The 70511-nt window shown below is 52.2% G+C and overlaps 1 protein-coding gene across 1 annotated transcript; it reads left to right on the forward strand.

Moving 5' to 3' along the window:
- Positions 1 to 49947: 49947 nt before the first annotated feature.
- Positions 49948 to 56738, forward strand: DMBX1 (diencephalon/mesencephalon homeobox 1). The gene is made up of 5 exons (XM_066372158.1): positions 49948 to 50011; positions 50111 to 50276; positions 54269 to 54447; positions 54719 to 55046; positions 56287 to 56738. The coding sequence occupies exons 1-5, from the start codon at positions 49967 to 49969 to the stop codon at positions 56736 to 56738; spliced, it is 1170 nt and encodes a 389-aa protein (XP_066228255.1). The 5' UTR covers positions 49948 to 49966.
- Positions 56739 to 70511: the final 13773 nt, after the last annotated feature.

Consider the following 70511-nt stretch of genomic DNA (forward strand, 5'->3'; position numbering starts at 1 on the left):
CAAGGTCACCCAGCAAAGAGGCAGAGCTGTGATTTGGGGCTTTTCTGGTCCTAAAGCTTATGCTTTCAACCACTGTATTCTACGACCTCTTTAGCTGCCCTGGGCTAGGAGGGGTTAATCCAAATAATTTTTCCAGCAGAGAGGGTTGCAGAGCAGGGGAGGAGGGATAGGAGAGGGGAGGAGATGGGGACTCAGTGGAAGGCTGGCAGGGAGAAGGGGGCAAGGCTGTGGAGTGGGGAGTGATCTCCACAGTTGGGGAATCGAACACCTGTTCAGAGTCAAGCCCCAAGCTGCTGAGGGTTGGGGCCAAGGTCTCTAAGAGCTCTAAGGCACCTGTTCTGCTCACATCTGGCAGGAAGGGGTCTGGTACATGGTCTGGGCTAGCAGACCAGGGTCTGACCCAGATCTTGCCGGCGTGTGACTGGGGAGGCCCTGCCTTTCTCTAGGCCTCAGCCTCTGCTTGTGATGGGCAATGGAGTGTTCTGCTCTTTGAGTACCTGACATATCAGCTTCCTTGGGAGATGGCTGTGTGTATGTGGGATGCTTGGGAGTCTTATTTCCTCTCCCTTTACCCACAAAACCAGCCAAAATGGGGAGAGCTCTAGAGTAAAGATTCCCTAATGGAGAAGAATTTTCAGACTTAGGTAGACCAAAGTCCCCCCTGAGCCCTGGCATTGCTCCTCTGGCCCAAGGAGAATGGGCATGGGTGAACGTTACTATCCTCATTTCAAAGATAAGGCCCAGAGAGGGAGGGAATCTGCAAAGAACTGAGCCTTGGGTTAAGGTATAGTGACTGGGAGGGGACTCAGCTGCATTAGAGCCAAGAGGTTGCAGAGTGGAGTTGAGGAGGGGGCGGAGTGTAATCTGCTGGGTCTGGGCTGGCACCAGGTCAGGGAAGCATGCTCAGCTCTCAGAAGGAAGTTGAATTTCTTCTGTCTCCATCCTGAGTGGTCTACAAGTGGCTAGGGCAGACAGGATTATGGGCTAACAAGGCAAGAAAACAGATTCTCCTCCAACTTCAAGAAAATGCAGCAAGTCATTGCGGCCATTCCCCTGCCTCCCAGAGAGAGCTGCTGTTATGTGCAAGCTCTGGTCCGTCTACTTCCCGGCTCTCCACACCACAGCACCTATGAGGAAACAGCCGTGCTGGGAGGAAGGATACCTGCTGTGCAGCCTGGGACATGTTCTGGCTGTTTCTGAGCCTCATCCCTTAGAAAATCTCCAGCTTAGACTTTAGACCCCGTGCGACTGTGTTTACATGAGGTCAGCCCCCCCCTCAGACCAGAGCTCCTGAAGTGGGGACCAAGGCAGAGAGACAAGCAGGCACCAAGGCCAGACACTGGCTGTCTCTCCCACAGTGGTTCCCAGCCTGCTCCCCTCCCGGTCTCACCTGCTTGTCTCCCTCTCCTCCTTCCATTTGCCCTCTCTGTCTGATCAACTGTCAGTTTGTCTTTACCTCTCTATGCTGCCAGTCCCCTCCCCCATGTCCTCTCCTCTTTGCAAGGTTGGAGGGAGGGGTAGAGCAGGGTGTGTGCATGCGTGCATGTATGTGCGCGCGTGTGTGCGTGCAAGAGCTCCCTTCCTCTTCCTTCCTGCCCCCTCCTGCTTTCTCCTTCTCCCACACTCACACACACACTCTCTCTTAGTCATTTTCAATGTCATAAATTTCCACGTCTCTCTCCTCCACTCGGCTATTACCTGCGCCTCCGTCACCAGCCCTGCTCTCGCTCCCAGATGGGCTAGGCCATCTCCGCTCTGCAAATGACTCAGGGAGAGAGAGGCAGGGAAGGAGGGAGAGAAAGGAGCAGAAAGAGAGGAAGAGAGACTGAGAGAGAAAGCCTGCGAGCAGAAGACAAGATACCGAAGCAGCTCCAGAGAGGCCTCAGTCCTCTCTTCCTGCCTCTTCCACATACAAGTCAGTGCTAGTGGGGACCTGCCTGCACCAGGAGAGGAGCAGGTGGTGCTGAGTCTGGGGGAGTCAGGTCACCCAGCACCCCCATCCCTGTGGGTTTGCTGCAAGTTCTTCCCCCACTCATTTCCTGAGGTCCTATCCCTGTGCCCGTGCTGGGCTAGTGATGAACCAGGCACCTGGTACTCCTCCCTCCTTTGGCTAAGCAGACAGACAGGGCAGACAGGGAGGTGAGCTCCCTGCCTACAATGGGCTAGGAGTCCCTGGGACACTTGCGGGGTGGGGGAAGGGGGGCATGTGGTTTCCGAGTTTCTTTCTGATTGAAAGTGGGTTTCTTGGGGAGCTGTGCCTCTGGGTCCTGCAGAGCTCTCTCCTAGACAGGGCGTTCTCACCACCAGTATGGAGCTCCCTGCTCCACTCCTACCCTCGTGGCAGCTCTGAGCTTTCTCCGCACTGGGTCCTCGGATGACAGCAGGGCCCTGCGAAGGCTCAGGCTGGTCTTGGAGAGAGAGCATTCCAGAAGACCCCATGGTTGGAGAGTGAGGCAGAAGGAGGGTCTGGGTGGGGGTAGAGTGGCAGGACTGGGGACAGTGTGAATAGAAAACCCAAGGCCCCCAAGATGCTGCTAGGGGGTACTCAATGAAGCACCAGCTACTGCTGGTGCTAATGATGGTGTGTGGGGCTGCCAGTGGTGCTGGGACAGCATGGACCCTGGGCCTGCAGATAATACCAGAACCTCCTGAGAGATTTCCTGATGTACTCTCAATACTCCCAATTTCTTTTCATTATTATTTTTTGACTGATTTTTAGAGAGAGAACGGGAGAGGGGGGAGAGAGAGAGAAGCATTCATTATTCCACTTAGTTGTGCATTCATTGGTCACTTCCCATATGTGCCCTGACCAGGAATCAAATCTGCAACTTTGGTGTTTTGGGATAATACTTTTTAACCGACTGAGCTGACCAGCCAGATTGCAATTTCCTTTTAAAATACAGGCCTAATCTCTCCCATGATCTCCCCTATTCTCTTTCAAATGGGAAATCAAGGCAATGAGATATGCCTCTGGGATGCATCCTTAAGAACTGGAATAAATTCGACCCACAAACTTTAGAATAAACATAGATATGATCATGTCATTCTCTTGGTTCAACCTTCCAATGGCTCCATATCCCACTGAAAATAAAACCTGAACTCTTCATCCTGGTTTAGGAGGCCCAGCTATTCTGGCTCCACCGGCATTCCTGCCTCTTCCCTGACTGCTCTCTTCTGACATGGCCTTGACTATGCCCAGGGACTTTGAACTCACTGTTCTCCTCTTTCCACAGGGCTGGGTCCTCATCTCTCAGCTGAAATGTCACCTGCACGGAGGAGCCAACTCTGACCACCCCATCTAATCATGGCCACCCCATTAACTCTATCATGAATATTTATTTTGTGATACTTTTTACACTCCATCATTATTGTTTTTTTACCTGTTTATTTGTTTAGTGTCCGTCTCCTCTGATGGATTGTACCTTTCATGAAGTCAGAAACCATGTTTTTCCTGTTCATCAAAGACAGTATCTGCCATGTTGTGAACACTGAAAAATTATTTGTTGAATGAATGAATGATGTTTGTGTAGGTGCATTCTCTGGACCTTGGTTTGGATTGGGACTGGTGTGGTCATGGATGTTGAGGCTGGGCTGATGGTTTCCAGGTTGCTGTCAATCTGGCAAATTTGTTGGAATCCAGTGTGATAGATGTTATTCCAATGGGGAGAGATATCCTGCCCTGATGTTGGGAATTTAGCCTGTGACTAGGATCAGGCATCATAATAAAAGAGTTTACTATGACCAAAGTACACACATGAAGTCCCTCTATCTGTGGGTAAACACACACACACACACACACACACACACACACACACACTTACCACAGGTACACTCATACCCATGCACAGAGTGGCCTACAATATGCCACACTCTCATACACAGACACACAGAGTCCTCCAGAGACGTATATATCAAGGCACACAGATGCCAAGCCTAGTTTCCCACATTCCTACATACATTGGACATAACCTCACATTTTATGGTTGAATAGATATATATACACACATACCCCTACAATGTGTACCTATGTGCACAGTCATAAAAACCAACATAATTAAGCGCTAAAAACATCAGTGGAGGAGACACCTTCATGTGCTTACTGACCTGGGCGTCCACACCATGGAGGGACAGCCTGGGCTCTGAGCTGCCCTCCAGCGGGGGATGCGCTATGTCGTTGAGCAGCCCACACTCTCCTGCCTCCTCCCTGCACTTCCCCTGCTCTGCTACTCCAGCCCTCCTGGTCTTGTGAGGGGCTCAGGCTCTAGCAGACTGGATCTGTGTGGCCAGAGGCAGCGCTCAGCTGGTACCGGGGTCAGGGCAGGTCTGTGGCCAAGGTCAAGGTTCACTGGGTAGCTGGGGTCAGACTCATCTGGAACCAAAGTCAAATGTCAGTTGGGGGCTGAGATTGTTGATGCCCCTTGTCTCTGCTTACAGGTGCACCTCCCATATGCCATGCCATCCCAAGGAGCTGCTGGGGGAATGAGACTCAGGGCTCTCATCGTGTGTGGGCCTCTGCAGCGGTGTAGGGTGGGGGGGCAGGTGGGGGGCCATGCCGGGCAGATAGCTGTGAGGTACGTTTCCATCTCCGCGGGTCGGGCGGGCGAAGCCATTTCCAATCTGCTCTCTATCATTTTCAATATCATTAATCCCAGACACTCTATTTTCCATGCCTGCGCAGCCAGGCCCCCGAGTGTGCGCCGTGTAAAGTGACACATATTCATCACCGGCTCGTGGCGCCGGCGCCGACGCTGATACAATATTAGTGTTGCCCCCCCACCGCCCCCCGCTCCGGGCCGCTCCGCCCGGCTCCCCGATGGCACGAATCCATCACCTGGAGCCCGTGTCACTTCCCCCAGCAGCCACATTTGTTTGGGCACTTAGGAGGTAATTGTGGCACATTAGCTGGGGCGGGGAAGGGCGCTGGGTCCCTGGGAGGAGGGGAGGCTGGCATCTTCTCCCACAGCCCAAGCCCATCTGGGCCTGGTGCTGCTCCTGGACTTGGACTAGGGTCCCACAAACCTGGGCTTTTATTCAGCTTTGGAGGTGGTAGCTCAAAGAAGGACCCCACGTAGGGTAGGCCATCCTGGGGGCCCCAACAGGCAGACTCAGGAAGGTTTGCCAGCTCCCCTGTGAGCCCCCACATGAGGGCTTGGTCTAGTGGGGCCCAAAGCTTGGAGGCGATGGCTTTGAAAGCTTCTCTCGGCAACAAGTCTATATCCCAGCACTAACGCTCAGATGTGGCAATGCCAGCCCTCCTGGCTCCATTTTAAGTCTCATATGTGAGACTGAGGTGGGAAGGACAGGCGGGGGGTAGAAGTGCCCAGCCTTTGGGAGACCCACTGTGAGGGAAAACCTGGCCCTGCCTTGGGAACGTGGGTCTGAGAGGGGTGACATGGCTGAGCCCTCACGATCCCTGTCTGAGTTCAGGTGGAGGCGGATGTCACTCAGTTTGAGCTGTAGATGGTGGGCCAGATACAGGGACAACCTCTGGACACTGGGAGCCCACAGTGGCTACAGTGGAGGGAGGAGCAGCAGCTGGGGTCATTGATCTGGGCAGAGGCCAGGCTATGCTGGGGCATGGGTTCTCCCGCCTCAGTCCGCAGGGCTAACACCCATTAACCTCGTCAGCAGACAAATTGCCCGTCTTGTCAAATTCCCATTTAAAATGCAAACTCGATTTGACAGAGTAAACTGAGCGGAGGTGGGAGCGGATAATCCAGTGGAAGCTCATTAGCAGGGCCCAATGAGTGGGGCCTGCTGGGACGGCCTAGCAAACCTGCTGTGATGAACCTGCCCGCCTTCAACATTCCACCACCGCTCGATTCCCGATTCCCGACTCACCTGCCCTGCTGCCCCCTCCCTCACACCAGCTGCCTGCTCTAACCTCTGGGAAGGTGCATCCAGAGGTTTCGAACTGCCGGGAACCAGCCTCTGCCCATCTGACTGCCATTCAGTGGCCTTGGACAGCAACGACAGTAGCTGTGTCCCAGCCCTGCTCCAGGTTTCCACCGGGACACTGCAGGCATATTCTCCTACGGGGTTCTCACTGTAGGGGTCCTGCACGTTGGCATTATTGACTCAGTTACAAACGAGAAACTTGGGACTTAAGGAGGTTGCCCAGCTAGAAATAGACAGAGCTTGGATTTGAATCCCAGTCCATCAGTCCCCAACAGTCCACTTGTAACCCAGGAAGACACTCCTTGGCTTTCCTGGATTGTAAATGTTTGTTCTGTCTCCTCCTCTGCTCTGGGTTCAGCGCAGTCACTAGCTGTGTCCCAGGGCCGGTGAAGGTCCTGTCTGCCTGCCCACGCCTGTGCTACAGCCAGGCTGCTGCTACCTGTTTCTAATGGTGGGAATAACTGATAACAAAGAAGCTGCCAATAGTCAAAGCACTGTCACTACACCTCACCTCCCTAGGTATCCCTCGCTCGGTTCCTAACAGGTGCAGCGGAACCCCTGCCACCACGTGGAGCGCTGCGCTGGGAGCCGGTGCAGGGTGACCTTGGGCAAGTGTCTTCTTTGGGTCTCATCACTTGGCCTGTTTCTGGCATCATAGCAAGAGCCATCTCACCCTCAGTCTCTGCCCCGCCCCCACCAGCCCTTCACAGGCACCAATGTAATTGCTCTGAATCCAACTACTTTCCCATCATGGCTCCTCACATCTCCCAAGTCCAAATTCCTCGGCTGGTATTTAAAGCCTTATAAATCGGGCCTCAGTTTACCCTTCCAGTCTTTCATGACACAAAGTGGCCTAAACTCTCTTGTCCCTTTGCCTTTGCCAGGCTATGACTTATCCTCATATCCTTGTCTGGAACCACTGTAGACCCCACACCCATCCTTGGAAATCCTTTTCTTTTTCAGCTCCTCTCTGCCCGCTCCCCCATCCTCACCTGGCTCTAGCAGTGAGTTGGAAGAGACCCCTATGATATCCTGGACCCTCTCTGGGAATTGGGGGGCTGCAGAGAGAGGCTGGGGGTTGTTCTTGGTCTCCCTCCAGTTGTCTGCAGAACCATCCTCTGAGGCTGGCCTAATTCCCTTCAGAGCCCCGCTCCCATCTTCAGGGTGGTGCTTAGGGAGCTGAGAGCCCAACGTTAATGCCTAAGAAAGTCGTGGGTGGATTAGAAAGCGAGGGGGATTAGGGCCAGGGCTGGTGGCTGATGCAGGAGCAGGGCCCCTCCTCTTGAGGAAGAGGAGGCTAATCCTGCTTAGCGACTCAAGAGCCAGTGGTGCTGGGGGTGGGGGGCTTCCTCCCATCCACTCAGGCAGCTCAGACCTGTCCATCCCACCAGGCCCCAGCCCAGACAGGCACAGCATGAAGACCCATCCACTCCCTCTGTCCTCCAAACTTTTGGTCCACTGGTGTCCCCCACACTGCCCCAGCCCTCTAAGTGACCCTATACCTTCTAATCCTGCTGTGCCCACCCAAACTGCCCTGCCTACGCACCCCCAAGTTTGATAACTCCCCACACCTCCATGAACTGAGCCATCTAACTGAGAGTCCCCATCCCTCTGCGCTGCCCAGAGCGTCCACGGTGAACGCTGCGGGGTGGCCCTGATCCTTGAGGGCTAAGGCGGCTGTTCCTGCCACTGCTGGAGTGCTGGCTCCTGGTGACTCACCATCAAATTCCTCCCCTGGGAAGCTGCCTCCCCAGTGATCATGTCCTCTCCCTGGGGGCAGTCCACAGGTGGCTGGTCAATGCAGAGGACAAACGTCTGGTCCCTTACCTCAGTCTGGGACAAGCCTGAAAGGCCATCTCGGCACCAGAGCTCCTGGTGGGCTTAGCGGAGGCTGCTGCTGCCTCCGCACCACAGTCAAGCTCTCCCTCTGTCCAGTCCTGCTCCCCACTACTTCCTAGGCACTGCCCCACAGCCCTGCCCCAGTAGGCCCCCTGCACACTCCCTGCCTGATCTCTGCAAGAAGTCACACCCGTCACTTTCTCTTTTAAGTCCCAAGGTTGAGGATGGAAGATTAGGCTGATCAGTGAAGGGCCTGGATTTGGAAACTCCTGACCTAGATGCCCAGCTCAGCCCAGTCAGGACCTGCAGTTTCTCCCTTGGGGATTAATTCTCGGGCCCCTCTGGTTTCTGTGGACTTACTGGGAAGGTAGGGCCTGCCCTGGAGACCAGTCTGGGATCCTGGCCTGACAGAGGAGGCAGATTCTGTCTGGGGAGCTGATTGAAGAAAGAGAAGGACCCTGATCAGAGTGCTTAATCTGAGGGGCGGGGGGATAGGCAGGCCACTTCCTGGGGGCCTGGTTTTAGAGGGAAGCAGAACTCTGCTTTGGGAGCACCATCTGAAGGAGAAGGAAAACCCCACATTAGGAGTTGAGTCTGAGGAAGCAGACTGGGCTCTCAACAAAGAGTACAGGCAGAACCCTACCTAGACTGCCTGCTCTGCGGGCCCTCCACCCCATCGTCCATCTGGGTCTTCCCTTGCCAGGTTTGGCTCATTCTCCATGGGGTCAGCCAGCCAGTGTGGTGCCTAAATGTGGGAGGACTGGCTTTCTAAGTTAATGACAAGGATGTGTGAGAATAGGAAGGACTCCACTGCTTGGCTCCTCAGATCCTGAAGGCTTAAAGCAGTGGACATGGAGATAGACAACATCCTGGATGCAGGGCTTCTGAGAAATTCTGGTCTGAGGACAACTTGAGAGCAAGGACAGGAAGCTGGGCAGCTTGACCTCTGAGAGTCAGTTTGGGATGTGGGGGTCAGTCGAAGGGGACCACTCCTACTCTGTTCCCTATCTTTGATAGACAAATGCTAATGACATTACCAGCGATTGACCAGAAACAAATAAATAATTCAGTCTGGCCTGAAAATGGGAGAAAAGTACTTAAATGCTATTGACAAGCCGGTCCCTGGCCTCATTGCCTATGCAGACTCAGGTCTCCACATCGACCATGTCCCCAGATTCCTTCAAACCCCACTGTGGGCAGCCTCAGGCCTCCCTCCCACCAACCTGGCCCAAGCTGAGTGTATAGAGGGTGATCGGAGGAGAGCAGGTGGAGGGTTAAGATTTGTGGCTAGAGGTACCCCCAGGAAGGACATGGTCCCCAAGTCCTTCCCTGATCTCCAACCGCTTGCAGTGCCTTCTGTTCACAGGAAGGGTGTTCCTGGTCAGCCCCTCTCCAGCCTAGCCCAGCCCAGCCCAGCCCCAGGTGTGCATACATTGGGGGGCACAGGCGTGCACTCACACACACACAGAGTCCAGCAGCTGCTGCATCCTCTTCTAGGACAAGAAGAGTGGTGATCCCCGGGGCGGCTGTCAGTCACAGTGCTCTCAGGGAATACAAACTCATTAAATGTTTCCCTGCCTTGTCACAGGGGCCCGAGTCCCCGAGTCAGGCCTGAGGAGGAAGAAAGAAGAAAAAAAAATTGCAGCTGATCCTTTAAAAGCACATCCTGTATTTCTGACCCTTAGAGAAGAGAAGGGGATTATAGAGGGTGGGGATTACCCGTGGAAGGGGCTGGCCGTGGGTTCCTCAGAATTTCCAGCTCCTGTAGCACACTGAGCTCCCCCAAGCAGCAACTCTGCAAAACAAAAGCTGTCATGTTCTCCAGGAGCCTCCCTCTCTCTTCCTTAGCTGCCTGGGTCTGACTCCTCTTCATGGTGCCTTCTTAGGCATCATCTGGTCTCTTCAGGGAGAACTGTAGAGACCACTCTTCCTCTGACTCTCTCCCTGCTGCCAACAGAGTTGTTGAGCCTCCTCGGCCCACTGGTTAGAGAATGGGGAAGCTCAGAGACCCCAGCCCAGCAGGCAAACTGCCTCCTTGCTGGATGATTCCTAGCTGGACTCTGTGGTGGGGAATTAGGGAGGGTGGGCCGAGACCTAGGCTGGAGGTGCAGAATGCTCCCGTGGGTGGGAAGGGCCTGGGCCATAGAGCCCACTGCAGCCCAGCCCAGGAAGGAGTTCTAAAAGGGACTCCGCCCCTCTGTGAGCCCAACAATCTGCTCCTGAGCGTGGGCAGAGGCTCTGGTGGCCCCCACCACTGCCTGTCCCTGCTAGCCAGACTTATCTCTACACTCCTTTTGGAGACCAGACCCCCACCCGGCAGTCTGTAGGTTTGGGGTTGGGGTCACCAGTCCTGCCCCCCTTCTGGTCTCCCTGTTGCCTGCCAGAACCCTGCCTCCACTAGGGCGTGGCTCCAAAACTTCCCTGAACCAGTCTCTCCCTTTTTACTCCCTCTCCATCAAAGTCCAAGGACTCCTCAGCTTTTCCATGCACACAACCTCCCCCCTGGCAGTGGGCTAAAACACTTCATTCCTGTTCATCATCAATAAGGCTCTTCCTCCTGGTGTCCCTTCCCTCACTGCCCTGAGACCCACTGGGAGTCATTTATCCAGATTGACTGGCTCTCCTCAGTGCAAACATTCGTAGGAGCATTAACAAGCCTAAACCTCAATTAGCCTTCAATTACTCAGGCCTCAGCCAGATTTTCTGTGATGGGGACAGGGGTCAGGAGTGTGTTTGGGCATGTTGGGGCATTGCCCGGGTGGTGGTCCCCTCCTTCCTATTGGTCAACCCCTCCACCATGCATGACTCCTCCTGTCCCAGCTAGTCTGCCCCCCACCGCTCTCCCTCCTGCCCTACACCACCTTCTTTCCTTCCTTCTTACTCTTCTCTCCTGCCCTCTGTTCCTCCTCATCTCTCTTAAAAAACTATTATTCTTAAATGCATATAACTAATACATGGTTTGAAAAAACTCACTGTAAAAACATAATGCAGAAAAATACAAAAGAAAGCTAAATCCACCACCTGTTGGCCCCATTGCCAGTAATTGGGGACTTTCCTTCCTTCCAGATATTTTATTACATACATTTGCAAACCCCCCAACACACAGTTTTAAGAGTTTTTTTTTTTTTTAACATACGGACCCTACTATTCATACTGTTTAATGACCTACTCTATTCACTGAAGAATATACTAGCTGCATCTTTCCATGTCAGCACACACGGACCTATCTCCTCCTTCTTCCTAGGTACATAGTATTCCCTGGTATGATTGCAGCACATGGTATTTAGTCATCTTTTCTTGATGGACATTAAGTTGTTTCCAATATTTGACAAGTGTCATTGCAGTGACCACCTCTTCTTACACTGCTATGCACAGAGACCAGTGTTATTGTGGACAGATGTGTAGAATTGAAATTGTTTGGGAATACATATTTAAAATTTTGATAATTATTGCCAAAATGCCCTTCACCTCCAGAACCTCCAAGGTTGTGCCAATTTGTATTCATAAATCTCCGTTTCCCCTACTCTCATCAACACTGGGTATTATCTACAAAAAAAAATTTTTTTTTCAACCAAATAGGGAAAATGACATCTTGTTATTATATGTAGTTCTCATTTTCTTCACTTCCTTTTTCTCTTCCCCTCCTATTCACTCCCATGTCTAACTTCCTTCTCTTCCTCAATTCAATTCTCTTGCTCTCCCTCTCTCCTTCAGCTCTTCTTTTATTCCTGCTCCCTTCTTCTCCTCCACACCATCTTTCCGCTCTCTTCTCCACATCTTCTCATCCCTCTCCTTCCCCGTCTCCATCTCCCTCCTCCCTTGGGTACTACGGTGCTGGGGGGAGGGGCACCTAGAGAAGCTATTAGCTCTGCCCCCTAATACTCTGAGTCCCACTTGCCTCTTAACACCTCCCTGAGCCTGGGCCTCTAAGCCCCATCTCACTCTCGTCTCCCTCTAATCACTAAGGCTTATTTCTGATTTTCTGAAGTGACAAGGAGCTGTGTTTGGGGGGAGGGAGGGCTGTCAGCCAGCATCTCCTAGGATTGAGGGAGGGAAGGATGCAGGAGGGAGGCTTGGCTCATGGGATGTAGAGTCTTTAGTGAGGCCCTCCTCACTCTATAGACCCAAATTCTCTAGCCCCTTCTGCTTTGGCTTATGGTGCATATACTTCCACCTCATGCTGTCGTTTAGGCTATTTTCTCTATAGTTTCTTTTCTGAAGGGAAAGTGACTCCCTAACTTCCTCCAAGAGAGCTCCTATGGACAGAGCCTCAGTACTCTATTGTCCCCCCTCCTTCTTCCTCCCCTGCCACCTCCTTGTTGCCCCCATCTGCCTCTGACCCACCCCTTTGATCCTGAAGGTGGGAAATGCCTTCACTGCTGCAGACCCCTTGTCTCCTGTTTCCTACCCCATGGAAATTCCAGTCTCCCTTCCCTTGTCCCAAATCCATTCCTCCAAGAGCTCAGTGAATCAGCATAAATTTAATTAAGGACAGCAGCAAATCTCTTGTCACTTTAAAGACATTTAACATTTAAAATATGTGCTGAGAATAGAGGTCTCAAGAGAAGTGGAAGGAGGGGGGCCAGGAGAAATTTCAGGGAGTTACCCTTGAGCCCCAGTTCTAGCCCGCTGTGTGACCCTGGATGGTCCCCTTGGTGTCTCTGAGCCTTTCCTCTTCAGCCCCCAGAACTTTTAAAAGGCCCAGCAGGAGTAGCTTGCTCCTGCTTGGAAGTCTTCTCCCTGCACTAATTTAATTATGTGGCCTAACTGGGCCCAGGCTGGGGAGGTGGTTAATGGCAGCTGCAGAGACAGTGAGTAATCAAGAATTAATTAAGCGTTTCTGGGGATTCCAGCGTTCAGGCCAGGGATTCCTGAGAGCTTGGCTATTGGCTGGGCCAGGTGTGGGGCCCCACCAGCTCCCCCCTGTCCCTTCCTCCTCAGGTGTGAGGGAGGCAGCAGGCCTTAGCTCCAGGAAGGCTCTGGGTACAGAGCTGCCCAGTTAGGCAGTCCCTGGTCAGTGTGATATGGAACCCCACAGGGACCAGCACTGACAGGCCAGTCCAGGAGCCAGCAGCAGGGTGGGCTGTGTGGAACTGCACAGGTGCCCTGCCAGTGGGTCTGTCTGGACATTTCTATTAAGACCTCAACCTGTGTTGAGGTTAGGGCTCAGTCTAGGCTGGGCAGATAGCAAAGCATATGTGCCTCTGGGCTTTGAAGTCAGGCAGCCCTGCTTCACTCTCAGCTTTACTACTTGTTAATGGTGCACCCTTACCTGGGCGCCCCACCCCCCACCCCCGCCCCACTGCCCCACTGCCTTTCCCTCTGACCCAGTGCCTGACCCAGCTCTTCTGGAGCAGGTTTCCTCATATCATTCACGGTTCAGCTACCGCCCCACTCCTTAAGAAGAACCACTCAGTTGAATTTACCTTTCCAGCTCCTAGTCACTATTACACCATTGTACCTTATTTTCTGTTCTTGTATTTCTTTACGTATTTCTTGTGTGCCCACCTGCCTCCTCTTGAATAAAGTTCGAAGTGGAGGCACAGAGAGGGTCAGTCTGGCTCACAGCTGGATCCCCCGAACCCAGAACAGTACTGGGTCCGAGAAGGAAGAAGTCCCTCTGAATGGTTTCCTTAGCTGTAAAATGGGGTCACTGATACTCTGTAGGCTCTAAGGTTGTGAGGGGGTTGAAAGCATGGACTCAGGAAGCGCTGAGCTCCGCGCCTGGCCCAGACCTTGCCAATAATGGCGGTCATGACATGATCAACATCGTCAAGCGTCGTCCTCGTCGTCGTCACCATCATCATCACTGGCGAATTTCATGCTCCAACCTCCCCGGCCCAAGGACAGGGCTGCGGGGTGGAAGGCGCCCGCCGACCCGCCGCGGGCCCCGCTCCTTCCCAGGCGCCCCCGCGCCGCCGGCGCTTTGAAGTCCCAATCCGGCAAATAGAGTCAATCAATTATGAAGGGAACAATCTGGCGGCCCCTCGGGGAGCGGCGGCCGAGCGATCCCGGGGGATTAGGCCGCAAATCGCGCTGAGCCTCCCTAAGTGACAGCGAGAGAATCGCGCGCGGCGGCGGCGGCGGCGGGAGCGGGAGGGAGCGCGGCCGCTAACCCGATTATGCAGATCCGCGGGGGGCGCGGATTAGGCCGCGGGGGCGGCTTCGCCCTAAGCGGCTCGGGGATTTGGGAAAAGTTTACTCCGACGGAGGGGGCGGGGACTCCCCTGTCCCGCGGCCCGCACTGCGCACCAGCTGGGTGAATGGAGGCGAGGAGCCAAAGATGAGGCACGAGCCCACTGAGACATCACAGCCACACTTTTCTAGGCACACAATCACCAGGAAAAGAGTTACACGCCAGGGCCCATAATAACCCAGGTACATAAACTCAGAAACACACACACACAGGCTCACAATCACCTACCCAAGCCACAAAAACACTCGGGAACACATAGGAAGGCATGCACACATACACGCAGGCTCAGCATCTTATGTTAGCCAGCCCGTGATTTCTCACACACTCAAGAAACACTGGAAGCACTGTCACAAGAGCCTGCACATACACGCTCACAGACACACAATGTGTTCAGATGTGGTGCCTCCCTGCCATCCCAGCAGAAGCCTTCACGGACCCAGGACTAGATGTTAGCCACACAATAGACCACACAGACATATATATGGCCAGGTGCACAACCCCCGCCTGTGCTCTCTGCAGACCTCTCTGCCCCTCTCCCCTGGAAAGATCCTGACAAGTACGTGTGCTGCCTGTGAGCATGTATGTGTTTTTGAGTGTAAGCCCAAGGTGGGGGGAAGTGAGGCATGGCACTGGCTTGAGAGATAGGCTGAGTCCCCCTGGTGACTCTAGCTGGGGCTGGGGGTCTAAGACTTTCCTCACCAGCTCCCCTGGGCCTGCTGCTTCCCTGAGGAGCAGTCAGGGAGGAAGTTGAGGAGAGAGAATGGTAGCTTCCCCTTACCTAACTAGGGAAAGGGAGCAGAGCCCAACTACAAGCCAACCCAAGGCAGGCTGTCAGGGAAGCCTCTCAGCCTCTTTTCCCCTATAAAGTGTTCAGAGGGTGTGATCAGTGTGTGTCCAGGGGACGTACATGATTTTATGCTCAGTCTTTGTACATGTCTATGGTAATATGCCACAGCCTGCCTTGGGCAGTGTGCGTTTGTGGTCATTGGTGTGTACAGTATATCCCTGGCCTCACACCTTTCATACAAACATCAGAGCTACACAAGGACTGTGGACGCACACTGACCACAGACAGACACTCATCCTGGACATACAAAGTGACTGACCATGGATACACATGCTCTTCACACACACATATACATGTGTGTACATGCACACAGGCACACAGGCCAAGCCTTATGAGAGAGACCAATCTTTGCATGGACAGTGGACACTAAATGGAGTCACCTCCTCAGTCCTTACAGCTGCTGCCAGGTGGCAGAGGGCAATTGTTGGGGCCTGGATGGTAACCCATCCCATGCCCTGGGCAGTGATAGAGTGACCCTGTGGCTGACTCAATCGATGGGGAAGAGCAGTCGGAGTTAATAAGTCTTTAGCAAGCAGGGCATTGGCTGCTGCCCCCAGTCCCTGGGCTGTGTGTACATATGTGACTGTCTATCACACCCACCACTGTCACTGGGAAGAGGGTGTGCATATGAGAGTCATCCTCAGAATCTGGGATCCACCTTAAGGTGGTCTGGGCTGGCCCCTGTGCCCTGGTCGATGTGGGGAGTGGGGTTTTATGGTAGGATGAAGATGCACTCTGGTACTTCAGGCTGCTGGGGTTGTAAGGGTATAGTCCTCTCCCTGTATAACCGTGGCCAAGCCCTACCCCTGATTGAGCCCGGTTCCCTCATTGGCCTTTGTGCTTCAGCCTTTCTGGTCCTGAATCCCTTGGAGAAGAAACTGGAGGAGTTGGACCATCAAGAAGAAATTCTCCTGGGGGTCTTTGACCCACTAGACAGAACGTGCCAGCTGGCCTGCCCCGTGCCCAGTCTTGTCAAGGTGCCTGGCCTCCATAGAGCAGTCAGGCCCGATTTCATGCTCAGGGAAGATTCTCTGATGGCCAGTGGGGCACACTGACTAGTTGGCTGCAGGGAGGGCTTGGCCACAATCAGCAGCCAGGCTGTGAGGAAGGGCCCCGTAGGTAGAAGCCCACTGCAGGGGAGTACAGGGGGAGGCCTGCAGGTCTAGGGGGAATGAGAATGGGAAAAAGCACGCCCCTACACACACCCAGGGGACCTCCAGGTGGGGGACTCTGTGGCATATTGGTGGTCTTTTGGTGGGCTGGGCCCTTCTTCCCCACAGCCTGTCTTGGTTTTGATCCTGCTGCCCCATTAAATAGATATGTATTCTTGAACAAGGTACTTAGCCTCGTTATACCTCAGGCCTTATCTTTAAAATGGGGATAAAATAATACCTTCCTCGTAGGATCTATACAAAGGAAATGAAGCATGTAGAAGAGCGGCTAGCAGATAATCGGTGCTCAAACTGTAGGAACTTCTATTATTATTACTATTGTTAGCCCAGAAAAGGCAGACCGCAGAAAGAATCCAGCCAGTGATATCTTGATGCTCCCTCCCCCAAAGGAGGGAGGCTGTTGAGAAGGGAGAGCCTTGGAAGTCCCTACAATTTCCCTTCCTCTATTCAGGCTTATTACCTAGGAGAGCACAGAGAGGCTTGGGAGTCAGTCTGGGCAGCCTGCCCTGAGGGGAAGAGAGCCTAAACTCCCCTCTCCGCCTCCTCCCTGCCCTACCCCTCCCACCCCCAAGTACATGTGTATGAGGAGTGGGTGGGGAGAGGGGAGGCCAATCTGAAGTGGCTCAGTGGCTCAGTTGTTTCAGGCCAGAAGCCATTACCTTCCCGGAGAGAGAAGCCCAAGGCCCATCTGAGGCTGGGGGCAGGGCCAAGTGGGGTCCAGATTGAAGAGACACTCCAGGTCTGCCTGGACCCTCCTTGCTTCCTTCTTTACCCTTCTCGGACCAGGTGAAGAGACAAAGTCCAACCTGTTCTTCTCTAGTTTGGCCATGTTCTGCACTGGCCCTTGGGGTAGGGGTGGGGACCAACAAAGAATAAGAGGTCCCTGCCCACAAATAACTCCATAATTGATAGCACCTATTATGTGTTGGGCCCCCAAACATCTTTTGTTTACTTTGTACTATCGATACAGCTAGAAGCCAGCAGGGACCTTTTTAAGAAAGTCATCCAATTATCTAGCTTGAGGCAAGACATGGCAGTGGGAATCAGAGGATTTCCATAATGGGGGGGGGGGGTGCATGCAGGGGTGGCTGACTGGAGTGAAGGGGGGCTAGAGATCCTGCCAGGTTTGCACAGCAAATGTGCTGTCTTATGAAAATTGTCTGCCTATTTAGGGTGGAAGCATTCAATGTCTACCAAATTCCAGGCCCAGAATCCACTTGAACTCAAGGTGGTGATCTCTCGAGTCACCCCTAAGGTGAGTAAAGGGGGACAGAAATGAGCTTAAATCCTGGGCTTGGACCGTGTGCACATTCTTGTCCAGGAACGGAAGTGCCTAGTACACTCTTACAGCTGGCATCCCGAGTATCCTGGGAAGAGCTGCTGCTGCTGCTTCAGTAACAGCCTCCCCCTCCTTTGCCAGGTGCTGTGGACCCTTCGAGTTGGCCTGAACAGGTGCTCCTCCTGACTGATGCCACTGAGCCCTCTTCCACCCCATGCCCTTCTGGCTCCTGTTCCCTGCCTCTGCTGCTCTTTGTCTCTCTGCATCTCTATTTCTGCTCCCCTTATCTGCCTCTGTCTCTCCATGGGCCTGTGAACCTGGTCTCTCTGACTCTGTGTCTCTATCTCTGTGACTCTATCTCTGGCTCTTGCCTGTCACTCTTTGTCTCTGATTCTCTGTCTCTGTATCTACGTATTGCTCAGTCTGTCTCTCGGTCTCTGCTGCAGGCTTTTTTCACACTGGACAAGCTTCTCTGCAGCCCTATGAGGTCTTTATGCCCAGGTTCGAAGGCCCTGGTAGCACAGAGTTGAATGGAGAGGCGAAGTTGGCCTGCCCTGAGGCTGGGAGACAGGGCTGCCTGGATGCTCAGTGTCCGATCTGGTGGGCTTTATCCTCCAGAACCTGCACTTGGACTCAGTATGAGTCAGGCCAGAGGCACCCTGAAAGCTTTTAAAGGCTTCAGATTGTTTCAAGTTTCATCTCTATTCAGACAGATAGCCAATCTCTCTGTACTTTCCCACATCCCTTTTCCTCCATATGTACCCCATGAAAGCATAGAGATGGATTTCAGAGTGAAAGAAACCCAGGTTCAAGTTCTGGATCTGTTCTTAACAAGCTCTACAATAATGAGTAAGCTTTTTTTCCTTTTTTTTCAGAGAGAGTCAGAGAGAGGGATAGATAAAGACAGACAGACAGGAACAAAGAGAGATGAGAAGCATCAATCATCAGTTTTTCATTGCAACACCTTAGTTGTTCATTGATTGCTTTCTCATATGTGCCTTGACTGTGGGCCTTCAGCAGACAGAGTAACCCCTTGCTCAAGCCAGCAACTTTGAGTCCAAGCTAGTGAGCTTTGCTCAAACCAGATGCGCCTGTGCTCAAGCTGGCAACCTCGGGGTCTTGAACCTGGGTCCTCCACATCCCAGTCCGATGCTCTATTCATTGCGCCACTGCCTGGTCAGGCATGAGTAAGCTTATTTTTTTATTTTTTATTTTTTGTATTTTTCTGAAGTTGGAAACGGGGAGGTAGTCAGACAGACTCCCGCATGCGCCCGACCGGGATCCACCCGATATGCCCCCCAGGGGCGATGCTCTGCCCATCTGGGGCGTTGCTCTGTTGCAACCAGGGCCATTCTAGCTCCTGAGGCAGAAGCCATGGAGCCATCCTCAGTGCCCGGGGCCAACTTTGCTCCAGTGGAGCCTTGGCTGCGGGAGGAGAAGAGAGAGACAGAGAGGAAGGAGAAGGGGAGGGGTGGAGAAGCAGATGAGCACTTCTCCGGTGTGCCCTGGCCGGGAATCGAACCCGGGACTCCTGCACGCCAGGCTGACGCTCTACCACTGAGCCAACCGGCCAGGGCGAGTAAGCTTTTTTTAAAAAAATAATTCTCTTCCAGCCAGCGACATCCTCCTTATCTGTTAAATGGGGATAGTGTCAATCTCTATCTCTCTCGATGTGATGAAGATAAAATCAGACTGTAGCCTGGCTTGTGGTGGTGCAGTGGCTAGAGCGGTGATGTGAGCTTGCTGTTTGAAACCCTGGGCTTGCCTGATCAAGGCACATATAAGAAGCAATCAATGAACAACTAAAGTGAAGCAACTATAAGTTGATACTTCTCGGTCTCCCTATCTCTCTCTCTCCTCTTCATAAAATCAATAAATAAAATAAAATTTAAAAAAAGAAATGATGTAAAATACTTACTACAGAGCCTGATCCAAGCACTGGAAGTCATTTTTATTGCATTTCTATGCTTATGTTTTCAGAGCCCAACATAGGCCTAGGCCAATAGGACTTTGGTTGAATGAACACAGATTTCTGTTTTCCTTTCTGGCTCCATTTCCTTCTGTCTTTCTCCACCTCTATGCTTGGAAAGGGTGGATTATAAGAGCTACCTGGGCACCCTCAATGAACTCAGCCTTGATCCTGGCTGTGCAAATGGTGACAGGCTCTGTAAACCACGATGAGATCTAAATGTGGGGTTTGGCTCCACAAATAGAGAGGGTCTTTGTGAAGTCCTGGGATCTGCAAATAGTAACATACTCTGCAAATTATGATAGAATCTGTAACAGGACAGGCTTAGAAACTAGTGATGGGATGTGCTCTGCAGATGTTAAACGGCTCTGCAAACACTGATGAGCTTGGCATATAATTTAAGGCTCTGCAAACAATGATAGACTCAGCAAAAAATTAAGAGCCTTGTAAATAGGGACAGGCTCTGCAAATGGCAATGGGCTTTGCAAACAGTGATGGGAGTGGCAAGTTGTGATAGACCCTGGAAAAACTGAAGACTACTTCTTACCTGTAAAGGACAAGAAGGGACCTGTGGGTCCCTAAAGAGCAAGGCTCTCTCAGTACCATGGACAGCAAGATCCTTCTTCCCCTCCCAGCCCCAGCTAGAGCTCATCTGTGCATTTACTTCCTCACTGGTGTAGGGTGTGTGTTGAGGGAACGGGTGGGTGGGTAGAGAATGTACTGGAGAAGAAGTGGGACAACAAGAAGAATGAGGCTGTATCCACAACCTCAAGGCTTTTGGTAGGTTGAGAAAACAGATTTCTAAGTAGCCAACTGGGGGGATTGTGTCTGTGTTGACAAATCTGTTTTCACCTCAGCTATTTGTGAGGTAGAAGGAGTCTTTCCACACCAGAAGCTCTTGGAATGCTAAAAGGGTGTTTAAACCATACTGGGTTTCCTGGGGGAACTGAGAAGTCAGCTTTGCAAAGCATATCTTGCAGGCTTCAGCCTACCTTAAGTTCTAGCTGGCACCTGAATAGCTTTGTAGCAATTTAAATTTCTCTGTCCTTTCCAGTTCTGGCCATATTAACAGGTCTGTATCACAGGGAACAGGCACACCTCTCGGAGCACAGGGCCTAGGGAGGGCAGAAGCAAGAATCTGTTCTGGATGGGCTGTGAGTAACAGTACTGAGAATCTGGATGGTGGTTGAGATTGGTATGATGAGGATGGTGACCATGGAGATGGAGAGAGCCTTAGAGGTGGGGTGCTGCTAATATGCTAATGGAGGTGGGAGAGAGCTGGGGTGCCGATTATAGTGGGGGTGCTGGGGGAAATGATGTCAATAGTCAAAAGGTGGCAATACTGTGGGCAAAGAAAAATTTGGCCTGGGTTTGACTTCTGGTTCTGGCATTTGCTAGCTGTGTGAACTTAGACAAGTTATTTAACTTTTCTGTGCCTCAGTTTCCTCTATAAAACAGGGATAACAGTGCCTACGTCATAGAGTTGCCATAAGGATTAAGTGAGTTAATATACGTAAAATATTTAAGATGGTTCTTGGCACATGGTGACTCCTATGTAAATGATAGTGGCTATGACTATTAAGGAAGGCCGTGGAGATGGTGACGATGAGGGTGGAGTGGGTGGTGATGAAGTTGGTGATGGTGAGAATAGGGATTATAATAAAAAGGGTACAGCCTGACCTGTGGTGGCACAGTGGATAAAGCGTTGACCTGGAACACTGAGGTCACCGGTTTGAAACCCTGGACTTGCCTGGTCAAGGCACATATGGGAGTTGATGCTTCCTGCACCTCCCCTTCTCTCTCTTTCTCTCTCTCTCTCCTCTCTGAAAATTGAATAAATAAAGTCTTTAAAAAAAAAACTTCAAAAAAAATAAATAACAAGGGTACAATTTATGGAGAACTAACTGCATGCGCTGCACTAGTCTAAGCACTTTATATGTAGTAACTTGTTTAATCATTATAACCTTATGAGGTAGCTAATCTTGTCCCCATTTTAAAGATGATGAAACTCAGGCACAGAGGGGTTGCTGTAGTGATGGGAGGTAACACAGCTCGTAGTTGGAGCTGCTCCAAAGCCTATGCTCTCAACTACTTGCTGAGTGGTGATGCTGATGAAGTTGGGGACAGTGAGTGCTGTGTCCTGTGGAGGCCGGTAATGGAAGGGGCCTGGGCAGAGATGATGGTGACAACAGAGCTGCGGGATGGCAGCAGAAGAGGTACAGGAGCAGTGAAGCCCTGCCCTAAGAACTTTCACTGGCCAAGCTCCCAGCAGGGCTTGTGCGGCTGAGGGGGGTTTGTGGGTTTCTCTGGGCGGGGCTAAGGGTTGCTGGGCTTCTGTAGGGTTCTGCTCTGAAAGCAGGTAGGAGAGCAGGCAGACTCTTGGCATGGCACAGTGTGGCAAAGGGGTGAGCTGGGACTTCCCATTTACCCTCCACCCTCGCACCCCTTGGATTTGGCATTCTCTGACCCCATCGCTATGGGTCTTACAGCTCTCCGTCGGAGCCTGGCCTGCACTAATGCGGCAGGCAGAGGCGGGGAAACTCACATCATGGCACTGTCTGGGCCTTGCCTGCCTGGTGCCAGCAGCTCCGGCCTGCCTCCCGCTTGCTGCTGCGCTGAGGGGGAAAGCCTTTAATAGAGAATCCGCCTCTGCGCCGCCGCTGCCCGCCCGCTAGCCTGTCCCTATTATCAGCACCATCAACAGCGGCAAATGACACTCTCTGAATCTTGACTCCAATCTGATGCCTGGTCCCCGGGGCCGCGGAGAGGCGCAGGCCGACCAGGCTGGGGGGCTAAGGAAGGACTGCATGGTAATAGGATGTGGCCGCTGACGGTCTATTAGCAGCGCAGCAATTGCTGATGAGCCCCCTCCCAGCCGTTGGCATCCCTATCCCGGTTCAGCCAGGCACAGCAAGAGCCCTGGGGGGGAGGGGTGCTGGGCTAGGGCATCTTTAAACCCAAATACCAGACTCCCTTGGGAAACCTGGGGTAGGGTAAAGAAAGTTGAAGAAATGAGGCCAGTCAGATACTTCCTTTTGACCATGTGTCTGGGGAGAAAGAAGAGCAGGGAGCAAGGGGTTAGTCTGAGGCTGGGTGAGTTTTCTCATGCTTATCTGAGAGCAGCCTGGGACTCCACATCTGGACATCTGAAATCAAGGTGTTTGCAGGGCCATCCTCAAGGAGCACCCTCTTCAGCCTCCTTCTCTAGCCTCTTCTTGAATTCTCTCAAGCATGGGAAGCTCAGCACCTCTCAGGCCACCTGTCTCATTGCTTAGTGTTTCCTCATTTGGAGTCCTGATTGGCATTTCTTGGTGCCAGGGCCCTGAGACCTGTTAGGGGCACTCACCCAAAACCAACACAACCTCATAGGATTTGGAGACAGAACGTCTGTCTCAAGTCTTCTTATGCAGGTCCTCATTCCTCCTCATGGCCATAGATCTCGCCTTTGTGTAATGTTTGTGTGGAAAGGTTCTAAGAGTCTGGGGCTGGAGGCGGGCAGATGGGTGGACCCACCGCAGGCAGAGGCAGGGGAGATAGTGGGCAAAGCCCTGGGTGAGTGCAGGACACTCAGGTCATAGCCCAGTTTGTCTGCTGGGTGACCATGGGAGGTTATACACTGCTCACCCTAGTCTGCCTCTCTGCCCCCCACCCCACCCCCAAAGGCCTTTGCTGGGAAAGGGAGATAATGAAGCTGGTTTTTCTACTTCAGGGGGTAGGGCAGAAAAGTGCTCTGGGAGACAGAAATTATGCATTTGGGGCTAGATAATCTGTAGGTATGGTCTGATTAACAACTCTACCCGTGCATATACGGCACCAAGAGGGTGAAGAAAGCTGAGGCTAAGAGTAGAAGTGAGCTTGCCCTTTCCTTGGGCCTGGCTGTCTGTGCTAGGGTTGGAGCACAGGGTTCTGTCCTGCCCTGAAGGCTACCTAGCAGCTTGAGAACACTGGACCCCAGCCCAGCAGGACAGGATTTCCCTCTGGGTTTCACAACAGGAGAGAGAAGCGGGGCCTGTCTGATCGAGCACCCCTGGGCCAGACAGATGCTTGAGGAGTGCAAAGGAGAGACTTGGCTCACAACCATAGCCCTCCTCTGGCCCAGGTCTAGGCCTCTGACCACAGCACTGACCTCAACCTGTTCTGCCCACTGCCCCCACCATGCCCCATAGTCCAGAGGCTGCAGAAGTCCAAGCTGTTTGCCTCTGCTGAGTGCCTGCCCTCACTGCCCCAGCAGGGCCTGGCCATCCGTCCAGGTGGCTGGACACTCAGGGCCGGATGTATATCAGTAAATGGCAGGCAGCAGGGGCACTGACTCCTGCTCATGAGTCCCTTGGTGTCCTCTATTTACTCTGCACCTTTCCTGCCCCCTTTGCTCTCCCCCAGTTCATCTGTGTCCTCACCTGTGCCATCCCTCTTTCCCCGTCATCTGTGTCCACCTCACCTGTACTGTTCACCATGTCCTCTCACTTGTGCCCCTTTGATCTGTCTTCCTCTATTCCCCATCAGATTCCTCTCCCCTGGCCCTTCTCTCCAGTCCCTGGGGTACAGTCTTCCCCTCTCTGAGCCAATTTTCTGTGTTAGTCCCTCCTTCCCTCAGCCCCTTGCAGGCTAAAACGCCAAGATTCAGCCTATGAAACTCCATCAAGCCTACAACTGTCCCAGCCAGGCCATTCCCTTCTCTAGTTAACTGCCAGTGGGTAATTGGGACCCCAAGGCAGAATAGGTTCTTTGACAAAACTGAGGGCTTCTGGAGGTGGGAGTTGAGAAGAGGAGGCCTTGTGTGGTTGAGGGGATCATAAAGATCCTGGTAGGGCACCCTGGGGAGAGGCGCAGTTCTGAAGGTCAGACAGCAGGGGGCGCCCAATGCTTTCTCTATTCTTGGGACCCATAGCTGGAATTGACCCATAGCTGTATTTACTCATAGCTGTAATAACCCACAGAAAGTGGTATACACCGTGGGTGGGAACTTAGAGGGCCCTCAGGAGAGGGTGAGTTTTGTCCAAGTCTAATTTGACCTTGTATTGTTAGCTTTAAAAAAAAAATCTTACCTGTTCGCAGAACAACTCTATTTGAAAACTTGCAAGAGATGTATGTGGTTGGGGCTTTAGACCTCTGAAGAAAAGGGAGGTGGTAGAGGTGCTGTTATTCCTCTGAGGGCCACCTCCACTGTCCTCAACCCTCAGGGAGAGACTGGCATTCTACCTCTTAAATTGTCCCAGTGGGGGAGATAGAGAGCTAAAGTGACTCCCCAGCCCCGCGACGAGCACTCCCCTCTCACCCACAGGCAGTGTCCTCCCCCCACTGGACTATCACGTCTACACTAGCTGGGGGTGGGACAAGCCCGTGGCATCCTCAGCAGACCTGTCTGGTACTCAGTGTGCAGAGAAAAAGGCGGTTGAGTGGGGTGGGCCTTCCCTGAGCAACAGTGTGATTGTGTCTGTAACACTTTAATAAACACTGTGTGTGCACAGGTATCTGTATGTGTGTGTGTGTGTGGGTGTGTGTGTGAGAGAGAGAGAGAGAGAGAAAGAGAGAGGTTTATTTTTGTTCTTTTTTCTCAATTAAACCTGAGACAGGTGCTGCAGTGCGTGCGCGCGCGCGCGCACACACACACACACACACACACACACACACACAGGGTCTGAGCCTGAGCCTGGGTGTGAGATCAAACCAAATGTTTGTGACATTTACTTCCTTGGGCCCTATACCACCAACCTCTTTGTCCTCAATGCTTAAAAGCTCATCATTAAAGTTTTTATCCTTAAGAATAAAGGCACTACTTTAGACTTGAATAACACAATTTGGCTCTGGGATGGACAGCATGAGAGGCCTAGAAGTGGCTTGGAGGGGACCCAGGTATCTGGAGACAGAAGGTGGCAGGACAGACAGGGGTCTTTCAGAGAGCCCTGAGCCCTGGGGCAGGCAGGTCTCACCTTTCTGGGCCTCCCATTATGCTGGGAACTGGAACTGTGATCCTCAGTGTCACACCCTCCTCCCCCCCAAGCAGGCCATGGGAGGTTGGTAAATATCGTAATCAGATTAGTGGAGTGGAGACAGCAGAGGCTATGGTGAGAAAATGCTCTGGGCCAGCCTGACCCCCACCCCTCTCCTGGGAATCTAACCCTCTTGCCCTGCTCAACTCCTCCCCTGTGGGCCCCAAAGCCATCCTAGCTCCTCAGTGGCCTCTGCTGACCTGGGTGACCCCACCTGGTATCTGGTTCTTTCTGGGTCTGGTGGACATTTCTGCATCTGTGGTCTCCTTAGCCCTGCTGGCCCCTGCCCTGAGGAAGCTAGCCCTCTGAGCTGCTTTTCTCTGACCACTGAGCCCAGCAGGGTCCCCTGCCCTACCTCTGGCTATGAAGATGTACTCACCTGTGAGACTGGGATGAAGCATCAGAATTTCAGGGTGATCACAGCCGGAGGGAGTATCTAGTGGGAGGTGTGGTTTTACTCAGGTTTGAGTCAATATAATTTTCATTTTTAGTCTTCTCCATAGCCAAGCTGAGTATAGGTCTGGGCACAAGGGATGCTGGTCAGCCTGGTCAGCTGGAATGCAATGGGGCAGAGATGGTCAGATGTATGCTGTGGAACAGGAGTCGTATCAGGTCAGACTGGGAGGGGAAGGGCTAGGAGGACAGGGGTTGTTGGTGTTCTATGGAGCCTGCAAGTGGAGGCTGGGGGGTAAGAGCTGGGGGCTGGGAGACTGGAGAGCTATAGTTGGGGGCTGAAAATCTAGAGAGTGGAGATTGGGAAGCTGAGGGCTTGGGAGTCTGGGAGTTGAAACCAAGGGTGAGAAATTAGGAGACAGAAAATTGGGAACTAAAATTTTTGGTTCTGGGATACTGAGGATGGGGATATAGGGGGACTGAGCATTTGAGATATTGGGGGATTTAGGGCCTGCAGGTTAAGGACCAAGGTGTTGGGGACGAGATTATCAGGGCTAAAAAGTTTGGGGCTAAGGAAGTAGGCTGCCAGCAGAGCAGCAGCGAACAGGAGAGAAGGGAAGTAATGAAACACATGCTCATGGACGGGGAGCGGTGTCCCTGGGTGGCCGAGAGGAAGTGCTGAAGGTCCCAGGCCAGGCCTCCTTCAGCCCTTATGGGTGAACTGGGGCCACTGGGCAGGCAGGGAGCCTCTGCTTTTCGGGCTGTCAGAGTGGGTTAGGCTTGAGGAATTGGTTCTCTGGATCATCTCCCGGGAGCCAGCCCCTCCTGGCAGCTTTGTTTGGCGAGAGAGCGCAGGGATTAGCGGGGCTGCCCCACACCACCTCCCTGCCGCCAGCTCCTGGCGCTTTCATCCCTGAAGGTCGCTAAAGCCTCAGTGCTTTGAGATTAGGCCCCACAAAGGGGCCCCTTGTGCTCCAGCCAAGCCTTGGGGGCAGGGCAGGAAGGGGGATCCCAAGAACTCAGAGTAGGCAAATCCTTCCCTCCCTCCTTAATGCATCATGAAGGTCCCCCTGGTCAAAGACCAAAGACCCCTCCCATCTCCCTACCCCCAGCTCAGATTGTGTCTCTAATGGAGCCTGATGAGGAGGTCTTTCGGGCCAATTACAGGTGACTCTCAGGCTTAGCCTACTATCCCCCCCCCCCCCCCCCCCGCCCCCAGCATATCAACATCTACCTGAGGTCGTCTCAGGGTGGGGATGGACAGGGGAGCAAGGCAGCAAGGGCTGGGAAGGGATGGTTCCAGCGGAGAGGCCAAAGCAGGTTTAGATCATAGACTGAAAAAGAACATCTGTCCAACCTGCTCACCGAGCAGATGGGGAGACCAACCAGGGCTGTGAAGAAGAAAGGGCTTTTCCTGGAGCTCACCAAGTTGTTAGCAGAGCTGGGACAGGAATTAGGTGAGCTCCTCTTTTCATCCTGTGTCTGACCCAGGCCAGAGGTCTCTAGGTGTTATTGATGAGGAAGGGATAGTTTTATATTTCCCACACAAAAGAGAGATTTTAAAATCGTGGGTTCAAGCATAAAGTTGCCAGCTACTAATTGTGCCATATAAAGACACTAATGGGAAACTACCAACTGCTGTCAATATCATTTCATAAAAGCAAGGATGTGTTAGCGTCAAAAAGGTTAAAAGATATAATCCCAGAATAGAGAGGCTAGAGCTTCAAATTTAATAGATGTAGCTTTATGAACAACATTCTATAAAAACCTTCTTTTTCTCTTTACTCAGTGTTTGGGTGAAATGTCTTAGGACTCCTAGACCAGGTAGCTTTGGAGGGGATGCCTGCCCCAAGGGGCTGAGGGTCTTAGGTCCTAAGCACCCAAGTCTCCTAGATCTAGTTCTGCTACCCTTCTGCCAGAAGTAGTTGTTTCTAGTCTGGCACTAGAGAGAGTGAGGGAATTGGCCTTGAGACTGGGCTGCTCCTCAGGGGCTCTGCTAAGAGGGCAGGCCTCACCCTGTCCCTCACCTTGTCCCTCTCATCACCAAAGAGACTTATGAAGAGGAGGGAGAGGGAGCAGGCCTGACTGCTGGTCGATAGAGAAAAATTTCTTTCTGTCCTCTTGCTCATAAAATGTTTGTGGCCAACATATTGCACAACATTCCCAGAGAGGCCACAAAAGGCAGTGCTGGGCTGGCAGGGTCAAATGAATCTCATGGAGCCCAGCCTGTGGGGCTGGGGTAGGGCAGGGCCCAGGGTAACTGGGGTGGTGGTATATGGGGTTAGCTTGAGGAACACCGAAGTGCTCAATAAATCTCTCGTGAGAAAGTGCCCATAGGAGAGGGCTGCCAATGAGAGGCAGGAACTGATAGTATTTATTAGCTGATACTTATGTGGCATTTACCACATACCAGGCACTATACTAAATGTCAACTCATTTAATTCTTATAGGAATCCTAGGGGGTTTGTACTGTTATTTCCTTTTTTTTTAAATTTTATTTATTCATTTTTTAGAAAGGAGAGAGAGAGGGAGAGAAAGAGACAGGGGGGAGGAGCTGGAAGCATCAACTCCCATATGTGCCTTGACCAGGCAAGCCCAGGGTTTCGAACCGGGGACCTCAGCATTTCCAGGTCGACGCTTTATCCATTGCGCCACCACAGGTCAGACTCCTTTTTTTTTTTTTTTTTAACAAATAAAAAAACAGGCAAAGAGGTTAAGTGACTTACCCAAGGTCATACAGCAAGTCAGTGGCAGAGTATGGATTTAAATGCAGGCTGTCTGGCTCCAGGGCCCATATATTCAATCTCTGTGCATGTTGTACTGCTCTACTGTGGTCCTGAGTAAGGGTTGCCTCTGAGTCTCTGGCATCACCTGGCCATCCCCTCCCTGCTTCCAGATGCTCCATGGTTTTCTTGGGGTTTGGAATCATTAAGAAGTACTTGTCATTTTGCAGACCCTGGGTAGAATGAAAGTGTCCCCTTGCCTAGTTGTGGTAGTTTTAAAATATGTCCACAAATTCTTTGACACTTCTTTTGAGTGGTGGAGCTTAATTCTCCTCTCCTTAAGTGTGAGTTGGATTAGTGACTTGACTTGATTATAATAACAAGAACATAGCAGAGGTTAGGTTATAAAAAACTATAACTTCTATTTTGATCTCTCTCTCTTTCTTTCTCTTGCTCTCTCTCTCAGTTTCTTTTCTCTCTTGGATCCCGGCCACTCTATGAAGAAGTCCAGGCTATCCTGCTGAAGAGGCCAAATGGAGAAGAGCTGAGGCACCCCACATGACAGCCAGCACCAAGTGCTAGCCATGTGAATAAGCCTTCTTGGTAGAGAACTCTTCAGACCCAATTATAGATAATGTAACCAATATAACTGCAACCCATGACAGAGCCCAAGCCAGAACCACTTAGTTAAGTTGAACCTGGATTCCTCACCTTCAGAAACTGTGGTGTAGTAAATGTTTGGTTTAAGCTACTTAAGTTTAGGGGTAATTTGTTATGCAGCAATTGATAACTGATCCATTTGGCTAGTCTCATTGTCTGGAGTCTCACCATTAGAGCTTCACCTATTGGGGGATAAAGTCAGTTTCCTCTATGTCTCTCCCCAACCTTGAGATAAATAACATCTGGCTAATGCTGGTTTTCTGCATTAGACAATGGCTGGGGGACTCCTCCAAAATACTTAGGTAATACCATTCTAGGACTGATGTGTGGCCACTTAATCATTCTGAACTCACCCAGGCCAGGGTGGTCACCAAAAAGCAGTCTTGACAGAGTTATATGACATCACAGCTTTCTTACATGGTGTCTTGGCTTCCAGAAAGAAAAAGAACCCTGCTTTAGTTGGTAGAAAAGGGACAAGGCTGTCATGGGGATAAGGGCTTGAGGAGAGCTGGGCACTGCTGAGAGTCAGAATTTAGCACAATATTATTATGCACATCTCAGTGTCAAGGTGTATCTGTGTGAGTGTGTGAGGACATGAGGTGGAAGATACTTGGGTGTAAAAGTGTGTGCTGGTGGTTTTCATGTAGCTTGCTTGCACTTGTGCCCATGTGCAATTTTTTTTTTTTTTTTTTTTTGCATTTTTCCGAAGCTAGAAACGGGGAGGCAGTCAGACAGACTCCCACATGCACCCGACCGGGATCCACCCGGCATGCCCACCAGGGGGCGATGCTCTGCCTCTCTGGGGCGTTGCTCTGTTGCATCCAGAGCCATTCTAGCGCCTGAGGCAGAGGCCACAGAGCCATCCTCAGCATCCGGGCAAACTTTGCTCCAATGGAGCCTCTGCTGTGGGAGGGGAAGAGAGAGACAGAGAGGAAGGAGAGGGGGAGGGGTGGAGAAGCAGATGGGCGCCTCTCCTGTGTGCCCTGGCCAGGAATCAAACCCGGGACTCCTGCACGCCAGGCCGACGCTCTACCACTGAGCCAACCGGCCAGGGCTCCCATGTGCATTTGATTTGTGGATTTCTGGGTGGGAAGGAGTGTCTATACCACTATATGTCTATGTGTACCTGGGACACTGTATGTATATGTGTATGAAAATCTGTGTACCTGCATTATGCTTTATCAGAGTGGGGCCCTGCACACTTTGGTCAATGTGTCTGTGTTTGCTGCAATTGGAATATGTGCCTGTGTGGCTGGCTTTTCACAGGCAGATACCCGTGCTGGGAGGGCCTGGGCTGTGGTACATAAAGGGTTAAGGGAAACAGGCGCCACCATAACTCTTAATCATAGCTTTGCAAGCTTAGCCAGTGCCCCTGTTGAAAAATGTTTCAAAAAGCAAAATAAATGATCTTTTAGTTACAGAAGTATTGATTTTGCCCACATCTAGTAATAAAGAGCAAGTCACCTGTAGCTAAAACTCTTGTAAAATATATTTTATACTCTAATAGTCTGCAGATAGAGTCACCCGCTGAGCACAGATGACAAATCTCCCCAGCGAGGCCTGCGCCCCCCATATTTCACGTCAGGGACGCAGTGGTGGCGCAGGCAGCGACAGAGCTAGGCCTCCCTGCGGCTGAAGACACAGCCTGGTTGGCCAGAGGAAAAGGAAAAAGCCAGGTTCCTGGCATATGGTCCATTCCCCCGCCCCCCACCTGGGCTCTTATCATCAACCTGGGTTCTGGTGGAGGTTTAAGACCTACCCCCCTGCAGAAGAATGCCCTCCCCTATATCTAGGTCCCTCAGAAGGTGCTCCCTCAGGCTCTCAGAGCAGGGCTATATCTCTCCCCACCACCTAGCTTTGGAGGCTGACAGTTTGGGAATGTTCTGGCTGGATCTAAGAGAAGAGTAAACAAGGGGGTGAGGGCTCCTTCCTGTTTTGAAGCCCAGTTACCCTAGGTGTGAAGAGACACATTAACACATGTACCAGACACTTGCCTCTCCCAGGCCTCCAATACACACAAAGGGACACAATTAGCCCCCAAAGCACACATACTTGGAGCAACCTCCAAGTATATTCAGAGAGACACACTTGACGTGCCTTACCTGTGCAGATGCACCCATGTGCAACCCTTGGCTTTACGCATGCACCCAGACACATGCTCAGGAGCTCACCTAGTGCACAGCCAGACCCTTCACATACACCTGCCACGTATCTAAAGAACCAGACCATATCCACTCTACCCAGAGAATTCTCTCAAAAAGACTTCTGTCTGAAACGACCAAATGGGAATCTGAATGTGTAACATGCTCTTCTCCCTCATTACATATCGGGGAGTGGGGAATCTGGTCAAACACACAACCACTTGCACATGCAGCTCTCCCCACCCATCTCTGTTTGGAGGAGTGCGAAGCAGCCAGAGACAAGCCCAGGCCTGGGAATTCACACCTGGTTCCAGTCCCTCCTCTGCCCTGACCCTGCTGTGTGGCCCCAACAAGTCCCTGTATTTCTCTGAGCCTCCCTTTGAATGGGGCCCTACCTTTCCCTCTGGCATTCATAGCCTCCCCTCAGATTAGGTCCACCTGATTCACTATGTCACTTCATCCTTAGAGAAGCTAGAGAGTGTCCTCCCACCTCCATAACCGCCTAGATGAACTTGAGCCACCCTCCCTTCTACAGTGAAGGTTACCTAGAGACCAAAGTGGTCAGAGGAAACTCGATCTGTTCAAAGGCACAGTGGGAGAAACCCCTTCCCCAAAACTGGAAATAAATAAGGTTTTCCAGCCCCTGACGGCAAGGGGAGGTGAGGGTGGAGAGTAGAAGTTGGCGGCGGCGGGGTGGGGTGGGGGTAGTGGGGGTGGTGTTGCGCGCTGGGAGTAAGAAGTTAAGGGGATAAGTCAGGTAGTACTGGGAGAAAGGCTGAGAGAGGATGGGAGGGGGCCAGGAGCACGAGGGGATTTAGGGAGTGGTGAGCACGGGAGCCCATCGGAGGGAGGGGACAGAGCAGGTAGCTGCCTGGCGCTGGGGTTGGGGCGGGGGTTGGGGGAGGGCTTTTTAAGCAGCGGCCGCGCTAATAACCTGTCCAGGAGATGGCTCGTGGCAAATTGCTTTGTTAGTCTTGTCAGCGCGGCCGGGGCCGCCGTCAGCGCGCGCCATGGATCAAGATGATGAATCGCCACGGACCGCGCAGATGCGGGCGGCCCGCGGCCCTGCCCGGGGGTGGGGGTGGGAGTGGGGGTGGGGTGGAGGGAGCCGCGGGGGGCCGGGCCGCCGCTATTAACTCTCGAATTAGCTTTAAGCCTCCCACCACCTAGCCAGTGCCTCCCGAAACGCCAGCCGCGAGGGCAGGAGCGGGCCCGGACTGAAGAGTTAGACCGGCGCCCACCACCCCGAACCAGGACTCAGAGGAGAGTGGGCCTCGGGGAATGAGCGTGGAGCGGCACTATTCATGTCTCCTAGCAATCCTCTACGTTTGCCGCCGGCCGTCCTTGCAGTTCAAGGGTATTTCCTGCCCGGCAGGGGGCGTCTAGAGTGGCCCATCGGGGCATCTGCCCCTCCCCGCTAGCGCAGTGAGTGGCCAAAGAGGCTGCGAGTTCTCTTCCAGAGAGTGTGTATGGAGCGAAGGCAGGGGCAGAGAGGGGATGGAAGGGCTAGGTTTGGTATTGCTACTCTAAACCGAGTCCAGAACCCCAGAAAGGCAGGGCTGGGGCCTGCCCTGGGACTTTAGGGGAACCGCGGACCGTCACTTCTCAGGTCCTTCTGCACAGATGGCTGGGACGGGAGGTGTCGGAGTTCCCAGGCCTGCCTGAAGCCTCGTGAGCATCCGGTTTTCCCAAGTACCCAAGTTAACTCATCCCTTGCCTACCCATCACCTCCAATTTTTTTTCCATCACCTCCAATTTTGAAATGTCTTCCCAATGCCTCTTCCCACCCTCAATCCACATAGTCTCGGTCTATGTTCACAAAGAGCATATTTAAACGTGTACACACGTTACACACAAATATAAGAGTATATATACGTAATTACTCATATACAGGTAACTCGGAGGATAATGAATTTGCACAAGCATACAAACACATCCTGAAATGCACCACTGCCTCTGCTCCAGGGCCCAGCAGCCCAGGAAAATCTATTGGGGGCGGGTTTGCAACCAGTCTGGGTATGCCTTGTTTTTAAGCCCTTTGAAGGTGTCAGCTTCAGCCCCGGGGCGACGGGTGGGGAAGCTCTGGGAGCAGGCTGAGAAGGGAGGCCCTGAATCATTTCCACTTCTTAGCATCTGTCTAGATGGCACCATCAGAATCATTTTGTTAAGTCAGTAAAACCCACCCACATTGTGGCATGCCAAACTCCCTAAAGGACACCTCTTTACCCCTCCTACACTGTTATTCTCTCTTTCCATCTCAGCAGGTGCCAGGAATTTTGCATCCCCCTCTAGATTAGTATCCATAATCAACCCGGAGCCCAGCACTGTGTTGCAATATCTGTGGAAGTGCACCGGGGTGGGAATGTGGCTCTCTAGCTATCATAGGGGCTGCTTCAAGTGTCTGGCAATTCTAGTCTGTGGGGGCTCAGTGTGTACCACAGGCTCAGGGCATACTGGTCACCCAGCCATCACCTCCAGATTTCTGAGGCTGGAACAGCTGGCACTGGCAGGAACCTGAGATAGGAAGTAAGCAAGGATTTCTTCAGCTGGCCTCAGAATCTGTGTGGCAGACAAGATCCTTCAAAGAGAAGCTGCCGAGTTGGGCCCTCTGCCCCACAGCCTGGAGCCCTCAGTAGCCCTTTAGTTCACTGGCAGAACCTGCGCTATCCTCAACAGTCCTGCCCCCACCTCCAAGTCAGGCCCAGGCTGGGTTGGGATCGTCACCTCTTCAGTCTGTCCAGTATCCTCCATCCTGGAACTGGCAAGAATTTGGGAGGGATGTGTTGGTGTTGGGCCCCTGGGCAAAGAATGATGAGACTCCCTCCTGCTAGAAAGGGAGCACCAAGGGAAGCTGGATTCCTCTTGGGGGTGGGCATGCCCTTGGCAAACCCTGCCGGCACCACCAAGTAGAGATGGCTAGGGGGCAGGGAGAAGCTCCACATCTGTGTTACCATGGAAGGGACTTCAGTGATTCCTGCTTTGTTTGTGTGTCTCTAAATGTGACCCAACACATGTGCACCTGTATCTTTGTCTGTGTATGTAACTGAATGACTGAGGATGTGTGTGTGTGTGTGTGTGTGTGCATGTGTGTTATGATTTTCTCTGGGATGATCCATGTACATGTTTGTGTATGGAGGGCAGCCAGGTGGGGGTGCAGCGTCCTTGCCACCATTTCTCCAGCATTTTGAGTGCTCTGCTGCTGTCCTGATCCTCTAAGCCAGAGACAGCTTTTACTGTCCTTTCCCTTCCCTTCCTTTTCTTTCCCTTCCCTTTCCTTCTTTTTCCCTTCCCCATTCCCTTCCCTTTTTTTTCTCTTCCCCTTCCCTTCCCTTCCTTTTCCCTTACGTTCCTCCCCCCCCTTCCCTTCCCTCCTCTCTGCTCCCCTTCCTCACAGGGCTGGATTTCTGTAAGGGAAATTAAAAGGTTCTTTAAAGCCCCTACCTCCACCTTTCTTGTCCTTTTAAATGGAGCCTAAACGGTTTTGCTTTAGCAGAAAAAAATCTTTTCTGGAGCTTTGGGGTGGGGGTGGGGGATCCTGGTGGGAGAGAGGGTCTAAGCGGCCTAATCCTCTTACTGCCCCCTCCTCTCTCCGCCCTTCTGAGGCCCACCACTCCCCACCCGCCCTGAGGCACTCGGCCCCTAACTCTGCCTGGGGATCGACCCTCAACTCTGTCTTGTCCATGGACCTTTCTGCTCCCCCCAGGCCCAAATTCCTGACCTCCTTGACCCGGGCCAGGACTCTAAAACCTACTGCCAGCATCGTCTAGTCAACATCTCCCACCTCTCCATGCCTTCACCCCTAAGCAAACAACTCAGCTCCCAGGAGCTTCACATACAGACTGGAGGGAATGTCAGAACCCAGGTCCAGCTTGCCCTAACCCAAAGTGTGCTCACCCTGTGTCCATTCTGTACCCAGCTACCTGATTCATAACCACACTTGAACTTACAATTGCACAAGAATTGGTTATACACGCAAAAAGGACTTTCGGTCATATGAGGCTGCACAGATACACATGAACTTGTGGTCACAGGAGCACCAACTCACAAGGACACACTCCACATGTAACTCAGAGTTGATGCCACTGTGGCCAAAGGCAGGCCACACAGAATCACAGCCATACAGGGACACACACCATATGCACCCCACACACTGCAACACAGCTAGCTAAACACCTCTCCAGTCACCACCACACAGCCACACGCACAGCCTCAGTACAGTCACTTGCCACTTTACACTCCACCCCCGCAGTGTGGGCATTAACCTGACCCTCTTGCATACTCTCAAGAGGTGGCATTCATCACCGCATGGCCCCAGAGCCAGCTCTAGAATGTTGTCTTCTCGTGAACCTGTGAACTGGTCCTGCCTGGAGTCAGTGGGCCACTGGTAGGAACTCGAGGGCCACAGGCTGGGATTTTCCCCTTGTGGACCAGGCACCGTGAGTCTGTCCCCTTTGAGACAGGTGTGTGTGTTGCCCGGGAAGCTGAGTGTCACATCTTCAGCCTCTCCTGAGGCCTCCAGCTGTCAGACAGGTAACCGGCTGCCGGGAGCGCCATCCTGTGTATGGGCTAAATGTATGGGCTAAGAGCTCTGATTTTGGTTTGTGGAGTGCTGTGGTGGCGCGAAGGTGGCAGGGCTGTGGCTGGCGTGGGACAGATACGGAGAGGGTGTGTGTGCGCGCGCAGCTCGGGACCAATCTCGGAGGAATGGCGGGGTGGGAGTCATGGAGTTCCACGCTATCGTTATGGACCCCAATGGTAAACCCCAATCCCCCAGCCACGGGTAAGGCCTTGGAAGGGGAAGGTTTCTTAAGTTCCCTCTTAGCCCCAGGGATAAGCCTGCGGCTTCTGCAGACCCGAGACAGGCAGAGATACCGGCCGGGAGAACGTGAGACTGAGATTTTGAGGAAATGACAGACGTTGGAGGGGCCCAAAGACTTACCGACAGTGGCACCCTGGCAGCCTAGGCCGAGAGCAGCTCCGCGGCACCCGCGGGGCGGGCCGGGGGCGGGAGCGGCGCGTGATTGGCAGCCACCAGGGCCAGTAGGGAGCTCGTGGGCCCGCGCCCGGCACCCGGGAAATGCTGTTTAAAACTCCAGTCCTGGGCTCGGCTAGCGTAGATGGCAGCGGCGACGGCGGAGCGAGCCGGGGAGACCAGGTGCGAGCGGGCGGGGTCAGCAGGGCGGAACCGGGAGGGGCGCTGGGCCCGGGAGGCCGCGGGCCGAGCGCTCGGGGGACCGCCTTCCCTCTTGCGGTCTTGCAGTCGGATGCTCGCTAGAAGGGTCGGAAAGTTTGCTTGGGGCCGGGGACTTGGAGACTCACAGGCTGCGCAGAGACAGAGGAGGCGGAGGGGAAGGCCGGAGAGACAAAGTAAGGGGGACGCAGAGCGATGCAAACGGAGAGGTAGCGGGAACAGCACCCAAGGTAGAAAACGGAGTCAGAGAGAGCAAGTGACCCAGAGCCAGAAAGAGCGCAGAATTCGAAATTCCGAGGCAGAAAAGACGGAGAGCCGCGGGCAGAAACGCGGCGAGGCGGGGACGGAAGCCTCGGTCCGCGGAGACACGGGCACCCGCAGAGGACGCCTCGGATCCGCCACGGTTTTGCCTCATTTGGAAGATATTACTTCGCCCCTGAAAAAAAATAAACCCAGAAAAGGTTTGGATATTGAGCGGAGACAAATCCTTTCGGTTTGGAGGGGTGGGTAGGGGGTGGCCGGGGTAACGCTGAACAGATGCGGCCCGGGGCGCAGTGAAGCCCGGGGCCGGGGCTGGGTAGGAGGTGCGGCCCGTCGCCCGGGTCCCCGCCTCGGAGCGCAGGGGCCGCCATGCCTCCCTAGCTCCCGCGTTGACACGGTTCAGAGAACCCCATGATGCCCGGGGCATTGCCCGGGACCGGTCCCGCCCGCGCGGCTCCGTCTCAAACTCAGCCGCCGACGAATGCACCTTTTCTCTCGGTTTGTAATTCTACAAGAATTCTCCGGTTGAGGGTGGTTCAGCTCTCAGCCAGCCTATGTTCTCGTAAACAGGGCCTCGGGCTAGAGTCCCCCAGGTGGGTGTTTGGAGACCAGTGCACCTAGCACCCTGGAATTCGTTTGCGCCCCGCAGCCTCGGCTGGCGTGGGTCAGGGGAGCTCCCGTGGAAATGCTCCGGCTGGGGTCAGTCCTGGAGCCGCTCTCGCGGCGCACGGGGTGGAGCAGTCGACGGACGGGGGGAACTCGGGGTCTCTGCTCTGGACTTCCCACCCCGGGTGGCCGTGACCCGCTCCTGGACGGGGACAATCAGTATCCCAGACACTGCCGGCTGAACTTTCTCTCCCATCAGAAGTTCCCGGACTGAGCGCAGTGCCCGCGCACACCCTGGTGGTGTGCATAGGGGGCCTGCACGAAACTTCTCCAAAATCGTCCTAAATCAGGGGCCTGCGCTTTCTTGGGTTCTGGTTGGGGAGGCGGACTCCTCAGTGTTGTGATTTGGCCGACTTAGGAGTCCGGATTGAGGCCGGGATCCGCGGCCATTTCGACCCTTTTTCCTTGTTTGGAACCCCCCCAAGCAGAGAAACCGCGGGACCTTGAGCGGTGCCTCAGGGCCGGCTCCACGCGGAGCATGGGGCGGCCTTTTTCGTTTTTTGCAGTCTGCAGAGGCCCTGGGCCAGCCGGGAGGGTGCTGGTTTTCTGGGTGGTTCGGGTTTCAGGACGTCGGGGAGAGAGGAGGGCTTGACTGCCTCGACGGGCCTTCGGGGACAGAGGCTGTTTGCATTGCGGAGGTTGTTCCTTTGGCAACCACGGAAACTGCAGGCCCCCAATTCGTCGCGGCGATGGCGGTGGTGGTGTCTCTTCCCTCACCTGAGTTCAGGATGCTGTGCGCTGCAGGCGGGTTGGCCGCGCCGGGGTCTTCTTAGGAAGACCTGTCGCCTAATTAATTTTAGGTGGGGTGAGAGTTGTTTTCAGGTTTTTTTTGTGTGAATTCACATTTAATTTCTCCGTTTTGCAAGCTGTCCCCCAAAGGGGAAGGCATTCTGACCTACAGATTGGTAAATTTAGTTTCTACCTTCCCTCACTGCGAACCATCTGGGCATGTGTGTGTGTGTGTGTGTGTGTGTGTGTGTGTGTGTGTGTGTGTGTGTGTGTGTGTGTGTGTGTGTGTGTAGGCGGTCAGGAAAAAAAAATCGAATTTGCTGCCTAGTGAGAGCAAATTATCCGGATAATTGGCTCAAATTCTTCTCCTCTGTGGCTGGGATAGACACAGTCTTTGTACAAACAGCAGGGAATCGCTACTCAGGAGGAGGTAAACACCTTCCCCCAGCCCCACAGACCTTAGGGGTGAGAACCCCTGCAAGGACTTGGGAACTTGACTGCAGCCACTGAGGCCCTGCCTGGAAATTGGAGCAGAAGGGCGAAGGTGCGGAGGAGTGGAAACCCGCCCCAGGCGAAGGCAGCCAGGGAGGCGAGCACTCTGGCCTCGGGAGGGGCTCTGCCTGATGGCAGGCTTTCGGGGCAGCTTCGAGGGCCATGGGTGAGTGTCTGGGGATGCCTGACCTTGTGTCTCCACTACTGTTACATGTGGGATTCCGTGTGGTGAAAAAATTAAGTCGCTTTTCTGCTCCCATATAAACATAACTTGCACTGGGGACTCCACCCTCGCACTCCCATTCCTACTCACATGCTGCCTAGTGGATCTGGAGCAGAAAACAAAGTTTCTAGGGGATCCTGGACTGACAGTACTCCGGCCAGGTCAGGCCAGGAACCGAGCATCCTTCACAGCCCTCTGCGGGTGGATGGGGTTTAGCAGTTGGAGAACCTGGACCTATCCGTAGGTTTTGGGGGAACTGGGAGAACCTGGAGGGGCACAGCCCCATCTTTGAGCCAACTCTGGACACATAATTTTAGGCCGTCTAGATTGATGAACACACTAGAACACACGGATACACATGCTGACCACCACATATTGTCCAATGGTTTAGTCACTGGACTATGGGTACCTCACTCAGGCACACCCGGCTGAAAAGTAACACTGGTAGAGGCACGTAAAGGCACAAAAGCAAATCTGCTGGATACATACTCGCAAATCCTTCTAATAGACACAAGTTAAATGCACACGGAGACAACCCTCAGGGCAATTCTGGGAGGCTAACAGCCCCGCCTCTCGCACTGGCCCCGCACAGCCCCAAAGCCCGCGCGTCTGCAACTCCAGCCTGGTCTCTGCGCTACTCAGTCCCGCAGCTCTCTCCTGGCCTCGCCGCTCACTCCCCCTGTCGGGTCCCAAGTCTTTAAGGAGCCAGCCCCACTACCCCCCCACCCCTGTTCCCATTCCCCTCCCCTACCCCTCCCCTCGGTCCCGCTCGGCCGCCCCGCGGTGCCCATGTAAATGACAGCAATAAATATCTAATCAAGGCCCGGGGCGACGCCGCCGCTGCCCGCCGAAGCCCATTACCGAGCGGGCTGGCGGGGTAGGGAGGGGTACCGGGAGGGCGCTGAGTTGACGACGGAGCTTGTGGTCTGGTCTGGACGTTCGTCTTGCACTAAGTAACCCTCGTTTCTGAACTCGGGTAAGTTAATGCTCTTCCTTCGCCTCAGTTTCCCCTTTGGTAAGAATGGCACCGGGCTGAGTTCCGTTGTCCTGTCCGGTCCTCCCGCCACGCAGCGATCTCTTTCCTTCTTCGGGGGACTGACTACCTATGTGACACGGCCCCAGTGCTGCCGGATGGGCGATGTCCCAGCTCGCACAGACCCGGGGTCCCAGCTCTGGCCCCGAATGCTCCTGTGACTTTAGCCAGCTTTCCGGCAGCGGCAAAGGGCCGAGTGCTCGAGATCCGCAGTCGCCACGCCGGAGTGCGTGTCCCAGACGGGGTCGCTCCTGACGGCGGGTCTGCCGGCCGCTGCGTGTGCGGCCTCAGTGCGCCCCAAGGTCACCGGTGGCTGCCCGGCCCCGCGGCCCTTTCCAGCCTCCACAGCGCTGTCCGCCAAGGTGTGTTTGCATTACCGCTGCCGCCGGGCCCTGTGTCTGTCCGTAAGTCTGTCCGCGCGCAAGGCGGGAACCTGGCTCTTGGGCCCGCACCTCATGCTCTTCCCCGAGTCCCTCCAGCCGCGCGAGGCGCGCACCCGGGCCTGGAGCTGCGGCTCCGCGGGGACCCCGCAGTCCCTGCTCCCCGGCGCTGCCCGGCCTGGGTCCGGGTGAGCCTGGAGTGACCCGGCTTGTTCCTGCGGGTCCACCCGGCCAGGGTGAACCGGGCGAGCGAAGCTGCCTCCTCCGTGCTGGCGAGAAGCCTCGAACACGCCGGTGGCTCCTCCTGTCCCCGGCTCCGCCCCGGCTCCTTCGGAATACCCCCGTCTTCGTCTCTGGCGCTCTAGCTGCATCTACGCTGGAAAGGAAGAGGAGAATCACGTAATTGCGTACCCCGACATCTACTCCCTGGGCCTGGGGTCAGGCCTCCTTAGAGAGCTGATGCTGGACAGGGTTCGAGGAAAAACAACAAAAATTGGCCTCTCTCCTCGTCTCTCTCTCCCCCCTGCCGCATTTCACTTCCTGGGAAAAATATTAACTCCAGCCGCCTGATTTCTTTGCATCCCCCATCCCCCAAATTGAGGATCTTGAAAACCCGAAGACTTAGGAGGAGGGGCCTCCCTCAGTCTCGGCCCATTAGCCTGCGGGGGGCTAATTACCCCAATTAGCGGCTGATTTATAATTAATGGCTCGGACCGAGGGATAATTGGATGTTAATGGATAACAGTTTGTGTAGGAAACTAAGCGCCCGGGCTCCTCAAGAGGGCCATGGGGGTGGGATCTTCCCTGAGACCCACGCGGACCCTGGTGCCCTCCCCGCTGGCGCCCCTCCCCCTCTTCTTCATCCCTGAACCGAGACGGGAGATGAGACTCTCCTTTGAGGAACTGAGCTCCAGGTGCCCGGAGTCTAGCACTCCGTCTGATCTGGCCTTTGCTAAACCACTCGCCCTGAAGCTCACCTGTCTCAGGTCCTTGGCTCCAACTCCAGGAACACTCTGGGGGCCCTTAGCTGATCTGGAAGGGGAATGCTAGAGATTCTGGACCTCAACCACAGCTCATTTCCTCCGCTTATGGATCAGGCAATGTGGGCTTAATGTTAGCAATGTTGGGGCTCATGGTGCCTGTATTAAATGCCACTGGGACATTGATGGGGCATGACCTAGGTGAGAGCAGTGGGCAAAGGTCAGGGCTCAGTCTGAGTCAAGGTCAGGGCTGCAGCTTTGACCAGGAGGTGGCTTGACTATTCCTGGTGACATGGGTTCTTCTCTGCTAGGGTAGGGTAGGGCAGGGCAGGCAGGGTGAGGAGGAGATTGGCACACTCAGCTTTGGGCTCTGCTGCCATTCACACATTTCCCAGAGGTAGTCTGCCCTCATTCAGGGCGTCTGACTATCTGCATTTTCCCTGGAATCTGAGCCCTAGAGATGGAACTTATTACACTATCCCAGAGTCCATTGCCTGACAAAAAAATGGTGGCTCTATCTTTCTTTCTAAAATGAATGTCTAATGTTCCCGTGCTGGGTTTAAAGCACTGGCTCTGAAGCCAGACTCTGCCCGGCAGAAGGTGAGGTTAGGTGAGCGCTGAGCTCACACTTTGGAGTTAGAGTCCCTGGATTCCATCTTGGCTCAGCAGCTTAGCTGTGTAGCAAGTGACTTTACTTCTCTGGGTCTCAGTGTTTTATCAATCAAATGGGAATTATGAGACAATTGTGAAAATTAAATGAGATTCTACCTGTCAGGTCTCTATCAGGATGCTGGCAAACTAAAAACTAGTTATTATATTTTAGGCAAAAGGCAGGCAAATGGGCAACTACAATTTGGTGAGATAATGCTATGATAGAAGTTCAAAGAAGTCTGCTGACAGCCTGGGGTATCAAGGGAGGCTTCCTGGAGAAGAGGGTTCCTAAACATAGTGTGTGGGGTCAGGAGTTCTCCAGGTAATGCTGGTGGAGGTACAATATTCCCAGAGGAGGAGGCAATAATATGGTGACTTGGGGTAGCTCTATCGCAGTGGTGTGGAGGAAGGTGATGGTGCAGTGTTTTACAAGTGAGCAGGAGGGAAGAAAGTAGAGATGACTAATTTGGAAATGCCTTTCAAGAAATTTGGATTTGAAGGGGCCAGAGATAACTCATCTGAGAGATGGGCTTGTTTGTTTTAAATGGAGGAGCAAGAGGTTCAAATGTTCACAGACAGAGTAGTGGGACAGAGGTTTGCAACCTAAGGGGATGAGGATCTGAGGGAGGTGAATGTGCTTCAGACTCCCCAGCTCTTAGACACCCAGAACTAAGTGATGCCACATTGCCAGCCGTTAGCCCTTATACGTGTCTAGACTGTACCCTTGATTATTCTTTGTGGCCCTGCTGGCACATTGAATCACTGAATTGTTGGTGCCCTCACCGACCCCCCAAGGGGCATGGCTGAGTATGATCTGGTCCCTGGCAAGGGGAAGAAGATGCTTCCTGCAATTTGAAAGCCTAATAATACTCAGAGTGGAGTTTTAGGGAGGTTGGAGTGCCCTGAGAATGGATCTGGGGCTCTTGGAGTTCCTGTAAAATAAATAGCATCTGAGTGGATGCAGCTGGTATACACTCATCTGTAGTTCACCCCCAGACCTTGTGCCTGCAGCACCCTTGGTCAAGGTAAGGCAGAGACCTAGGTACCCCCTTACATTATGTGCTCCCATTGCTGATTCTTTACAATTTAGGGCTAAAGGCTGATGTGGGAATAGGGGTACTTATTGGGAAGGGGACGCCACCTTCACTATTCCCAAACAGCCAAGGGTGACTCATTTTCCTTAAGCCTCAATTCCTTATCTGTAAAATGGAGAGAATAACTATAGTTAAGTATCTGGCATGTGCCAGGGACAGGCTTCTCTCAAAATCTTCGGCCCCCTAGCTCAGAGCTGGAAGAATTCTAGGTCATCTTGTTCAGCTACTCCCAACACACAAACACACACAAAGGAATCTCTCCTCGTCAGCCTCCTCCACATGTCCAGTCAGCTTGGGATAGCACCCTTCTCATGATGGAGCTTTCTTTCCCTCCTGGGGCAGCAACTGGGTCAGTGTCATAGCAGAAGTCAGAGATGGAAGGACCCTTGCCAATGTCACATAGCAGTCTAGGGTTGGGGCAAGTGCTCTGACCTGGTGCTCCTGGCTTCATGTGTTCTTGTTCTATCTGCTGAGCAAAAGTCCTTTTGGTCTCTAAACTGCTGGGTAAGAGGGACAGCTTCAGGAACTTCTTCCCCCAGAGGGTCACTGGGGAACATCCAGGGCTGAAGGGGCAGAGCATTTCTCAGGGAAGGAAGTCCATGACAACAGTTTACCTCCTATCCCTACCACTGCCCTTGACACCACGGCTAGTCCTCACCAGGGCTTATCTCTAGACCATATTCTGGAAATAAATACCAGATAGGTCCTCATGACCTGGGGTTCTCATTCTGCCTCTACCACTGAGTCACTGTGGGACCATGGGCAGGTGACTTCACCTTTCTGGGTCTCAGTTTTCCATTCATATAATGGGGATAGTAATTCCTTTCTAATAAGGTTTTGTTGAGTGAATAGTAGGTGGCTTGGCTCATGGTAAATGTTCAATTAAAGGGAACTGTCACTGTTAATGAGATAATATGTCTGACTATGTTTGGAACAGAGTAAGCAAATCCCTCAGAGAATGTTGGTTCCTTCCCCTTCTGCTTCCTTTCCTTTCCTTTCCTTTCCTTTCCTTTCCTTTCCTTTCCTTTCCTTTCCTTTCCTTTCCTTTCCTTTCCTTCCTCTTCCCCTCCCTCTCCCCCTCCCCTCCCTCTCCCCCTCCCCCTCCTTTCCCTTCCCTTCCCTTCCCTTCCCCTCCCTTCCCTTCCCCTCCCTTCCCTTCCCTTCCCTTCCCTTCCCTTCCCTTCCCTTCCCTTCCCTTCCCTTCCCTTCCCTTCCCTTCCCTTCCCTTCCCTTCCCTTCCCTTCCCTTCCCTTCCTTTTCCTTTCCTTCCCTTTCCACAGGATTGTTTGCCTTGTTCCCCACTGTGTGCAGGAATGAGGAGAAACAGAGGAGTTAAAAGTTCAGAAAAGGAGAGGAAGAGGTGGAGAGATGGGGTAGGCTTATGGAGTGGCTGAGCCCTGTGTGACCAAAGGAAGGGTCTACTTTCCTTTTAATCAAAGACGCCTTGTGTGTGGTTTCCTAGCATTGCTGCTGTTAATTTATAAAAAATGCCCCCTAATAAAATTCTGCTTGATTCTTCGATTGGCTGGGCATTAGGCCGCAGCCAGCAGCGACGCGGGGACATAACGGATGCATTTGCAGATTTGGAAAATTAAAGCCATCTATATGGCGCCTGTGGCGGGAGATCCGCCGATCTGCTTGCTTAATGAAATATAAAGATTCTTTTAACCAATGTAAGCACAATTCGACAGCTTGTGAAACGCGGCCGCACCATGATGGATGGCTCTCCTGGCTTGCCAGGAATTGCAGGGCGGCACCTTTTAAATATATAATTGATTCTGTTTGGAGTGTGCAGTGGGCTGAGCCCACGCAGGGCCCGGCCTGGGGCCAGGAGTGCAGGGCCCTGTTTAGAGGCTCCTACAGGCCTGGGCAACTCTTGGCCTCCCTGTTAGTCCCACAGCACTCAGAACTAGATGTGGTTGGGGCTCCACCTGCTGGGCCTGGCTGAGGACCCCAGGGGCAGGTCTGGACTGTCCCATTTGCTGGGAAAAGGTTCACTGGACAGGGTTCCACCCCAAACCAGGCTTATAGTCCTGGAGACAGAGGAGATGGTAGGACCAGGGCTCTGAGTGTTCATTCTGCCCCAAGGATCATACTTGGCTGTGGTGACTTCACCTCCCTCACCACCTCTTAGCCTGTGGTTCTTTCTCATCCATTCAACATTTATTATTTACTAAGCACTGGCTATGTACCAGGCTCTGTGCTAGTGTTGCAGAAACAAAAAATGGGCAAGATAAATCTATTTTCTCTGTGTTGATCGGTCTTTCTATCTCGCTGCACCAATTCCATTTCTTTGCTTTTTTTCTTTTTGTATTTCTCATTTGTTCTCAGATATTTTTAGGGCCACATGACTTCCAAGGGTACCATTTACTACTGTTTGCTCCTCTGGTCACACACACACCCAGAGACCCGCAGCTATGCATACCCATAGAGGTAGAAATAACCTCAGATACCTACATAAGCACAAGTGCTCACATAGTTACATGGCCAGTTGCAGTGAGGCTGTGTACATACATGGTCATACATGAGCAGTGAGATGAGCTGCAGACATACCACATGTATCCATCTCAAATGGTAAGGAGCTTCCCCAGACAAGGGCCCCTCTGGGGCCTCAGAGGAGACCTGGGGCTCTGATGTCCACCTGGAGTGAGGAAGAGAAGTGTGAGGCTGGAGAGAAAGAAGCTCAGCTGAAGAGGTGTTTGGGCTCACACACATCCTCATCTCACAACAGATGTGCACACACACACGTGCACCCACAGGCATACACACCAGGGGAAATGTGCTTTTTCTTTGCTGTTGTCCTATTGCCTTGGATCAAATCAGAGATGGCAGACATCAGGGAATGGAACCTGTTGGCGTAAGAGCCTGGGTGACTAGGGTTAGGAAACACTAGCTGATGGGAAGAACTCACCTGTGGAAACCTGTTTCACCACTTCCTAGCATCCTGGCCTTTAGCAAATTACCCAGTCTTTCTCACCTTCCATTTCAGCTTCTGTAGGATGAGGGTAATAATAGCCCCTACCTCCTAGGGTGTTGGTAGGATTGATGGAGATGTCTGATATATCTTAATAAATAGCTGTTATTATTAATTAATTCATCTGATCCTCATCTCTTTAGCCTGCGTCTGTGCCAGATCCTATGATTTGGGCTGGGGTGGGGAGTCCAGAATGCATCAGATACACTTTCTGCCCTTGGGGAGCTCAGTCTTGTGAGGAAGAAAGAAGTGTCATCACACTACTCTAACTCATGTGCTAGAATTAAGAAAATCAATGGAGGGTGCTTTGTGTTCAGTAAATGGTAGCTATTATTATTGTTGTTGTTGTTATCAGCATCATTTCTGTGATCTGAGTGTAGCTATCTGGAGCCTGGAACAAGGAGAGATGCCTTTGTAGAGATGAGTTAGAGAAGGCCCCATTTCCTGGGAGGTATCAGTTGAACTAGGCCTTGATGCAGAGGGAAGAATTGGTCAGGTGAAGGGGGAGGGAGGGACATGGTATTTCAGGTTGGGGTCCCAGCAGGAGCAAAGGCATGGAGGTGAAAAGAGGGAGCGGCAGGTAATCTGGTATTGCTGGGGGCTGGGGGAGGGGAGGGCACCAGGCTGAGGGGTGTGGGCAGAGGGCTGACTGGGAAGGTCTTGGAGACTTTTAGAGAGTCATTGGGTTTGGGGAGTTGTGGGGCCCAGAGAGGTACCTCTCCTGGCTTCAGTTAATAAAGACTTGTCATGCATCAAAAACAGCGGGATCAGCAATAATTAAGTCAATTAAAATGTCACCACATTAACAACAGCGAGTTTTAAAGCAACAAAGCCCTAGAGTTTGGTGGGGGAAGGGCATTCCAGCTCAGTAGGGGTGGGGGAAGGGATAGATAAAATTACTTCTAAACTTTGTTCCCTCTTCCCCACCCGGAGCTTGTGACATGTTTTGGAGCCTGGCTCCATCCCCATGTCCTTGGAACACATGGACAACCCTCCCCATCACCACCCTCAAAAAAAGGAAAGAAAGGATATGGATGTGAAAATCACCTGTAATCCCATCTGCGCTCTCCCTGAGATAACCTCTGTTAACATTTCAAGGTATAGCCTTCCAGACTTTTTCCTATGCATTTTTATACATACATTACAAAAATGGGATCACATCATGCATACCGTTACCTATTTCTTCCACTCAACGCTATTATTGTGAGCATCAGCACATACAGATACACATCATTGTTTTAAGCTGTGGCACCGTATTCCATTGCTGGCATGACTGTCCTCTCATCTACTGAACTAATCCTCTCTCTGTGGACAGTGAGGTTTCCAATTGTTTGCCATCATAAGCAGAGCCGTGATAAATATTCCTGTACACATATCTCTGCATCCTTGAAGGAGAAATTTCTGGAAATGGAATTGTTGCATCAAGTGATGCTCTCTCTAGAGTCTTTTGATGCAGGAACTAAAGAGCTCTTTTGTCGGTAAGGTAGGGAAAGGCCATTTCCCACTCCCCTAGATAATGCTGGGTAATAATTTTTCTTCACACTTTCTAATCTGGTTGGTGAAAAAATTTTATGATTTCTATTTTTATTTCTTTGATTACTAGTAAGGCTGTGCTTTCCTGTCCTATGTCAGATGGCTATTTGTGTTTCTTGTTAAATACGTTGTCTCTTCATTTACTTAGCCATCTTTTATTTAAGGTGACCATGTTTTTGTCTCTATAGAAGAGCTCTTTGTGTATTATAAAGTCTCTTTTATTTTTATTTGAGCTATAATTTTTTAAATCAATTTTGCTATGTTAATATTATGGCAAAATTTTTTCCAGGTTTATTGTTTATGGTATATTTTATTATTCTATTATACAATGTTTAAACACATCATGTTACTATTTCTATTGTTCTTTTCTCTTAGGCTTCTGACTTTGGGGGTCATATTTATGGTGCAGAGAGTGGGCTTTTTGTAAGTAAATGTTTTGGTAGCTGTTATGTGTGAGCATTGACTTAGAAATCTGTAAATCTATCCCTCAGCTCCCAACTCAATATTCTTACTTGGAAGTTGGAGCCATGTCTCACACTCACCATGTTCCCTCAAAGCCTTGATTTCCATTTCCCCCGCCCAGACCTGCTTCTTCCTCAATAGTCCTCTTTCGGGAAATGACCCATCTTCACTCCGCTGCTCAGGGCAAAAGCTTGAGTCATCTTTTTTTTTATTTTGTCCTTTATCCCTCATTCCTTATAACTAACCTACCAGCAGTCATGTTGGTTCTGTCTTCAAAATATGTCATGACTCTGACCCCTTCTCACCTGCTCCACCCCACCACCCTGCAAGAACTATCCACAGGCACCTGTGTTGGTTGCTGGCCGGGACTTCTGCAGGGGCTGGGCCTCTCTGCTCTTCTTCTTGACCTTCTGCAGTCTGTTCTCCATTTGGCAGCACAGCCACAGTGAGCTTTTAACAACAAACCTCATCATGTCACTGCCTATTCAAGACCCTCCAGGAGCTTCCATCACACTCAGGATAAAATTCAAACTCCTTACAACGGGCCATTAGTGGTCTGGGGTCTGGCCTGCTTCTCTCCCTCCAGTCTCTCTTCCACTAGCTCCCTCCCTCTCTGGGCTCCAGCTCCCCTGGTTTTCTTGCTGTTCCAAACACACTGAGGTGTTTGTGCCTCAGGGCCTTTGTCCTTGCTGTACCTTCCACCTTGAAAGCCTTTCCCCCAAAGCTGCTCATGGCTTACTTTAAATATCAGCCCTTTCCTGACATGTTCTAAAATAATATTGCCTTTTCTTTTTGTTATTCTCCTCCTCTGCCTTATTTTTCTTGAGAGTGCTATTCCTGTCTGACATTATTACATACTTGTATATTTATTTGTTGTTATATAGCCCTCCTCCCTTGGAATGTAAATTACACTAAGACAGAGTCTTTGCTTGGTACTTAGTAGGTGGGAGCTAAATAAATGTTTGTTAAATGAATATGTGTAATATGTGAATGTGTGTGTGTAATATTTGTGTATAGATATATCTGCTATGTGGATAGCTACCTGTGAGAATGTCTGTGTGTGGAACTGTAGGAATAATGATATTGAATTTGTGACTGTTGTTGAGTTTGCGTGTGAATATGACTGCTTCTGTGAATGCCTTGCTAAGGATATCTGTGTATATGCGTTTGTGCATGAAAGATGCGTGTGCTTGTCTGTGTGTATAAGCACACACAGGCTGCAGATGTTTGGTTCTGGATAGCCTCTGTCTATTTGAGGGTATGGAGCTGGGACACCTGAGTGCATTCCCCCTCTTATCAAATGGACCTGCTGTTGCCTCAACCTTTCCTTCTCCCACCACACCCAAGAAACAGGAAACACTTTTGTGTCTTTGGACCATATCGCAAAAATGACATTTCAGGCTGATGCAGAGTGGGTACTCAGATGAGGACTTTGAAGGTCTGCAGGAGGCTTGGGGCTGATGGCACCGTGGCAGCCTACACTGATCTGACCACATCAGTAGGAGGGATGTGTTCTCTGATGATCTGGCCATTAAAGAATGAGGCTGAAGCAATGTGGGGTTGGAAAGGCCCCGACTGGCTGTGTGGTTTTGATATGTCCCTGCTCTTTCTTTAGGCTTCAGTAGATTCATCTGTAAATAGGGTTCACTGTTCTTGTTTGCTTGCTTTTTGGGAATATGGTGAAAATAGAGGGAGGTAATGGCAGTGAGTGTATAACAGGTGTAACAATAACATTCTTATATCTGTGCAGCACATTAGGGTTTTAATCCACTATCTCATCAGAGCAAATGCCTTAATGTCCCCAATCCAGCTCTGGACTTGGCCCCATGTGGGCCTCAGTGGATGTTTGTTGAATAAATCAATGAATGTTCGAATGAGTAAGTGCCTGGGTGGGTAAGTGGGGAGATGGTTGTATAAAACAGCAAGTGGATTGATAAATCACAATGAGTCACATTTCTGAACACATGTTGTGTGTCAGGCACTATTGTAAAGACTTCTCTTAATCCTTCCAACAACCTCATGAGTTAAGTACAGTACTATTATTAACCCAACTTACAGATGGAGGAACTGAGGGTCAGAGAAGTTAAGTGACTTGACTTAACTTCTGGAGCCCAGGCAGTCTGACTCTAGAGTCTAGAGCATTAATCCCCGCACAAGCTCTGCTGAGTGAATCAATGAATGAGTGGGTAAATGAAGAACCCTCACACTCTTATGAGGAGGCAGAAGCTTTTAGGAGTGAGGTGGCATCCAAGGTCTGGGCTGGGGGTGGCATCTCCCCCAGAGTAGTGTGTGATGCCCTGCCTTATGTCACCTCTCCTTCTTCCCTGTCTGCAGGCACATGCCGCAATGCAGCACTACGGGGTGAACGGCTACTCACTGCACGCCATGAACTCACTCAGTGCCATGTACAACCTGCACCAGCAGGCGGCCCAGCAGGCCCAGCACGCCCCTGACTACCGGCCTTCAGTGCACGCACTGACGCTGGCTGAGCGCCTGGCTGGTAAGCGCTGTGGGGATGGGACCCTGGGGACAGGACTAGGAGGGTTGGGGGTGGAAGAAAGGTCTGGGTGAGGAGGCTCTGGAAGCAGAGAGGGGAAGGAGGGAGTACTGGGAAAGTTTCTTCTGGGAGGTTCAAGAAGATCCAGATCACTTAGCAACACAGCAATGTCAATTCAAAATACAGCTGTGGCTATCCAGAGCACCACTTGTTGCCAGCACTGTACTGGGCATTGGAGCTGCCTTATGCCTTCATACTCTGTCAATAACCCTGTAGGATTCATCGCCTATCTCGTAGATGAAGAGACTTAGGTAGGAGGGTAGGGGAATAGCCCAGAATTTCATAGCTGGGAAGTAGCTGGAGTGCCCAGGGGAGGATATTTCAGGCACAAGGAGTCATATAAATAATAAAGACTCTCATGTTCTATACACCCATGTGCCATCTACTGTGAGGCTCTCTCTTTCTTTCTGCATCAAACTGTTCAATCCCGATGAGGAGAGGTTATTATTTCCATTTTATGGACAAGGAAACTGAGGATCATAGAGATTAAATTTAGGCAGGGGTGGGGTGAAGGGTTGGAACATAGCATTATGGCTAAAAAGAACTTTGAAGTCACAGATTTGCAGTCATAGTGGGGTCTGCCCACTCACTTTTTTTCGAAGCCTTAGTTTCCCCCCTTTATAAACAGAGGCAATGGCAGTGATTACCCATGAGATGTTTGGGAAGTTATCTGAGATAACTTATTCAAAATATTCAACAGAAACTGGTCAGTGCTCAGAGGTCATTATTACCCAAGTCCTAAGATAAGTTCCCGTGAAGGAACTGCAGGCAGTTCTCTGATGACTCCTGGTTTAGCTGATTGTTTCCCTGTCCTGAAAGCCTCCTAGTGAGCATAGGAAGGATTTGGTGGCATAAATGAGGACTGTGATTTTTTTTTTTTACAGAGACAGAGAGAGAGAGAGTCAGAGAGAGGGATAGATAGGGACAGACAGACAGAAATGGAGAAAGATGAGAAGCATCAATCATCAGTTTTTTGTTGCGGTTCCTTAGTTGTACATTGATTGCTTTCCCATATGTGCCTTGACCATGGGCCTTCAGCAGACTGAGTGACCCCTTGCTCGAGCCAGCGACCTTGGGTCCAAACTGGTGAGCTTTGCTCAAACCAGATGAATGAGCCCACGCTCAAGCTGGCGACCTTGGGGTCTCGAACCTGGGTCCTCCGCATCCCAGCCCAACGCTCTATACACTGCGTCACCACCTGGTCAGGCGAGGACTGTGATTTAATGGGAAGTGTTGTCATCCTCCCTTTTGGTCCTAAGGCAAACCTTAAGGAGCTGTTGACTATATGTAGGCCCAGCTCTGTGCCAGGCAGTCCTCAGAGGATTTTTGGGCACCCCTAAGGAGACCAGACATTGACCCATTAGTGGGCATGGCAGAAGGAATGTGGCCAGGATAAAATGGTGGGGTTGTTCAGACCAGAATAATCAGCTGGTGTAGTCAGGGAGGGCTTCCTGGAGGTCATGGAGCAGGAGCCAGACCTTAAAAAGTTAAGGAGGGGGGACTAATGTGAGCATAGGCATAGAAATGGGATGGAATATGAGGACACTGTCTACGTAGAGGTGTGGGCTTGGAATGGTGGGTGGGCAGCCACTACCACTCCTTTAGATGCTGCCAGGTCTCTGGACAGGACTCAGTGCATAGAACTGAGCCTCTGATCACCTTCTGCAGAGAGGGGCGGGGTTATTAGCTTCCAATGTGGGAGGATGGGTGCAGTCCTGTCCTGGCTTTGGATACTTTTTTGATGTGGAGTGAATCTCCTGTGCCCAACCTGGTGATGACATCAGTTCCTGACTGTGTTCCTGGACCAAGAAAGGAGGAGTCAGGGACAGAGATTCACCTCTGCTGGGGGAGGGGTGCCCAGGAACTGGAGGATTCTGCACTCCCCCCAGTTCTCGAGTTCTTTTTTTTAGAAGTGGGTGGGAGGGAAGGAGAGATAGGAAGTGAGAAAGATGAGAAACATCAACTCATAGTTGTACCACTTTAGTTGTTTATTGATTGCTTCTCATATGTGTCTTTTTTTTTTTTTTTTTTTTTTGGTATTTTTCCAAAGTTAGAAGCAGGCAGTCAGACAGACTCCCTCCTCCATGTGCCCAACCGGGATCCACCCAGCATGCTCACCAGGGGGCAATGCTCTGCCCATCCGGGGTGTTGCTCTGTTGTGGCTGGAGCCATTCTAGCACCTGAGGAGGAGGCCACAAGCCGTCCTCAGTGCCCGGGCCAATTTTGTTCCAATGGAGCCTTTGGCTGCAAGAGGGGAAGAGAAAGATAGAGAGGAAGGAGAGGGGAAAGGGTGGAGAAGCAGATGGGCGCTTCTTCTGTGTGCCCTGACTGGGAATTGAACCTGGGACTTCCACATGCCGGGCCGATGCTCTACCACTGAGTCAACTGGCCAGGGCTCTCATATGTGTCTTGACCAGGTGCTCCAGTCAAGCCAGAGACCTTTGGGTTCAGGCCAGCAACCATGGGATCATGTCAATGATCCCATGCTCAAGCCGGAGATCCTGTGCTCAAACTGGTGAGGCTGTGCTCAAGTCAGATGAGCACACACTCAAACAGGCAACTTCGGGGTTTTGAACCTGGGACCTCAGTGTCCCAGGTCGATGCTTTATCCACTGCATCACCACTGGTGAGGCCAAATTCTCTAGTTCTTAAGCAGGAGAGACATGAGCTCCAGATAGCATCTGTGTAGAGGCCTTGCTTACCAGCTGGAGGTTTTGCCAGGCCTCTCAGGCTGCAATCACCCACCTTTTATAGTCCCTAAACCAGAGACAGGATGCTGAACTGTTGTTTCCCCAACCAGGGCTTGGCTTACTGGGGTCTCCACTCCCTCCCCTACCCCAGGGTAACCAGCATAGCTCAGGGCTCAGTCCAGGCTGCTATTAGTGTCAGTTAGTGAGGGGTCCAGGGGTTCCTTTTCAAACTGAAGAAGAAGCGGTCCAAAGTCTGAGGCTTCCTAGACATCCAGAGTGTTGTGCATGATATCCCAGTTCCTGTAGTGCAAAGGCTGACACGGCTCAGGTTCCCTTCAGGATCCACTTGTAGGTGATGTGAGGCAGGGGGAGAGAGGTCACTTTCCTTCCTCTAGGAACTAGTCAAAAAGTGCTGGAGACTAGACACCAACCTTAGGCAGACATCTATCCTGGGTGGTTTCTTAAATCAATAGTATAACAACCCTATCTCCCCTCAAAGCCTGCAGCAGTTAGATCCTGGCTTCTATCCTTTCCTCCCTGAGGAAACAGCCAGAAGGATCGAGACTGGATGCAACAAGCCTTTCCTGTGCTCTCTGGGCCCTGTCCGAGTCAGGCTTTCTGTTGATGAGACATAAGAGCAGAAGCCTCAGGTTCTACCATGAGAGACTCACAAGCTAACCAGGTTGGTGAGATTCATATGCAACAGAGATAGAGTCCAGTGCCAGGGAGTACTGTCTACCCAGCAGACCTCTCCAAACTAGACCTTGCAGAAAAGTCCCAGCTCACAATCTGGCTTCTCATGGTCAGGAATCAGTGTTCTATTGGTATCTAGTTTTTAAGGCTCATTGGATATAAGAGCCTTTGTGATAGGGACTTACATATTATTAGCATGATGTAGACTCAGAATATTATATCCAAAGTATCTGGGAACTCAAAGGATCTCAAGACAATACCCACCCACCACAAACCAAATAAGAAAGACCCCCACCATCACACTCCTGACATCTTTTCATGGAGATGAGTTAGACCACTGTGGACTTGATAGTGAATGATGGGGTGGTACAATCTTGAAAACCCGGACCTATCGAGAGAGGATGGGTGATTTCCAAGGGGAAAGGGCCGGGGTCCAGCACTGGCAGGAGCCTGGGTGTCCACAGTGGGTCAGAGAAGGGTAAGATTTAAAACCCATTTCCCATAATTAAATGGGCCCCCTCTCCTTGCCCTCCAACGGCTGTACATTTCAAGACATCATCTTAGAGGCCCGTTATGGCTCCCAGCACCGCAAACAGCGTCGCAGTCGCACGGCGTTCACTGCTCAGCAGCTCGAGGCCCTGGAAAAGACCTTCCAGAAGACTCATTACCCGGATGTGGTGATGCGCGAGAGGCTGGCCATGTGCACCAACCTGCCTGAGGCTCGGGTGCAGGTAAGGCCCCACTCCTCTAGCTAGACCTTGCAGACAAGCACCAGCCCATCAGTCCGGCTTCCTGTTGTCTGGGAGCCAGCTGTTCAGCCCTCAGTGCCAAAGTGTAACTGCTGTCTCCACGAACACCTTCAGTGACCAGTGACGGCAGGGGAATTTTGAAAGTGTTTCCTACAGAGGCAGGCAACGTAACCACGCACATCTCCTTCCAGAGCACCCCGCTCTACAATTCTACTTCTTTCTTTCCCCTCCTACCATCCTCTCCCTGTCCCAGGTGTGGTTTAAGAACCGTAGGGCCAAGTTCCGGAAGAAGCAGCGCAGCCTGCAGAAAGAACAGCTCCAGAAGCAGAAGGAAGCTGAGGGCTCCCATGGGGAAGGCAAGACTGAGGCCCCAACCCCAGACAGCCAGCTGGAGACCGACCAGCCCCCTAGCCTGCCCAGCGGCGACCCCCCTGCTGAGATGCACCTGAGCCTGTCTGAGCAGTCGGCCAGTGAGTCAGCCCCTGAGGACCAGCCAGACCGGGAGGAGGACCCCAAAACTGAGAAGAGCCCTGGGGCTGACAGCAAGGGACTGGGCTGCAAGAGGGGCAGCCCTAAGGCAGGTGAGGCCGGGCGGGTGCTGTGAGTGGGCTGGGGGCCCACCCAGGGGACAATAGCTGGATCTAGCTGGACAGGGACCTGCGTATATAAGGTTGGGCCAGAGCAAGGGGTAGAGTCAGCCTTTAACACCTGGTGCTCAGGCATGACCCATTTAAAAGAACTCAGCCATAGCAGGCCTAAGCCAGGTGGTCACCCTGTAGTTGTTGAATCCTGGGAAGGTCCTAGGGGCCCTGGGGGAGGGGCTGAGTGGCAGGGGAGGAGTACTTGGAGAACTCAGAGCAAAAGCTATTTATCAACCATTTTGGAAACACTCTGTTATATTAATAATTAGTATAGATGTACCCGTGCATATTGGGCAAATACCATATTGGTACTAGAGAGTCCTACATGCAGCAGAGAATTGGAGGTGTGCTTTTGAAGGAACAGAGCTCTGACATGAGATGTATCTTGGACGCAAACCCTGAGCCCAGTCAGGGAGGATGGGCTCTGAGCTGAGAGCTAGAAGGGGGTGGGAGCCACTGATAGGAAAGGGGAAGGAGAGGTGATGAAAATAGAAGGACTCTTCCCAAGAAGAGAAATTTTCCCCTTGAAAATAAAAAGACTCTTCCCAAGAAGTCACACCTGGAGGCTTGGCATGGTCCCTCGGGCTCCAGCAGGAAGCCTGGGTTCCTCCCTCCAAGGACTCTGAGGGATGCTTCAGGGGGTGCCTTGGCTGACATGGGTGAATATGGTTTCAGCCAAAGCCTGTTTTGTTTTTTTTTTGTTTTGTTTTGGTTTTTTTTCTGCTGAAGCTGGAAACAGGGAGAGACAGTCAGACAGACTCCCGCATGCACCCGACCGGGATCCACCCGGCACGCCCACCAGGGGGCGATGCTCTGCCCCTCCAGGGCGTCGCTCTGCCGCGACCAGAGCCACTCTAGCGCCTGGGGCAGAGGCCAAGGAGCCATCCCCAGCGCCCGGGCCATCTTTTGCTCCAATGGAGCCTCGGCTGCGGGAGGGGAAGAGAGAGACAGAGAGGAAGGAGGGGGGGCGGGGTGGAGAAGCAAATGGGCGCTTCTCCTGTGTGCCCTGGCCAGGAATCGAACCTGGGTCCCCTGCACGCCAGGCCGATGCTCTACCGCTGAGCCAACTGGCCAGGGCCCAAAGCCTGTTTTGTCATCAGTGCCAAGGGGTTGGGAAGACTGGGAACCCCTCCTGGCAGAACAATGCCCAAGTTCTGAGTCCTTGGTTCTCTGCTTGCAGATTCCCCAGGCAGCCTGGCCCTGGCTCCTGCAGCCCCAGGGGGCAGCCTTCTGGGCCCCTCCCATTCCTACTCCTCATCCCCGCTGAGCCTTTTCCGGCTGCAGGAGCAATTCCGCCAGCACATGGCGGCCACCAACAACCTGGTACACTACTCATCCTTCGAAGTAGGGGGCCCGGCCCCTGCTGCCGCCGCAGCCGCCGCCGCCGTGCCCTACCTGGGTGTCAACATGGCCCCCCTGGGTTCACTGCACTGCCAGTCATACTACCAGTCCCTGTCAGCAGCTGCGGCTGCCCATCAGGGCGTGTGGGGTTCCCCACTGCTGCCCGCACCCCCAGCAGGCCTGGCACCTGCCTCAGCTGCCCTGAACAGTAAAACCACGAGCATCGAGAACCTGCGACTTCGGGCCAAGCAGCATGCAGCCTCCCTGGGACTCGATACGCTGCCCAACTGACTGCTGGCCACCGACCCAGCCGGGGTCTTGAGTGCCCCCCTCCCAGCCCCATGGCATTCCCCAGATGGCTCTCAAGGAGTTAACTCAATGAGCCCAGGGATCCTGGGCCTGGAATCCTGCTCCATGTCCCCCTTCCCCAGAGTCCTAGCCCTAGGGGAAACCCACACCTACACACCCTCTGCATGGCCCTGCTTGGATCCCACGGAGGCTAATGGGAGGAGGCCAGAGGCTCGGGGAGTGAGAGGCTCTCACTGGCTAGATCCCCACCTCAGTGGTGCCTCCTCCCTTCCCTCCCTCCCTCCCTCCTGTCCTGTCCCTTCTACCCCCTAGTAAGTTGATGTGTGGAATGTGAGATATAAATATAAATATATAAAACTATATTTTCAGGCACTTGCCTGTCCCAGGCCCCTGCCTGCTCCTGCCACCCTTGCCTCTACCTACAACTCCCATTTCTCACTCTGGCTTTCCCCTCTCTCTGTCTCCTTCTTCCCTGACCTCCTCTCCCTGCCTCTGTTCTGTTCCCTATGTCTCTCCCTCCAGCTTCTGCCTTCCCCGCTCTGGATCTTTCTCCATGGCTCTTCTCCCCATCCCGTCTTCCTCTAGTGCTAGCTGTGTTGGTGTCATCAAGTCCCAAGCTATGTTTTGTTTGGGGTTGTGGCTTTTTAGTTTTAGTAATGTTGCTTCCCTGTCCGCTTCTTCTCTGCCTGCCTGTCTCCTCCCCCACCAGGACCCTCTCTGAGCAGCTGTTCCTTTCCTCCCCAGTGAGGTGATTAGGCCAAGCTGGAGACCCTGTAGCCACTGGAGCTATAGGCAGGAGATAACACTGGTCCCCACACCCACTATCCCTTGGGTCTGGCATCTGGAAGGGCTGGTGACTCATGTTCTCTTTCCTCTCTTTTCTCAACTTTGAGGCCCCATACCTAAGATAGAGAAGTAAGGGAGTGGAGGCAAGAGTCAGGCTGAGGCAGGCATTTAGACCTCCAGGACAGAGGCCTGCTGCCCCTATTGTTCAGGAGGGACCTCAAGGCTCTAGCCCTCTCTTTGGTGAGACTTCCCTGGTGGAAAGACGTGGAAGGGGAAGGGCTGCTCTCAGAAAGAGGTCGTACTCCTCTGCCACAACCTGGCCTCCAGGTCCAGCGGTTAGTGTCCATTGCAGGCGTGCGTCTGAGCCAGGAAGGGAGGCTGAACTCTAGCTCCTGATCACGGTGAGTGCAAACCACACAGCAGTGCGAGGTCTCAGGCTTCTGCTGGCATTCTGTCCCAGAGCTGATTGTTGAAGTGAGGGCTTCTGTTCAGGTAGTCCTTGGCACAGAAAGGTGTATGACTGGGAACCCAGGTCAGTATACTCCCTTTCAAAGTACTGTGACCCTGAGCCAGCTCATAGCCTCTCTGGACCCGTGTCCTCATCTGGCTTAGATGGACTGTACTGTCCTTCCAGCGCTAAATACTCTGCATGTCTGTGCTCAGAAGTTTTTAGTTAAACTCACAACCACAAAATAACAATGTATAAATTAGAAAATGATCCTGCCCAGCATCCCAATGGGCACAGCCATAGTCTCTGAGCCTCAGTTTTCCAATCAGTATTATGGGTCCCTTTAAGTTGAGACTATCTGGATTTGATCCTGGTTTTCTTTCTTTCTTTCTTTTTTTTTTTTTTTGGTATTTTTCTGAAGTTGGAAACGGGGAGGCAGTCAGACAGACTCCCGCATGTGCCCGACCGGGATCTACCCAGCATGCCCTCTGGAGGGCGATGCTCCGCCCATCTGGGGCGTTGCTTTGTTGCAACCAGAGCCATTCTAGCGCCTGAGGCAGAGGCCATAGAGCCATCCTCAGTGCTGGGCCAACTTTGCTCCAATGGAGTCTTGGCTGCGGGAGGGGAAGAGAGAGACAGAGAGGAAAGAGAGGGGGAAGGGTGGAGAAGCAGATGGGTGCTTCTCCTGTGTGCCCTGGCCAGGAATCGAACCCGGGACTCCTGCAGGCCAGGCCGATGCTCTACCACTGAGCCAACCGGCCAGGGCCGATCCTGGTTTTATTGAGTTCCAGTGCTGGCCTTTGTGGTCACCCCATTTCCATGCCTTCACAGTCTCAGGGGCTCAGGGCAGGGCTCAGGGCTGACTTGCATAGAGGTCATGATCTTCAACCCTCTGTGGTTTACCACTGAGCTCTCCACCTCCTGTTTGGAGAAGTTGCATCTGAAATTCCTAAGGCTTGTCTCCTCTCCCAGTGGGGGTCTATTGACGTCTCAGTAAGATTGATCTGTAGACGGTTGATGACCATCATCTTTGGGGGGTTGCCTGAAGCAAATGGAGAAGGCTTTGATAGGAAAAAAAAAAAAGAGAAGGGCATGGTGGCCTGGTCCAGGAAAGCTGTTTGAACAAACCAATGGACTGAAACTAAGTAGATAGACAACTGGAAAGGTGTGACTGCCTTCATGAGAGGCGGCTCAGGACCTTGGATCCAGGCTGAAGCCTCACCTCCATAGCAGATGAGGGTTTCTAAACAGAGGCTCAGATGAAGCGGGATCTGGGATATGGGATTTGGAAGGTTAATCCAGTGGCCACAGGAGCACCAGAGGAGGAGGCAGGGGGACAGGCAGGTGGCAGAGACTCTAGAAGACAGAAGGAATTTTTTATTTGTCTTCTAGGATCAGATCTAGGAAGGTCTGATTTTGTACCATACAAAATCTCATCTGGACCAGGCATGGCAACTGAAGCCTTTTGCTTGTCCCTAGATGCAAATGACTATCACAGGGCCTTGGAATACAACAGTTCTAAACATCACCTCTTCCAGGCAGCCTCCCCTGACCTCCTAAAGGGCAAGTCCATCCCAGGGTCATGTTCTGTCACAGCTGGAGCCAGGCCCACCTAACATTTAGCTCAGCTTCCCTCACATCTTTGTCAACACGTCCTCATTCAATTGACCTAATTCTACCAGCCCAGGGAAGACAGGAAGTGTATGTGGCCCCTGAGCCTGGGAGATCACCTAGTTCAGGGGGCCAGCCGCAGTTACTGAAAGCAGCTAGAGGGTGAGAGGAGAGAGCACCAATGGTCTCCTACAGGATCAGAGGGTATGGGCTTGGGGTGGCCCACTGCCCCTGAGACTGAAGCTGAAACCTCTCTCCCAGATCGGCTGGGTCACCCTGAGGCCGGAGCTCTGGAAAGCCTCATTCCTCACTTGTCCCTTCTATTTGAAGTCCCCATTTCCCTGCTTCCTCACTTCCTCAGAGCATGGTCCAAAGGGGCCTGGACCCCCACCCAACTCCACGGCCGGCAGGCTGTACAGACTGCTTTCCAAACCAGCTGTTTTGTAACCATTTGTGCTTAGAGGTTGTGCCAGCCTGTGGCAAAAAACAAACAAACAACCCACTGTGTACTGTATTTATTTATTCTGTTAGTTGAAAAAGCAAGATGCCCCCTGCGTAGTGCAGCATGACACTCTGTCCCGTGTATCAGTCCGTCCGTCTAACTTCCTGTGACGTTGTGACCTATTCTTTGTCCTACTTGGCTAATAAAAGAGACTCTGGCAGCACAGCCTTTGGTCCAGGTTCATTCCCAGAGATGCCTGCAGTGGGCTGAGCAGTTGGTGTCTCAAGGTCTGCTCACTGTCCAGTTCTGTGGCCTGCCTCATGATTGGCCACTTCTGCATCAGCCCTGGAGCTCTCTCCATGACCCTGACCAACCCGCAGCTGGCGCAGCATGCTGGAGCAGTCGCGGGAGCAGTAGGAAAGGGTGAGGAAGAAAGGGTTCCATCTACTCTGGGCTGCATGGACCTCACTCAAGCACACGTGGCAGGGTGGCCAGGGTCAGGGGTACCTGTGGGTTTTAGGGCCACCTGGGGGGTGGATCTGTAGAATGGAGAGGGCAGGGGGTTCTATGAGAAACAGCCAGTAATCCAGGGCTAAATAAATGGACATGACAGAAAGGCACAATTGGATCTAAAGGCTAAAGGCAGAGCTATTCTCAAATGGGATGGGTGACCTCTGGATGGAGTGCTTTGTCCTCAAGGATGAGGAAGTGGAAAAGGAAGAAGGGGTTTCTGTGCCTGACCAGTGGTGGCACAGTGGTTAGAGTGTCAACCTAGGACACTGAGGTCCCAGGTTTGAAACCCCAAGGTTGCCAGCTTGAGCGCAGGCTCACCAGCTTGATTGCACTGGATCACTCTTTTGAGCGTGGAATCATTAACATGGTCCCCTGATCTCTGGCTTGAGCCTAAAGGTTTCTGCCTTATGCCCAAGGTCCCTGGCTTGAGCAAGGGGTCACTGGATCAGCTGGAGCCCCCAGGTCAAGGCATGTACAAGAAGCAATCAATGAACAACTAAAGTGACACAACTATGGGTTGACACTTCTCATCTTTCTCCCTTCCTGTCTCTATCTCTCTCTCAAAAAAAGAAAAAAGAAAAAAAAAAGGGGGGGGTTGCTAAGGGTGACAGCATGGATTAAAAATTTATGAGGGTCACTCCAGGTCAGGGTGAGTATGTGTGTGTGTGTGTGTGTGTGTGTGTGTGTGTGTGTGTGTCTGTGAAAGAGAGAGATTTTAGCCTATATGTCTATATGTACACTTGAACCTGTGCCATGAATTCGTAAGTGTCTGCTTGCATTTGTGTGCGTGTGCATATGCGTGCTCATGCACGAGTAAGACAGAGACAGGGAGGCTGGGAAACTGTATAATCGGCAATGGTTACAGAAAAGGGTACAACTAAGCAGTTCTTCTTGTGGACTCTCAGTCCCTTCTGCATTTCAAGGAAAAGATGACAGGCAATCTTTCTCAGCCTTTGCCACCCTTCCCCCAGGGTTCTACAGCAGTGGTCCCCAACCCCCGGGGCCGCAGATCGGTACCGGTCCATGGGCCATTTGGTACCAGTCCGCAGAGAAAGAATAAATAACTTACATTATTTCCATTTTATTTATATTTAAGTCTGAACGATGTTTTATTTTTTAAAAATGACCAGATTCCCTCTGTTACATCCATCTAAGACTCACTCTTGATGCTTGTCTCGGTCACGTGATACATTTATCCGTCCCACCCTAAAAGCTGGTCCATGAAAATATTTTCTGACATTAAACCGGCTTGTGGCCCAAAAAAGATTGGGGAACCACTGTTCTAGAGCATCTGTACAGGGAGGGCCTCTGTGCCAGCTTCAGGCTGGGGTTGGGGAGGGGTCACTGTCACTTCTGAGGATTTCCTGGTAGGAGAACCCTAGAAGTCTGAATACGGTGCAGAGAGCTGCTTGCTGGATTTCCCAGGGGCAGTGGCAGACTCCAGGAGATGCATTCCTCTCTCCCCTGTGGGGCCGAGGATTAGGGCATTAGGGCGGGAACACCCCCCTTCACCTTGCCGTCCCACCTCTCTGTCAGGGATTGGCAGATCAAATGTCTGCCCCAAACTCCCACTGCTGGGCCGCTGCTTACCTCCTACTATGGTGCACACCCTTCCTGGTGGAGAGGCAGCCAGGTAACCCTGCAGTTCTAATTACTTATACATATTCAGCACTTACTGAGCACCTACTCTTTGCCTGGCCCTGTGCTGAGTACAAAAAAACAAGTAAGAAAATCATGGTCCCTGCTCTCAAGATAGTTACAACAGAGGGCATCTTGAGGTTTAAAAAACAGAGAACTATGGGAGGATAGAAGAGGGGTCCCCTAGCTCAACCTGCGGAAGCCAAGAAGATCTTTGAGGAGGGAGACTTTTGAGCTGAGTCACATAGGTCCAGTGTTTAAGAGCAGGGCAAGAGAAAAGGGTGCCCTGGGAGAGGCGTGGCACACAGCGCTACAGCACCCAGGCAGCTGGGTGAGCACCTGCACCCTGGAGCAGCAGGGCGTCCTCTGGGTGGGGCTTCAGGATGGTGGGGGGTGTCTAGAGATGAGGATGGAAAAGGAAGCTGGGCTGGGCACTTGGACTCAAGCCTGAGGGCCTGGGGGGCCCATTGGGAAGCTATTTCCAGTGAGGAATGAGATGGTCAGACTTGCATTTTAGTAAATCCCACCCCTGTACCATACATATGCGGCATGGTGATTCATGAAGAGATGGAGAAACCAGAGAGCAGGCCATTGTCATGTCCTGGGGAGAGGAAGGTGGCATCAAAGTGGACTAGGGGAAGAGGCTGGGGAGAAGGGGCCATATTGACTAGAGATTTAGAAAGTAGAATTAAGGTGGTGACTGCAGGCATGGGAGGGCGTCAAGGGTGCTCCTTGAGTCTCTAGCTTGACAATAGGTAGGTGGGGACCCTTGGGCTGGGGTGAGTGTGAGGGGATAAGTCTGAGCTCAGGCTGGTCTTGTTTGCTGCATTGGGGGAGACTTTAACTTATTCAAGGGAAGATGTTGGGACGTACTGGATCAGCACTGCTGGCTTAGATCTTGTACTTACATAGCACTCTCTCTGTGCCTTTCACTTTACAAATATTAAGTCACTTAATCCTCAAACAACTCTGTGTGGTAGGTACTATTATTATCCCCATTTTATAGATGAGGAAACTGAGGTCCTGAGAAGTTAAATAACATGCTCAACACCACACAGCTAGTAATGGGTGACCCAAGGTATGAACTTGGCTAACCTCAGAATCCATGCTCTTAACTTTGGTGGTGTCAGCAGAAACATGAAGAATGAAGCCATATTACTCAATGAGTTTACCCTGGGAAATGCTGAAGATGGGACCTCAGGGAAATACTGATTATGAAGCAAGTAAGATTCTATTATGGAGCTGGGACAAGTTACTATGGGCAAATAACTACCCCTCTCTGGTCCTCAGTTTTCTCTTCTGTTGAGTGAGCATCATTACCCATGTCCAGCCTGCTTCCTGGGAGGCTCAGGGGAGATAAGGAGAAAGGCGTGGAGGATCGAAGGGGCTGAGTGGCTATGTGTCTAGCGTGTTGTGTATACTCAGACAGACAGCCCATGGTAGGTGAGATGAGAAAGGCAGGGGACTCCTTGGAACATCTCTCCAAATCCTCCTGTTCTTAGGCCTTGGCCTCAGTGTTCTTTCAGTCCAGGGGTCTGGGGAAGGGGCACAGATGAGAGGGTCATGTGTGTGGGGGGGGATGGACCCCTTCAGGGCCAGTAGAGCTGGGCCCACTCCTCCCCCCTCTTTCCCACAGAGCTGCCCAGGGCTGGAAGTCTTCCCCACCCCCTCAATCTCCCCTTCACCTCTCTCTTCTGGGAAAGCCGATTAGAAGGTGGCCTCCAGCCCGCCCCCCTGACAAGTTTGTCTAAACTTCCAACAAAGAAGGAGGTTGCAGAGGGAGGGCCCTGCGCAGGAACCTGACACCACTGGCCCCGGGTCACCCAGCAGCCTAGGAGGCAGCTCTCTGGTTCTGACCACCTAACACAAGCAGGGATGTCTCTGAGAGGGGACCTGACCCCACGAAGGCCTGGGGCTGGGCCAGGGCAGGCTAGGGGACATCTTCACGTAGGAACCCCTCACAACTGGGAAGGCAGCACAGACCAGCACCCAGGAGGGTGGTTAGAGGTGTGCTTACATTGTCCCATACACTTCCACACACTCCCAATTACACACATACCCTCCCCACTTCACAACCCCCCCACACCCACCCACACACATCCTTTCTCTCTTACACACACGGGCCATGCTGACTTCTGCACTGGACCACACAATCTCTGTCTGTCTGTCTTTCCTGCTCATATACACACCCCCACACACAAGTCCTCAGAGACACAGCTCATGGTCTGTCACCTGGATGTTCCACATACACTCGCCCCACCCCTAAGATGAGCATTCTCCCTGCCTTACACTCCAGACAGCACCCCCGCCCAACACTTAGGTAGTGGCACCAATTCCCCTCTTCATATGGGCCTCTCCAGCCACACTGCCAACTCAGTGCCAGAGATACTGCGTGACCCCTGCCGCGTGCCTGCTGAAGATGCTGTCCAAATACCCACGCGCGGCTCAGACCCAGTCCTAGCTGCCACTTCAACAGCCATGACACCTGATCCACACATCTAGCCTCATACACTGTTCTCCCTCTTGGGGCCACCTTCATGGGCATGTGACCTGTGCAGTCACATAGGACCCTGGGCCCAAGCCCCATAATGGTCTGACATCTCTATCTTGAAATCCTTAATTAATTAACAAAAAGTCCTGCATTATCATTTTGGACTGGACTCCACAAATTGTGTTAGCTGGTCTCACTCCTTCATTACAACTTCCCTCCACTCACTCAATCCTTCTGTTGCTTCAGAGACTCCAGAAAGGTTGGCTTCTCCCACCTGTCCAAATGCCTCCCCTTCCTCTTATAGCTGAGACTGCCCTGTCAGCCCCATCCCTCACTTGGCAGCTGAACGTGATGGATGGAGGAAACGTCTAAGAGCATGCTACACTTTTATACACCTCTTCCTAGTGTGACCTTGGGGCTCGGTGTCACCATCAATAAAATGGGCTCATGACAACATGTACTTCAGGGTTTTTTTTTTTTTGTGAGAATTAAATAAGATAACATTTGGACAATACTTAGCACAAAGCTTGGCATTTAGTAAATGCTCAATGCATGTTTGCTGTTATTGTTATAATTACACTGTTATTAGTGCTGGTAAACAATAGACTTAGCCCCAGCCTTAAAGACAGAGATTATGGGAATAATCGCACATCCATAAATGTAAAACAGCGGGGTGAATGAGCAGCATGTCTTTCTGACCACACGGGGCTTAAAGCTAACAGGAGAGGCAATCTGAAGCTGGGGTCAGGGGTCAGTCTAGGGCAGGTCACTGCTCTGTGAGGGGTTCAGAATGGATCCAGGGTCAAAGATTTGTGTGTGACTGGGATCAGGGATCAGTTGGGGCCAGGGTTAGGGCTCAGTCTAGGGCAAGTCACAGCTCAATTAGATGTCAGAGCTGGGGCTCAGAATGAGGCCAGGGCTGCCTGACCTGTGGTGGCACAGTGGATAGAGCATCGACCTGGAATGCTGAGGTCACCAGTTAAAACCTTGGACTTGCTCAGTCAAGGCACATACAACAAGCAAGCAAGAAACAACTAAAGTGAAGCAACTATGAGTGATACTTCTCACTCCACCACCCTTTCCCCTCTTTCTGTAGAATCAATAAATAAAATCTTAAAAAAAAAAAAAAAAAAGAAATAGGGCCAGGGCTGAGCTAAGTCTGTGACTGGTGCCCAGTCAGTTTCATATCTAGCATTAACTCACTGTGGGGCTGCTAGGCTTCTGTGAACCTCTGTTGATCATCTGTAACATGGGGAGATCTCTGCCTACCCCCAGGCTTGTGGGAATTGAGTGAGTAACAGAAGTGGAGGATTAAACTTCTGCAGCAACTGCTAATGCCCCAGGCTTGGCCCCCTAGGGCTCTCCTGCCCGCCCTGCCAGGGAGGCCTCACCATAATCACCTACATTTCCAGGGTGGAAAACCACCACCTCAGCCTGGGAGCCTTTCCAAGAGGAGCCTGGAGATTTAGAAAAGCCCTTTGAACAACAAAAGCCACAGGAGCAATATTTCCTCTGGGGGTTGACTGCCCAGTGGCTCTTTTATCTTAGCAACCAGACTTGAAGAGCCATTCTTGGAAAGAGTTTGTGTGGGGCGTGTGTGGGTGTGCGTGAGTGTGAGTGTGTGCACACAACGCTGCCCTTTGTTGCTGTCCCCACTGAGCAGGCTGGCAGGCCTGGAAGCCGGGGTTCTTCATAGGTCGCCCCATCCTTCCCCTTGCCTCCACACAGATGTCCTGGGCAGTCAGCAGGGAGGGGATGCTTTTTTTTCACACTGTTCTGGGGTGTCCAACCAAACTGGACTCTCACCATACCTTTTCCCCTCTGCCTTTGCTCTTGCTTATCGCTCCTTCTGGGAAAAGCCTAGTCGTTCTTCAGATCCCACCCACATGACACCCTCTCCAGGAAGCCTTGCTTGATTACTCTAGGGGAGTGAAAGTCCCATCTCTTTGCGCTTCTTGGCCACTATGGACAGTTCTTATCCACACCCAGATGGAGCTCCCTGGACGGGACCTGGCACGGCCCAGAGCCTGACTCAGAGTTGGTGTTGAACTGATACCATACTTGTTCAATTGAAGTGGAGGAGCAGTGTGAGGGCTATGCTCTGTCTAGGACCTTGGGATCTTGGTCCCTGTCTGGCCTTGCTGTGTGGCCCTGGCTTTTGCTAGGCCTCTGTTTCCTGTGCAGAGGACGGAGGGTAGTCCATTCAGGCTACCTGCCTGCATTGGTCAGCCTTGATTTCTGAATGCCCTACTAGGGGTTTGATCCTGTGTAAGATTTGCCCCCCAGTTTCCTCAATTGTTCCGTCTAGGATCTCTTCCCATGTGGGGCACACCCAGCTGTTGGTGCAGATGTGGTCTAGAGCCACTTGTGGCAAAAGCCTAACAGTGGCTCAAGGAAGTAGGATGAAAGGGCCTTCAGGGATAGCACCCCAGGAGGAGTGAGCACCCTCTGGCCATGAAGAGCCTCTCCTTTTTTGGTCTGTCTCTTTTCTGGCATCCTTTAGAGATGAAGCCATGGTACAGCCCCCCCCTCCCCCCCTCCGTCTCTTCCTGCGGGCCTGGTCTGTCCTGGCACAAGCTTTAGCTCCCTCCTTTCAGTCTTGAGCGCCAATGTCCAGAGTTTAGGGACCACACATAGTCTTTGTGAGGTGGTGGGAGGCGCCTCAGTCGAGGTTTATTGAGCACCATCTATCTGCCAGACAAGTCGGGACACTGGGATACAGTACTGAAGGAGACAGTCCCCGTACCCCAGGCACTTAGTGCTACTGCAGAGACAACAAATAGATAAGCAGTGAAACAGATATGTTTGGGGTGCTGATTAAAGGCTAAAGAGAAAAACTAAAATAGGGACTGGGGTCAGGTGTCAGTTGAGGAGACAGATGGAATGACTAGACCATGAGTTTGGACAGAGATGACCAGACAGATCTACAGAAAGGTGGACAGAGGTGAGGAGAGAGGTTGGTGCAGGCCTGGAGGCAGGACAGAAGGCTCCCAAGGGAGAGGGAGCAGGGAGGGGAAGCATCTATTAAACTGATGACTCCAGGCCCTAATCCTGTGCCAGGCCTAGGTGGGTAGTTGTCTATGAGGGGGGGGGGTAGAGTGGAGAGCACCCCTGCTGGGGTGTAATTTCACGCTGAAGGGCCTGATGGGCATCCCAGGGACTGATCCTTTCTGGATCAGAAAACCCACTTCCCTTTGTCGCATGCAGGGCGATTAATGCCTTAACCCTTTGTGGGCTGGCCCCCACCCCACCTCACCTCCAGCTCACTGGGACCTGCCCGGAGCCCCTTGCTTCTGGACCAGCCAACTCTTGGACTATGTCATGTGTGCAGGGAGGGAGAAGCTGTACCCGAGGAAAGCCAGGGGAAGGATTCTTAGACAACTTGTCCACATCCTTGTTTCCAGCTCCTCCAAGCCCTTGTGCCCCCAGAAAAGTGAGCTTTCCACCTCATCTGCAGGTTCTCTCTCTCTCTCTTTTTTGTGACAGAGACAGAGAGAGTCAGAGAGAGGGACAGATAGGGATAGACAGACAAGAAGCATCAATTCCTCGTTGCGGCTCCCTAGTTGTTCATTGATTGCTTTCTCATATGTGCCTTGACTGGGGCCACGGCAGACCGAGTGACCCCTTGCTCGAGCCAGTGATCCTGACTTCAAGTTGGTGAGCCTTGCTCAAACCAGATGAGCCTGCACTCAAGCTGGCGACCTCGGGGTCTTGAACCTGGGTCCTCCGCATCCCAGTCCGACGCTCTATCCACTGCACCTCCGCCTGGTCAGGCTGCAGGTTCTCTTATAGCTCAGTTCAAGTCTAGTCTCCTTCAGGAACCCTGGGGTCAAACCTAATCTACCACTAGAGCCTCCTGCATGTCTTGTGATGGTGTGCTTACTGCTTTCCAGTGGAGCCCCTCCCACTGGCAATAAGCAATAAAGCCATAACTTCCTAGTCCCTCTGACCTCTCAATGCAGAATGAACATTGGCTGTGCCAGGAGGCCAGGTCCCCAAAACACTCACAAGCTATGCCTCCAGTAATAGCCTAGCGACATCCTGGCCATGTTGTCCAATGCGGCATTCCAGGCCTCAGCCGGTCATCACAGTCCACCCTGCATCCATGCCCTCTCTTGCTCATGTTGTTGCAGGAAAGCAACCCAGTGGAGGATAGACACTCAGATAACTTTATAAGAGGAAAAGAGAATTTATTAAAAAGCCAGTGGAGCCCTGACTGGGTAGCTCAGTTGGTTAGACCACCGTTCTGAAGCACAGAGGTTGCCAGTTCAATCCCCAGTCAAGGCACCTACAGGAACAGCTCGATGTTCCTGTCTCTCTCTCTCTCTTCATTCCTCTCTCTCTCAAATCAATAAAATAAACATTAAAAGAAAAAAAAAAGAGAAAAAAGAAGCCAGCAGAGCATGTGGGGCTGTGGCTCCAAAGACACATGCTCCCCCAAATTAGATATTTTACATCTTATATACTCTTTTCAGAACACAAGTTCACATACATGGGTCTCGTGATCCCTTTGTCTAAGGTACACACGTCAGTCACACGATTTCAGGATGCGAGGAGGTTTAAGTGATGTCAGAGAATAAGCGTTGGAAATCGCCCATTAAGGTCTTAAAACTTTTAAGAAAAGGGGAAGGAAGGGGCGATTTGGATCTCCCTTCCCCGAGTTCCTCATTGCTTCTCTTCCTCCTCAGTGAATAGGAGGGGAGGGTCTGATTTCTCCTTCCTTCTTTCTTTCAAACTTTCTAGTAGGAAAAATCTCTCCATTAGCAAAATAATAGCCCTTCCCAAGCAGGAAGACAATCTGTAACTTCACTGACCATTTTTAGCTGGTGTTGCCTAGCCCTCATTGTAAATCACATACAAGTATAAAAATCATATTTACAAAATTATTTGGCCAACATTTTACCCCTTTTGCTTGCTTTGCTATCTACACCACAGGCATTCCAACGCAGGGAATGAAGTACATTACAGTAACAGTACAAGTCATACAATCACAAAGGTGTCCTTTACAAAATCTCTCGGAACGCTTGGCCTAAAACATAAAATGTCCTTGAAGCTTCTTGGTTCAAGGAAGGGGGGGGGGCTTCCTTCCTTAATGTCCTCTCTGCTTCTGTTCAAAGACACCTCAGGAAGTTGTCTTACCTTCTCTGGCCCTTGCCCTCACTCCTAACCTAACTTCATTGCCTCCGACATTGGTTCCTGCTGTCTTCCCCTCCCAAGCTCCCCTGAGATGGGGGAGAGGGGCAGGACCAGGCTGAACCCCCTCTGAGTTCCCTGGGTCCCTAAAACCCCAGCCCCATTAAAAGAACGCCCCTAAATGTTATTTACACTTCGGAATCTTAAAAACCATTAACAAAAGCCACTTAATTCAATTATCCTCCCGGCTGGCTCGGTTCTCAGTGCGGTTCTTAGCGCTGAGCCCGGGCCTCCCCTTGTTGCCCCCTCCCTCTGCCCACCCCCCCACTGTCATTGTGTCGGGCTAATGAGGTAAACTGAAGCGAGCCCTGTCCCCCCTGACAGGTTTATGAGAATTTAATAAAGCGTGGCCGGGACCAAATGAGTTGCCTCAGCCTCGGAGAGCTCATTGTCTTCGGCGTCAGCGTTTTTGACTCAAGCTGCCCCCTCCCCCGCCTGGCTCTTGCCTGGCTCAGCCCTCGCCCCCCTCCCCTTCCTCCAGGCCCTGGGTGCCTCCCAAGGTGAGCCTGAGGCCCATGGGCTTGGCAGAGGCCAGCCTGGCCCTGCAGGCGCAAGGCACCCAGGCTGTACCCTGGATGCGGCAGAAACTGAATTGGTCAGTGTGCCTGGGAGGAGCTGTATGGTCTCCTACAC

This window comes from Saccopteryx leptura, chromosome 3 (assembly GCF_036850995.1).
Source record: "Saccopteryx leptura isolate mSacLep1 chromosome 3, mSacLep1_pri_phased_curated, whole genome shotgun sequence".
NCBI lineage: Eukaryota > Metazoa > Chordata > Mammalia > Chiroptera > Emballonuridae > Saccopteryx > Saccopteryx leptura.

Coding starts and splice junctions, on each gene's coding strand:
- DMBX1 (XM_066372158.1), top strand. CDS start 49,967: ATGAAGAACCCTCACACTCTTATGAGGAGGCAGAAGCTTTTAGGA. Junction 50,012..50,110: donor GGAGGCAGAAGCTTTTAGGA/GTGAGGTGGCAT, acceptor CCCTGTCTGCAG/GCACATGCCGCAATGCAGCA. Junction 54,448..54,718: donor TGCCTGAGGCTCGGGTGCAG/GTAAGGCCCCAC, acceptor TCCCTGTCCCAG/GTGTGGTTTAAGAACCGTAG.